This window comes from Salvelinus sp. IW2-2015, linkage group LG9 (genome assembly GCF_002910315.2).
Source record: "Salvelinus sp. IW2-2015 linkage group LG9, ASM291031v2, whole genome shotgun sequence".
Classification (NCBI taxonomy): Eukaryota; Metazoa; Chordata; class Actinopteri; order Salmoniformes; family Salmonidae; genus Salvelinus; species Salvelinus sp. IW2-2015.
Genome location: NC_036849.1, coordinates 23902224 through 23974312, shown reverse-complemented (window position 1 = coordinate 23974312; position 72089 = coordinate 23902224). Strand labels below are relative to the sequence as shown.

Sequence of the window (72089 nt, the reverse complement as noted above, 5' to 3'; positions counted from 1 at the left end):
CACTGCAGTCCGACACCCACATCTCAGCCAAGACTCTCAATGTGTCTGATCTCTCTCCCCATTCTCTCTCTCTAGCGCACACACACACACCAACAATAGTCAGTCAGTCTCTCCATTCTCTCCCTCTAACACAGTCTGACTTTTTCCCCTAACGCCACCAAACAAAACAAGTTTTGTCTCCGACAGCTGAACGCAGCCCACCTCCTCCACACATCTCTGTCTCTCTCTGAAAGTACATTAACGCTTTTATCACTTATATTACACAACTGAGTCAACAGTGTTAGAAACACTGAATTTAATATTTAGGGTTAGAGGTTCTCTCTCACTGGAGCCCGTCTCTCTTGGCTTTCCCCAGCTCAGTCTATCTGTCTTGGGCCTCTACAGATATGTTGAAGAGTTCAGGGAAGGAGAGGAAATGATAGAAAGAGATGGAAGGAAGTAGAAAAAGAGAGGATGGTAGGAAAAGAGAGAGGGATGGAGGGAGTAGGGCTTGTGTTCCATCTTCCCAATCTGTAGCAGATCAGGAAAAGATGTGAGCCCCTGCAAAGAATAATAATTATGGTGGGTCAAGGTTTGGAATGGGCTTTTGACAGGAAATTACCAGATTTTTWAAAAATCTGAATTGGAATCTCTTGGGAGCCTCTTTGGGTTGTCTGAGCAACGCTCAAAGAATTTAAACTTCCATCTTCCCTACCTTGTCTTTCTACACACCATCTAGCCTCTTCAACACAGGAGCCTGTGATAGTGCGTTGGGCAAGGGGGGGGGGGGGGGGGGCAAAATGATATCAGAGCATTTCCTCCTGGGCCTCTCAGGATGGGTCTAGGACAGGAAGAGGCCTATTAGCAGGACCACGTCTCCCAGAGGACCTTGCTCTGATCCATTTCTGGGTGGAGATGACAGGGTCTTTTGTTGTTATCTCCTGAACTCCGATGTTACAAGCGGTGAAACCCAGCCCTGACCTCTGCCTCAGGGTGGTGTCATTTCCTGTTTACATTTCTAAACTTATCCACACCCCCATTCTCATCAACAGGGCTGCAGTGGAGCAGGTTGAGAGCTTCAAGTTCCTTGGTGTCCACATCACCAACAAACTAACATGGTCCAAACACAACCAAGACAGTCGTGAAGAGGGCACGACAAAACCTATTYAGGAGACTGATTTGACATGGGTCCTCAGATCCTCAAAAGGTTCTACAGCTGCACCATCGAGAGCATCCTGACTGGTTGCATCACTGCCTGGTRTGGCAACTGCTCAGCCACAAGGCACTTCAGAGGGTACTACGAACGGCCCAGTACATCTCTGGGGCCAAGCTTCCTGCCATCCAGGACCTCTATACCAGGCGGTGTCAGAGGAAGGCCCTAAAAATTGTCAAAGACTCCAGCCACCCTAGTCATAGACTGTTCTCTCTGCTACCGGACGGCAAGCGGTACCGGAGCGCCAAGTCTAGGTCCAATAGGCTTCTAAACAGCTTCTACCCCCAAGCCATAAGACTCCTGAACACCTAACCAATTGGYTACCCAGACTGTTTGCATTTCCCCCCCTTTTACACCGCTGCTACTCTGTTGTTATCATCTATACATAGTCACTTTAATAACTCTACCTACATGTACATATTACCTCAACTAACCGGTACCCCCACACAGACTCTGTACCGGTACCCCCCTGTATATAGTCTCACTATTGTTATTTTACTGCTGCTCTTTAATTACTTGTTACTTTTATTCCTATCCGTATTTTTTTAAACTGCATTGTTGGTTAAGGGCTCATAAGTAAGCATGTGACTAATAAAATTTGATTTGATTAAAACTGAAGGTAGTTTTCCCAACCTAAAAACACACCTGGGCTTCAGTACTTAGATTAATAGGAAAACAATCTGTCATGTTCTACTGTCTAAATTTGTAGCCATGATGAGCCTCACTCCAGATCTACTTGTGCTTTAGCCAACTGTTCTCTACAGTGTTCCTTTGGTATTATGCCAAATGTGCTGCATGSCATGACAACAATAGTCAGAAGAATTGGCTAAAGCCTAATCAGATCTGGAACTAGACTGAAGCTGAAGGGTTACATTATGTAAAATTAGTTTCCTGATTTGGAAACAGGACATCTCCTGTCGTAAGGTAAGTTAAGTGTTTATTGGGATGTCTTGTTGGTGTTTCTCACCTGCATGGTCTCCTGCAGACTCTGGATCTCAGCGGTCAACTCCTGGCGCTCCACTAGCAGATGCTTCAACACATCTGACAGAGGGAGGGGAGGGAGAAAAAGGAGAGAGTAAGCGTGAGAGAGGGAGGAGGACAGAAAGATGCATTTGGTAGTAGTTATTCATATAATTCAGAGGTATGACATCATGCATTTCATAATGGGGGATTATTTTAGGCATTGCTATAAAGAGGGAGTGGTAATGTTTATGTACATGATGTGCTGCTTTTACCTGCGCTGTTTAGTGTTGCATACTGACTGGGACTGAGACCCAGTGCTGTCCTACACTCCTCCACCAGCCTCTCAATCTCACCCTGGTTGTCTGCAGCCCCATGGTGCTCCAGCGTGGTCAGGCTCAGCCCACTGTCCTTCTCGCTCTGCCCCGAGGGGCTGACCAGGCTAATCGGGCTGGCCGAGGACAGGGAGCTACCCAGGGATGAAGGAGTCTTGGTGGGGCTCATCGATGAGCTCTTCCCCTGGGGTACAGGGATCCTGGGACTAGACCTGGTGGGGCCTCCATTACACCCCATCACAACCCACCCTTCAGGCACTGCTGCATTACTTCCTGTCCTTCCTTGCAGGGAGATAAACCCAGGACCAATCACAGAGTAGCCTGGGCTGATGGGCAGGAGTCTCTTCCCACTTAGGGCTGGGGCTGTAACTGGTGCTGGGGCTAGGGCTGTGACTGGTGCTGGAGTTGGGGCTAGGGCTGTGACTGGTGCTGGGCCTTGGGCTGTGACTGGTGCTGGGCTTTGGGCTGTGACTGGTGCTGGGCCTTGGGCTGTGACTGGTGCTGGGGATAGGGCTGTGACTGGTACTGGGGATAGGGCTGTGACTGGTACTGGGGATAGGGCTGTGACTGGTACTGGGGCTGGGGCTGTGACTGGTACTGGGACTGGGGATGGGGCTGTGGCTGGTCCTGGTACTGGGGATAGGGCTGTGACTGGTACTGGGGCTGCCGGCCGGCCTGGTGTAGAGGGTGTGATCGGAGTAAGAGCAGGCAGGGTGGAGGTCACTGGAGAAGTAGGAGGGGTTTGGAACAAATCCAAGCTGGGCCCTGGAGAGAATAAGAGCAACGACGCACGAGTGTGAGGGTGAGTGAGGGACACGTACAGATGGTCAGAGAGACAGGCAGACTGACAGAGACTGTGAGAGATTGAGTGCGGTGGTCACTGGTTGGGCATGCAGAGCTGCCAGGATGACTAAACCAGACCATTAACCCCGTACAATACCCAGGCTGTCATTCCGGATGAATGGGCAATTGCTCATCAGGAGACACATTCCTCTGCTCTGTGCTGCTGATCTACACCACCACTGACCCCGTCCTCCTCTGTCCTTCGCTTGAACAGACCTTCTCTAGGTTTAATGGATATTATCACTGATAGAGTTCAACTAAACAAGTTATTGAAAGTGATGCATCATGATCAGGTAAATATCAATCCACATCAAAAACAGAGTGAAGGGCCATAACTCCCCACTTCCACCGCTGCCTTTATGTACCTATTCCAAGCCATAGTGTGCTCGTGTGTGTGTGTCCGCCAGCATTAGGCTTGCCATGATTAAGCCGTTGCCCTTGTGCAGAGCTGGGGAATTCTGCCGATTCATCACAGCTGGGGCAGCAGAGCCTGACGAATCACAAGAGGATGCGAGGAGAATGAGCCCAGCCAAGCCAAGATTTCTACCCTCTGGCTTACACACACACACACACACACACACACTTTGTGTTCCCCAATCTCCTGTCTCTTCCCCTCTTCTTGTCTCATTCCTTCTCTCTATTCATGTCAGTCTCTGTCCATCCCCCCTCCTGTCTCCTTTCGGTCTTTCCACCGGCGACTAAAAGCTTAAATATAAATGCGAGTCTCAAGGTATGTTGTCTTTGTTCTCTGTAAGAAAAGTCAATAAAGACTTGTTCAGCACAGCAAGGGGGGTTGACAGGTTAATTAAGTGAGGTGTGTGTGTATTGTTGGGGGGCAGAGGGTACCTGTGGGTCCATGGCCGTCCTTGCTGGAGAAGGTACCCATGATGCAGTGGGAAAGTGGGCAACACACCAGTGGCTCTCAGTCAGGACAGAGCAGAGGCTGCAGAGGAGACCTGCACACAACAATCAGTAGGATTAATCTCCAATATGACACTGCACAATTATGTCATGTTCCACAAGGGAAATTATGCACCAATGAATCGGTCATCACTTCTCTAATCATACACATAGCACTCAGTGGCATAACACATTTGAGGGGCCCTGCAAGGTCTGGGGGGAAAATAATAAACTTCCAACAGTTCTACACATTTGGCCATGGGGCAAAAAGAAAAATGTGCAGTTACATAGCTAATATCATGCCATTCTACACATTTTGGCATGAGGCTGAGAGAAAACGTAGTAGTTTATTTTTTTGTGGGGGCTGCAGGGTGTGTGGTAAGCCAGTGATAGTGCTTCTCTAATCACTTGATATGATTAGAGAAGTGCTATGGAAAAAGGCTACTTTGTTTCACATGTAAACCAATCACTTGAACCTGACCATCTAGTCTAGCATATTGAATGCCCAGTAAGACAGAGAGATCGTGCATCCAGACTAAACATTACACACCCTAGAATCTACGCCATGTTCATTTGAATGTTCATTTGAATTTGTTGTAGTACCTGTGGTGTAAATCAAAGCCTACAACAAAATAAACTACATTTTAGTGAGAGGGATATACCAGGAGACAGAATAGAACCCCACAAATTCTTATCATTAGCACAGAMAACAAACGATTTCATATCCAAAGTAAATTTGCATACATTTTAATTACAGAAGACACTAGACATAAGTCTATTTACATTAGTAGTAGTAGTAATAATAATAATAAAAATCGGTGCTGGTATCCTATGTTAGGTTGTGTAATCGTGTGAGTGCGTAACATCAGTCCAAAGGAGAGTGCCAATACATGAGGCACTGGCAGTACTCAATCCAAATTTGTAGCCGACTAATGATGGAGGTCACTCAAACCTCAATGGCTTTTGGGCGTTTGCATTGTTCTCGCATTTTAAATGAACACGAAGGCCTTTAATAATCAAGATTTKAAATTGGATTGATAAACCGAATGAAGTTTCATGCATGTAGTCCTAGACGTACAGAACCGCACCTTAATCTAATTAATGTAGCCTAGGAGGGCAACCCAAGTCGTCCCATAAAAATATTTATTCAGAAACTATCAGAAAATATCCAAGGAATTACATTAGCAAACATTGTTRTTCTACAAACACAAAACCAGTTTCAAAAGAAGTTGGCTGATATGTTCTTTCTTTCCAAACAGTGACGCATGCATCAAACATTTTACTCTGCGAAAAAAGTAACTATACACAACCTTTAAAGTAGAATAATTTCTTTTTTTAATCGATTTATTTTCCTCCTCGTGGAAATATAGTCCGTGTGTTGTCCTTTCTTCCCTCTGTAGCCTACCGCGCATTGGATCCGTCTTTGTCAATGCGGTGGAGTTGAGCACAACGAAATAGTCGGGACGAAGTAGCCAAGCGCACCAACTCCACTTGTTCTCGGTGGAGTTGACATATAAACTCCCGTTTCTCTCATGAAAACACCCAATATGTCATGTGATTATTTTATAACAGAACTGAATGCATCTTTATCAACTTTATACAGGCCTAACTTTCTCTAACTTTGATCCATTCTTCTCTGATGTCCTTTAAATTCTGGCCTTGACCACTAGGGAGCATAGTTGGGCTGTCCTACAGCATGCAACCTACCAGATGGAATTATAGCCAAAGACAGTACAGTATGAAGATAGCTAGCAAATCTCATGTGCAGACACACGTCATCGGATCTAACGGTCGTCATGCTCCAAACTGCGCATGTACAAGATGTCAAATCAAAGGCACTCCTTCAATATAAAGTAGTTTCACTTTCACGAGGCTGGAGAAATTGACATATTCAACTACTTAAGACGTTGGCTTGAATCTAGGTTGTGCCTTTAGATTTCGAGAAAATTAGGAACGAAGGAAGAATTTTTCACTTCTCTCATTGACTTCTCAAACCCAAAACCCCGGCCTGGTCTGCTTCTCAAGCGTTCCCGGAAAACTTGCGATGTTGCGCCTCTGGGTATTGAAAGTCTGTGTTATAGCCTTTTGAGTTGTCACCTCTTTTTGATCTAGTGGTATCTTATTAAGTATTTCAGGTGTATAATCATATAAAATTAAACATATTGGTGAATCCTGTTGTAGGGGTAGGCCTGCGCCTGTAAGGTTGGCCCAGCAGTAGGCGTGGAGGCTTGAAAGCATTGGAATGGAGGCAGTGGTAGCCTGGGCCTACATCATTGGTTAATTTCACAAAAAATATGGAAAGTTCCAGGTCTCTATGGGAATTAGGCTATTTACAGTGCCTGACAAAATAAAAATGACAGATTTATACAAACTTGAAGAAAAAAAAACTTTAGACTATGCCAACTTGGCTTGGGCCCTAAAAAGAGTTAGCCTCGTATGAATCATCCTGGTCTCACGAAACAGAACCTAAGCTCGCGAGATCAGGATGGTTTGTACAAAGCTAAAAAGGAGTGCCATGTTATCTATCATAAAGCGTTTCTCATGGTGGTCTGGTCAAAGATGGTGGATAAATGAAGATAGTTCACTCAGGCCGTTTACCATTGAACAAAAATGGTCAAGGWTCCTGTCTGTGTAAGTGGCCGTTCCCTCTCTCGCGTGAACAGATGGTTCTGGTCTACTTATTGTCCCATCCCCACTCGCCCCATCCGCCCCAGCACAACCAGAAAAAAAAACACCCCTTCGCAGGGCTGGGGCAATAATCAGACCAGAGTGGCAGAACAAATAAGGGAGTGGGATGTCTCGCTTTCTATACCATCTCTGGTCTGCCTACCCATGCTGTGAGCAGCTTGAGGAGCTTTTATGTGGTTCGAACCAGTGGAGGCTGCTGAGGGGAGAACGGAACAGAGCAAATGGAATTCTGCTCCGGCCATTACCACGAGTCCATCCTCCCCAATTATGGTGCCACCWACCTCCTGTGGTTTGAAACCCTGGAATGATGGTACCTCTCCAGTCTCTCTGTCCTTGGAATCTCCCAATTCAGGTTTGCAAATTGGACAGATACAGATTCGGACAGGTGTGTTGAATGGCGACAGAACCATAATTCTGATTTCAGAAGCTACAGTTTCCATTTATCTTGTGATTTCTTTAGTCAACATTTAGAACGTTTGCATAGAAAATAGATGTAACAATTGCCTGCTAGGATGCGTTTCATGTATCCATTTAACTATCATGCATTGATAATATTGGGAGTTTGTCCCACCAAGATTTACATGCTAAAATTGCCACTGRATTCCACAAACTGATTTGATAGAGTATCAACAGCCATACTTAACGATAACACCCACCCGTAGCACGCACTCCAGCAGGTATATCTCACTGGTCATCCCCAAAGCCAACACCTCCTTTGGCCACCTTTCCTTCCAGTTCTCTGCTGCCAATGACTGGAACGAATTACAAAAATCGCTGAAGTTGGAGACATATCTCCCTCACTAACTTTAAACATCAGCTATCTGAGCAGCTTACCGATCGCTGCAGCTTTACATAGCCCATCTGTAAATAGCCCATCCAATCTACCGACCTCATCCCCATATTATTTTKATTTACTTTTTTGCACACCAGTATTTCTACTTGCACATCATCATCTGCACATCTATCCCTCCAGTGTTAATTTGCTAAATTGTAATTACTTCGCTACTATGGCCTATTTATTGCCTTACCTCCTCACGCCATTTGCACACACTGTATATAGACTTTTTTCTATTGTGTTATTGACTGTACGTTTGTTTATTCCATCTGGGAGTCTTTATTAAATGCTTTCGTTTAAAGTGGTCGCATTTCGCACTTCGCTCCGCAGGTAGTATAACTTTTCATTACATTTCATTATAGTACAACGGTTTGATTTGTCTGATCTTAGCAATTTCTTCTTAGCTAGCTACATAGCCGTCTTTGTATCAAAGATAATTGCGTAATTATCGTAATTCGTCGTCCTAACGTAGTCAACACTGCTATCTGGCCAGCAGCTAGCCAGCTAGCCAACGTCCACCGTCTACCGAATAGCAGCACTGTAGAAACTATTACACTCAACGGAACGACTTGATTAGTGTAGTGTTAGCTAGCTACATAGTTGTCTTTGCTGTCTTCGTATCCAAGATAATTGTGTAGTTTAGAGTGTGTAGTTTTAGAGTGATTATCTTAAGTTTACCGAGGTTAGCTAGCCAGCTATTTGTCGTCCTTAACGTAGGAAACACTGCTAGCTAGCCAACAGCTAGCCAACGTCTACCGAATAGCAGCACTGTAGAAACTATTACATTCAACGGAACGACTTGATTAGCGTAGTGTTAGCTAGCTACATAGTTGTCTTTGCTGTCTTCGTATCCAAGATAATTGTGTAGATTACAGTAATTATCGTAATTTACCGAGGTTAGCTAGCCAGCTATTTGTCGTCCCTCTTAACGTAGGAAACACTGCTAGCTAGCCAACAGCTAGCCAGCTAGCCAACGTCTACCGTCTACCGAATAGCAGCACTGTAGAGACTATTACATTACAACGGAACGACTTGGTTAGTGTAGTGTTAGCTAGCTACATAGTTGTCTTTGCTGTCAAGATAATTGTGTGTTTTTGAGTAATTGTCGAGTTACCTAGCCAGTTACCGAGGCTACCTAGCCAGCTACACTTTCTAACTAAGTCAACAACGCAGCCACTGCTAGCTAGCCTACTTCAGCAGCACTGATCATTTTTAGCAATAAGATTTCTTGCAACGTAAGTTTAACTTTCTGAACATTCGAGACGTGTAGTCCACTTGTCATTCCAATCTCCTTTGCATTAGCGTAGCCTCTTCTGTAGCCTGTCAACTATGTGTCTGTCTATCCTCTTCTCTCCTCTCTGCACAGACCATACAAACGCTTCACACCGCGTGGCCGCTGCCTGGTGGTCCCAGCGCGCACGACCCACGTGGAGTTCCAGGTCTCCGGCAGCCTCTGGAACTGCCGATCTGCGGCCAACAAGGCAGAGTTCATCTCAGCCTATGCTTCCCTCCAGTCCCTCGACTTCTCTGGCACTGACGGAAACATGGATTACCACAGATAACACTGCTACTCCTACTGCTCTCTCCTCGTCTGCCCACGTGTTCTCGCACACCCCGAGAGCTTCTGGTCAGCCGGTGGTGGCACTGGGATCCTCATCTCTCCCAAGTGGACATTCTCTCTTTCTCCCTGACCCATCTGTCTATCGCCTCCTTTGAATTCCATGCTGTCACAGTTACCAGCCCTTTCAAGCTTAACATCCTTATCATTATCGCCCCAGGTCCCTTGAGAGTTCATCCATACTTGACCCTGATAAGCTCCTTTCTGAGGATGCTACTCTCACGTTCTGGGTGACTTTAACCTCCCCACGTCTACCTTTGACTCATTCCTCTCTGCCTCCTTCTTTCCACTCCTCTCCTCTTTGACCTCACCCTCTCACCTTCCCCCCTACTCACAAGGCAGGCAATACGCTTGACCTCATCTTTACTAGATGCTGTTCTTCCACTAATCTCATGCAACTCCCCTCCATAGTCTCTGACCACTACCTTGTATCCTTTTCCCTCTCGCTCTCATCCAATACTTCCCACACCTGCCCCTATCTCGGTGGTATCGCGCCGTCCCAACCTTCGCTCTCTCTCCCCCGCTACTCTCTCCTCTTCCATCCTATCATCTCTTCCCTCTGCTCAAACCTTCTCCAAACTATCTCCTGATTCTGCCTCCTCAACCCTCCTCTCCTCCCTTTCTACATCCTTTGACTCTCTATGCCCCTATCCTCCAGGCCGCTCGGTCCTCCCCTCCTGCTCCGTGGCTCGACGACTCATTGCGAGCTCACAGAACAGGGCTCGGGCAGCCGAGCGGAAATGGAGGAAAACTCGCCTCCCTGCGGACCTGGCATCCTTTCACTCCCTCCTTCTTCACATTCTCCTCTTCTGTCTCTGCTGCTAAAGCCACTTTCTACCACTCTAAATTCCAAGCATCTGCCTCTAACCCTAGGAAGCTCTTTGCCACCTTCTCTCCCTCCTGAATCTCCTCCCTCCCTCCCCCCCCCCCCCCCCTCCTCCCTCTCTGCGGATGACTTCGTCAACCATTTTGAAAAGAAGGTCGACGACATCCGATCCTCGTTTGCTAAGTCAACGACACCGCTGGTTCTGCTCACACTGTCCTACCCTGTGCTTTGACCTCTTTCTCCCCTCTCTCTCCAGATGAAATCTCGCGTCTTGTGACGCCGGCCGCCCAACAACCTGCCCGCTTGACCCTATCCCCTCCTCTCTTCTCCAGACCATTTCCGGAGACCTTCTCCCTTACCTCACCTCGCTCATCAACTCATCCTTGACCGCTGGCTACGTCCCTTCCGCCTTCAAGAGAGCGAGAGTTGCACCCTTCTGAAAAAACCTACACTCTTATGTCAACAACTACAGACCAGTATCCCTTCTTTCTTTTCTCTCCAAAACTCTTGAACGTGCCGTCTGGCCAGCTCTTCCTGCTACTCTCTCAGAATGACGTTCTTGATCCAAATCAGTCAGGTTTCAAGACTAGTCATTCAACTGAGACTGCTCTTCTCTGTGTCACGGAGGCGCTCCGCACTGCTAAAGCTAACTCTCTCTCCTCTGCTCTCATCCTTCTAGACCTATCGGCTGCCTTTGATACTGTGAACCATCAGATCCTCCTCTCCAACCTCTCCGAGTTGGCATCTCCGGCGCGCCCACGCTTGGATTGCGTCCTACCTGACAGGTCGCTCCTACCAGGTGGCGTGGGAGAATCTGTCTCCGCACCACGTGCTCTCACCACTGGTGTCCCCCAGGGCTCTGTTCTAGGCCCTCTCCTATTCTCGCTATACACCAAGTCACTTGGCTCTGTCATATCCTCACATGGTCTCTCCTATCATTGCTATGCAGACGACACACAATTAATCTTCTCCTTTCCCCCTTCTGATAACCAGGTGGCGAATCGCATCTCTGCATGTCTGGCAGACATATCAGTGTGATGACGGATCACCACCTCAAGCTGAACCTCGGCAAGACGGAGCTGCTCTTCCTCCCGGGGAAGGACTGCCCGTTCCATGATCTTGCCATCCGGTTGACAACTCCATTGTGTCCTCCTCCCAGAGCGCTAAGAACCTTGGCATGATCCTGGACAACACCCTGTCGTTCTCAACCAACATCAAGGCGGTGACCCGTTCCTTTAGGTTCATGCTCTACAACATTCGCAGAGTACGACCCTGCCTCACACAGGAAGCGGCGCAGGTCCTAATCCAGGCACTTGTCATCTCCCGTCTGGATTACTGCAACCGCTGTTGGCTGGGCTCCCTGCCTGTGCGATTAAACCCCTACAACTCATCCAGAACGCCGCAGCCCGTCTGGTGTTCAACCTTCCCAAGTTCTCTCACGTCACCCCGCTCCTGCTCTCCACTGGCTTCCAGTTGAAGCTCGCATCCGCTACAAGACCATGGTGCTTGCCTACGGAGCTGTGAGGGAACGGCACCTCCGTACCTTCAGGCTCTGATCAGGCCCTACACCCAAACAAGGGCACTGCGTTCATCCACCTCTGGCCTGCTCGCCTCCCTACCTCTGAGGAAGTACAGCTCCCGCTCAGCCCAGTCAAAACTGTTCGCTGCTCTGGCACCCAATGGTGGAACAAACTCCCCCACGACGCCAGGTCAGCGGAATCAATCACCACCTTCCGGAGACACTGAAACCCCACCTCTTTAAGGAATACCTAGGATAGGATAAAGTAATCCTTCTAACCCCCCCCCCCCTTAGAGTTAGATGCACTATTGTAAAGTGGTTGTTCCACTGGACATCATTAGGTGAATGCACCAACTTGTAAGTCGCTCTGGATAAGAGCGTCTGCTAAATGACTTAAATGTAAATGTAATGTAAATGTGTACTCTGTTTTGTTGTTTGTGTCGCACTGCTTTGCTTTATCTTGGCCAGGTCGCAGTTGTAAATGAGAACTTGTTCTCAACTGGCCTACCTGGTTAAATAAAGGTGAATTAAACATTTAAAAAATACTTTGTCACGCAATATAATGAACAACCAAATATCCGTAATATATCTCTATGAAGAACATGAATGAATAAAAACAACCCAACTCTATGAATACACTCATTGGTTGTAGAACTCACACACTTGGCTTTATATTGTCACACACAGTGAATTTTTCCTCCCTAAATATAATTAATGACTCAATTTCTCCCTGGTAAAACTGAGTTGAATCAATTTGGAATTTAGTACTGYGTAAAAGCGCATTATTCCAACCTTTGGGTTCATTAAGAGAATGTATGGTATCTAGTTGGATGATGATAGTGTGGTGGTGGGGATACACCAGCAATACAGTGCCTTCAAGTGCCTGACTTACTCCACATTTTGTTGTTACGTCTTGAATTCAAAATATATATTTTTTTCCTCACCCACAATAAATATCCCATAATGACAAAGTGAAAACGTTTTTAGTAATTTTAGTAAATTTATTGACAATGAAATACAGAAATACAAATTTACGTAAGTATTCACACCCGAGTCAATACTTCGCAGAAGCAACTTTGGCAGTGATTACAGCTGTGATTACAGCTTTTCAAAGGTCTTCAAGCTCTGTAAAATTGGTTGTTGATCATTTCTAGAAAACCATTTTCAGGTCTTGCGATAGATTTAAGTCAAAACTGTAACTCGGCTTCTCATGAACATTCACATGAACATTCATTGTCTTCTTGTTAAGCAATTCCAGTGTAGATCTGGCTTTGTGTTTTAGGTTATTGTCCTGCTGAAAGGTGAATTCATCTCCCAGTGTCTGGTGGAAGCAGACTGAACCAGGTTTTCCTCTAGGATTTTGCCTGTGTTTATCTCCATTCTGTTTCCTTTTTATCCTGAAGGCCAGTCACAAAAAAATCTCAATTTAATCAATTTTAAATTCAGACTAACACAACAAAATGTGGAAAAAGTCAAGGGTTGTGAATACTTTTTGAAGGCACTGTGTTTGCTCYGTTGACCACAGCTAACAGAGCTGATGTAGAAGTAATGCCTCTCATTGCTGTTTCATGCCCAATTCTTCATTATACAGCCAAAGAGCCTTAGCCTCCACAGGAAACCGTATGGAAAGAATAAGACAACATCAACTGCTCTAACTATGCCTGTTAGTGTTCTTGGTACAGTCGATGTTATTCTACATGGGCAATTCCACGATAACGGAATTTTACTTCAACTTTGTTTTTTCACTTTAAAATGTATGCTAAACAAAAAGCATTGATTTCAAAGTTTAACAAACCACTGATACAACCATGCACAAGGACTACTTTTAACAATTTCCATTGAAAGATGTACTAAAACAAATATAGTGGAAGAACTGTGCAGRTGTAAATTTAAGTAATGGAATTACAGAAAAATCTCCCTCAGGTGTTTATGCTGCCACGTTCTCCAAAAACTCTCATATCTGCTCCGAATTAAGATTCAAAGATGTCTGCAGAAAGAATGGGGTGTCAGCTATGAAAAAATATATGTTGGTTATTGATCTACAGTAAGTGAAGTGTATTTGTCACGACTTCCGCCGAAGTCGGCCCTTCTCCTTGTTCGGGTGGTGTTCGGCGGTCGACGTCACCGGCTTTCTAGTCACCATCGATCTATTTTTCAGTTTCGTTTTGTTTTGTCTGTTTATACACACCTGGTTTCAATTCCCCCATCATGTTCCCTATTTAACCCTCTGGCTTTCATTTCTGTTTTGTCCGTGATTGTTTGTGCGTTAGGTGTTGTGATGTTTACGTGTGTATTTATTATATTTTCCATTTGTGGAACTTCTGCATCTATTTTGAGTAAAACACTGTGGTTTCACTCAACACCTGTGTCCTGCGCTTGACTCCGATACTTCTCCGCACACAACCCTGACAGWATTTATAACCAGTAACATAATTATGGTAACGGAATTACATCATGGGTCGTGATCTGTACTTCAAAGAAAAGCATAATTATGGATATTAATGTTATCATGTTCAACAAGTATGGACATCACAGCACAGCACAGTAGAGTGCAGTACAATACAATATACTTTACTTTTTACTTTAAATTATTGTACTGTACTATGCAAAAATATCTTAAAGATATGTTTCTGTTAATGGAATTACATATTTTACCCCCATTTTTCTCCCCAATTTCGATCGTCTCATTGCTGCAACTCTTCGAAACATGACCCGCCAAACCACGCTTCTTAACACCCGCCTGTTTAACCCGGAAGCCAGCTGCACCAATGTGTTGGAGGAAACACTGTTCACCTGACTACCGTATGGTGGCAAAACGACAAACTTTGTTATGTACATGCTCTGTATGAGCCGTAAACCTGTACAGTTCCACTGTCTGTTTCTCTCATGTAAGAAGAAGCCAGTGTTTTTCCTCTATTTTCKGAGCAACTTGGTCACTCGGCCAAAGACAAAGAGCCTCAGAGAACACAGTTTTTGGTYCATCCKGTTCTTTTCGTATCTTTCAARGGCACAGCTKTGTGGAGATAAGAAGAGAAGAGGCTAGCTTGAGCATCAGCGACAATTCTATCAGCAGAAAGGAGTAACACAACTGGTGTTTTCACTTGTTTGTGCGCAATGTTCGCACCATGCTCTCACACACCTGCTAAACTGCCACGTAGACAGAGGTTGTATTTTCATATTAAGGCTGAGACCCAACTCTTGTGAGTTGGGCTCTTAACTCTGTGCTGTTGTTGAGTGGATTGTTAACCAGCTCCAGATTTGCAACTCTTATAATAAAAAGTTATTTTGAAGAATTTGCAGTCTTTCTTCCTTTTGATWAGAATTTCCACAACCAAGGTCAGCCTGTAGGCGCCCGGCCCGCCACAAGGAGTTGCTAGAGTGCAATGAGTCAAGTAAATTCCCCCCGGCAAAACTCTCCCCTAACCCAGAGATACTGGGCCAATTGTGCGCCGCCCTGAGACTCCCGATCACGGCCTGTTGTGATACAGCCCGGGATCGAACCCGGGTCTGTAGTGACTCCTCTAGCACTGCGATGCAGTGCCTTAGACCACTGCCCCACTCGGGAGGCCGAAGGCAATATTTCTTAAACTTACAGAAGGTAAACAATTTCTCCAGAACTAAATATATATGTTGGTATTAGTAGGCAGGGATCATTACATCGTGTTTTGATGTATTTCTGATACAAAACATATACCCCCAAAAATAAAGAGTAAGACCCATTTTCCATCTGTTGATTCAGAACTCAAAGCCTTAATTTCCCAAAAAATATAGACTCAACTTTCATGTGACACCCAATTGTACATGTTCCTATGAATATCACTTCGGTGGTCATGGGTCATTTGATGGAAATGCCCACATGCAGTTTCAGTGACCATTATTAATTATTCTATAAGACTAAACAATAGATAACACATTGTTCAATCCATCTGTACAGGTAGAGCACAGACTGAGGAATAGTAAAAGTCAACAATAGCGGTCAACAATAGTAACAACTTAAAAGAATCATACATTTGTAAAACAAATATAGATAAAAGAAAAACCATGGCAAAAGTTGAACAAATKTATTTGTCCCAGAAATTCCTTACAAGCCCAAGCAAATTTCATACAACATGTAAGCAGTAGGTACAGACTACATAATATTCTAGTTTGAAGGAAATAGGGGTTGACCTAACAGGATGCATTCGTTTTCTGTTCCCAAAAAAAGTGGTTTCCAAATTGAGCTCAACGGGAACACACCGTGTCATGTTTCTGCGTAAAACCATTAGATAGTCCATTAACAAGTGTTTGAGTGTCAGTCTCTGTCATGAGTTGAGGGAACTGCCGGTCGCTCTTTGGTGCCAGCTCAGCCAATTAGCACATCTGCTGAGTGGATTAGGGCCATTTGTAGTGACCTAAAATGCAGTGGCAGGGCTAGCACAGCTAATCTGGTCCTGCTAAAAACTTATATTTTGGCAGACACAGGAAACTGGCTCAGCTGCTGTGGAAAAGGATTATGGGATCAGCTTTTGCAGACCTCTACTGTACCTGCTCTCCTTAATATCATTCCTCTGTTGTTTACAGACAAAAGCATTGGTTCGACATTTAGTGGGTCCAGTGGTTGTACAATGGATGTTTGATTTTGCATCTCACTATCTTCTTTGGGGGRAAAATATAGGCGTGGTTCACACTAGCTCTGAGAAATTCATAATGGCCTTTGGTAGCAGTAACAGAAAAATTGTCATTCTGAAAGATGCTGTGCACATTTCCCAATCTAGTTAAAGATACCTGATATCATATGAACTCTTTGGAACAAAGCCTTTGCTCATGGCACTGCAGGAACCAGTCTCCTGTCCTCATCCCTAATACCAGATTGGAGCGATGTATGCCAGCTCACGGATGTTCCACCTGGTTTAATCCCATAGGAGGAAATTGGTTTAGTGATGAGGAGCTTTGTTCTCTCTCGCTCTCCCTCATCATTTTAACCATGGTTCAAATAAGAGCTATAATCTAATGATCAGTATTGATACAGTTACATTATTTACATGGCAGTGAGACATCATAAAGAAAGTGTGGATCATTCTATACAACCAGAGGCATCACTAGCATGCTTCAGTAACTGTAGCTGAACAATTGTCCAGCCTTTCCTTGCAATGTACCTCATTACAATATCAATATGTAAGAGAATTGACACCTTCAGAGAGGACGACTACTGTAGCACTATCGTTTGAAAACACCGTGAAATAAAACCTGTGTCTTTCACTCCAGTCCAGACCTGACAGAGGATGCCAAGCTCTAGTGATGGATAGGTCCCCATAGTTCTTATCAGTTGAAATCAATGGAAGTTGTTGGCTGTGGATGAGCTGCCAACACTTATGGATGGCAACCAGCCCGAGGGGTTGCCAACCATCTGTGTACCAGGGGGCCGAGCCAAACACGGTGACTTCACAAAAGACACACAGGATGTAGCTAAATCAGACTTCCATAGCTAAACCTTCCTACCCACTGTGGCAACAAGTTGAACTACTCATCCAATCAGCTATTTTAAATCCATAAYCTGGTATAGCAGCTCCTATACTGCATGTCAATGCAGAATCTCACACAGGTGTGGCTAGTAATTATTGATGATCAGATTATGGATCTCTGGGTTAGGGTTAAACGTGTGTTAACACTGAAGTGCTAGCACAGTGGAGTAAAGCTCCACCATACCTGGCTAGGTACTGCATACTGAGGGATTAAAACATGCACTCTAGATTTGGTGGTTGTATTAAGGCACTTTCTGCCCAGCGAATGCTGGAGGTGGGATGTCCTGACAGATGCTGTGGCTTTGAGACAGGTCCATGAAGGAAGGGGCTCTCCCCTTCACCRGGGTGCCCCCAACGTCCATCCAGGTCAGCACGCGGGCAGAGGGCCGGTGGTACAGTGCCAGCTGCCTGGAGCTGTAGCCACACACCCCGATCCCCAAGGCCCCCAGGAGCATGGCCAGACGGGGCAGGTCCCCAGCTCTCTGGGTCTCACTCGCCATAGCCTGGGTCTGATGGGGAGACAAATCAACATGACATGATGTGGTTAAAGGGGAAAGCATTCTTATTCATGAATAATGGTCTGGGAGATGGCATGGCATTGGCATCCATAGGATAATCATAATAGGCCTTCTAAACGGGCTCAATGCTAACCACTGAGACTACGGCRCTGACCAATGTACTGTGCATTGTGCTATATACTGATAGATAAGGGGATGTAGTGGGCTGCAGTCGCATGAACAGAACATAACTCAAAAAACATAAAACCTCCCAGTCTCTTGCGACAAAATTCCCAATTTCCCAAAGTACCAAGTCAGCCACATTATGCCCCCTTCACCCCCACACCCCAACTGAAGAGATTAAAAACCCATCTTGCCCCATTTGCCAAATTACAGTCTGTGACAAACAAAGGCTCTGTTATTTTGCGAGATGGACAATTTCCTCGCAGGCCCCTAGACAATAATAAAGAGCAGAGAAGAGGAAATAATAGATCCCCCAGCTATAATGGGGCTGGGACTCAGGCTGTTAAGCAGCCCTTCCTGATGCTCCCTCAGAGTTATTTGTAATCATAATTCAACAAACCATGTCATGGATTTTTCCCTCACTAGCTAGCAGTAAACACTACTAAATAAGTCCAATAAAGTTGTGAGCTAAAACAAAAGACTTCCTCAAACTTGCAGCTGAGAAGTAAGACAGAGAATATATATTTATTTTTATGCAAGTAGAAGCGTAAACTGCACTGTGGTCTATCACACATTGCAACACCACTGTGTTCTCTGTCATTCATAGCCTGCAGACACTCAASTTTGAATAGAAAAGGGAACGGCAATCTTAACAAGCTGGCCACTGGTGTTAGTGGTTGGATAGAAACAGACACACAAACTGCCCTATGTTCTATCAAATTGCAAGGCCGCTGCACTTTCTTACAAGGACCTAAACATAAAACCATTTGAGACAAACTGCCCTACTACAAGGTGCAATAGGTTAGTAATAAATTATAACATTAGGCTCAGTAAAGCAATCTCTGGCCAACGGGCATTAACCTGAAAGCCATGCAGTACCTGTCCATCCATTCACAACTACAGGCAATACAGCATACATCAATACACTATCTCAAGTTCATTCCATTTGTTTACATCCCAGGAACTCCCTAGAGACTCCTAAAGCCACAGAATGCCAAGGACCAAGTCATCTATWCTAAAACATCAGCAGATATTGCAGGGCATTTATGTTTGAAAGGTCCTCAATCAAGGCCAGATCAGGCCAAACAAAGCAGAATCCACTGCCTCATGCCTACCAGTGTTGAGGACATACTGTTTCCAGTGMCTCAGCCAGAAGAGGACTAACTTGGACCTGAGCTACTTGAGGTAGCAGACAGTTTAAACACCACTAATCCCCTTAGAGTAAGGAATGACACAGCAAAACATTCAGTACTTTGTGTACTCATAAGATTTGTCTAAAAGTACAAGCAAAAAAGGACAAGACTAAACAGTACAATTTTGTACACATCACTGACCACTCACCTGTAGATACCGTAGGTATCCAGGAGTTAGTCTTGGGAGTCTGAAAAACATCTTGCTGCGGGTCTCCAGGGTTTCAAACTTTTGCTTAGAGACTGATAGTGAAAATACAGCTCTACTGGTCAGTTCTTCTCAAACTGTTTCCTCGCAGTCTTCCTAGACTCTCTTTCTCTCCAGTGAGGAACCCACTGTAAGAGGGCACGTCAGAGGACCTGGATGTGTGGACCTGCTGTTATCAACCTGGTGCGTGTCAGCCTCTGAAGCTCTTATATAACCTCTCCTCTTTACACAACTACAGTACAGTATAGAACACAGGTGGTATGTGAGTGGATTATGGGAGTTGCTGGCACAGAGACAATGACCTAGGAGTAAACAGACAGGGAGGAGGGGGGATTATACACAAGGTCAACAGGGAGACAAGTCAATCACTAGAGAGCCAGAGGAGAAGTCACATTGCTGAGATCAAGTATGTAAACACAGCATACATAGTAGCTGTACAGTAGTAGTAATACATGGTTAGAAGTAACGCTATATGGTCAAGCATACTAAATGGTAGGCTACCTCCAATAAGATTAGCATTAGGACACAACACCAGTTGGTTAACTGCTCTCCCCTTCCCAAGGGTAGAGCGAGTATCGTTAGTTGTGAGTTGAACCCTCAACAACAAAGACTCCTTCAAATCGTCCGAGTTGGGAGATCTGGATGTTTTTCTGATTATGTTTGCAGCAGGGTCTCCTCTCTTTTTGCTAAGTCAACACCTTCCTTGAGGTTTAATATCCCTTTGTGTCATTGGGTCCATACTTGCCAGGGGGTGGTCTCCAGCTCAGAAGAATATTAATAATAAGGTTGTTCGGTTGATAACATCATCAGTGGACAGGGAGAGAAGAAACAGTGTCACAGAGGAACCAGTAATGACCCTCCACTCAACAGAACCTCTGAACAGTGGCTTGAACATTTCACACTCACTCAACTAGGCAACTGAGCTTTCAGAGCATCCTTTCCCCAAAGTTAGTCCAAGTAGATTGTTACTCACAAAAAAGGTTTATAATTAGATACGATGCATGTCCACATCACCCCAAAATATGACTGTCATAGTATGCACGACAGTGTTAAGGCATGTCGTAAAGCAGTACGTAAGGCAGTGCGTGAGTTGAGGCATTCTTGTGAGACGTGCATTAAAAACAACTTACCTAGAAAGATACTCCTGACTGGACATTCACATTATATTACATGTGTCAGAAGTGCGTTACAGGCTAACATCCTACTAAGAAAGTGGACTGTGGCGAAGTTTGAAGCGCCACATAACTTTAACTTTGATGAACCGACGAAATGGAAACATTTTATGGGGTTCAGAACAACGACCAAGTTGGATCAGGAAGATCGCGATGTGCAAGTCAGTTCCCTCATACATGACATGGGCAGCAAGGCAGAGAACGTATTCAAATCGTTCACCTTTGCATCAGAGAATGAGAAAGCAGACTTTGATATTGTCATGTGGAAATATACTGAACAAAAATAACACATGTAAAGTGTTGGTCCCATGTTTCATGAGCTGAAATACATTATCTCAGAAATGTTCCTATGCACAAAAAGCTTATTTCTCTCCAATTCTGCTCAAAAATGTGTTTACATCTGTTAATGAGCATTTCTCCTTTGCCAAGATAATCTATCCACATGGCAGGTGTGGCATATCAAGAAGCTGATTAAACAGCAAGATCATTACACAGGTGCACCTTGTACTGGGGACAATAAAATGTGCAGTTTTGTCAAACAACAATGCCACAATTGACTCAAGTTTTGAGGGAGTGTGCAATTGGTATGCTGACTGCAGGCATGTCTACCAGAGCTGTTGCCAGAGAATTTGTTAATTTCTCTGCCATAAATTCTCTAAGATGACGTTGCAGGCGGTTTGGCAGTACGTCCAACTGGCCTCACACGGAGCGTGCAGAAGGAAAACGCAGCCGGTGTGGGAAAATGCAACATAAAAAGCAGGAAAGATTAACAGAAAACAGGACATTGGGAAAGAATGTGTCACACAAAATCGGTTAGTGAAGTCGCAGAAAATGACCAGACGTCATATTTCTTGGGATCCGTTAGCATGCAGATAGGAGTAATGACCAATGGACAGTGCAATTCCTCATTGGTGCAACACCTGGAAATAATGTATTGACACTGGAGCAGAAGCTAGCGTGATGTGTGAAAAGATATTATATGTCGTTCAGGGACAGCGTGAACAACCTACTCAGCCAGTCAACAGCAGCTAAGATGGGCCTGGTGAAACACATCGAATAGTTCATGAGCGCATTAGGAGAACATGGCTTGCTCAAAACAGAACCAGTGAGAACACAGCCATATGYAGTGCACACAGTGTCCAGAATCCCAATACCACTTATGCAGAAGGTGAAAGAGGAGCTGTGCAGGATGGACGAAAATGACATTGTGGAKAAGGTGACGCAGCCAACAGATTGGTATGCACCCATGGTGCCTGCCCTGAAGAAAAATGGTTGTGTATATGTGTGGGTTTGAAAAAGCTTAATTAAGCGGTGAAAAATGGTTCATCCTACCCACCTCGGAAGAGATACGCACAAAGCTGAGCGGAACCAAAGTATTCTCACAATTTGATGTGTCAAGTGGGTTCTAGCAAATACCCCACCTGCCGTTTGGGATCTCGAGCACTCCCAGGAGAAAATTACGGAGACATCGCATTTTTTATGGATGATATTTTGGTATATCAAATCAAATTTTAATGTCACATACACGTTATTGCTGGTGTAGCAAAATGCTCGTGTTTCTAGCTCAAACAGTGCAGCAATATCTAACAATTCACAACAATGCACACAAACCTAAAAGTAAAATAATGGAAGTAAGGAATATATAAATATTAGGATAAGCAATGTCGGCGCGGCATAGACACAGTCTCAAATCTCTGGAAGACTGAAAACAGGTTTCCCTTCAATAATTTCCCTGTATTTAGCGCCATCCATCATTCCTTCAATTCTGACCAGTTTCCCAGTCCCTGCCGATGAAAAACATCCACCACCATGCTTCACTGTGGGGGATGGTGTTCTCGGGGTGATGAGAGGTTTTGGGTTTGCGCCAGACATAGCGTTTCCCTTGATGGCCAAAAAGCTCAATTTTAGTCTCATCTGACCAGAGTACCTTCTTCCATATGTTTGGGGAGTTTGCAMATTTTTTTCTTTAAGCAATGGCTTTTTTCTGGACACTCTTCCGTAATTCCCAGTTCTGTGGAGTGTACGGCTTAAAGTGGTCCTATGGACAGATACTCCAATCTCCGCTGTGGAGCTTTGCAGCTCCTTCAGGGTTATCTTTGGTCTCTTTGTTGCCTCTCTGATTAATGCCCTCCTTGCCTGGTCTGTGAGTTTTGGTGGGCGGCCCKCTCTTGGCAGGTTTGTTGTGGTGCCATATTCTTTCCATTTTTTAATAATGGATTTAATGGTGCTCCGTGGGATGTTCAAAGTTTTKGATATTTTTTTATTACTCAACCCTGATCTGTACTTCACAACTTTGTCCCTCTGTTTTGAGAGCTCCTTGGTCTTCATGGTGCCGCTTGCTTGTTGGTTCCCCTTGCTTAGTGGTGTTGCAGCCTCTGGGGCCTTTCAGAACAGGTGTATATATACTGAGTTCATGTGACAGATCATGTGACAGTTAGATTGCACACAGGTGGACTTTACTAATTATGTGACTTCTGAAGGTAATTGGTTGCACCAGATCTCATTTAGGGGCTTCATAGCAAAGGGGGTGAATACATATGCACGCACCACTTTTCCATATTTTTATTTTTATTTATTTTTTCCATTTCACTTCACTTCACCAATTTGGACTATTTTGTGTATGTTCCATTATTAAAGTGGCCAGTGATTTCAAGTCTATGTGTTTAGGTCAGCAGCCTCTAAGGTGCAGGGTTACGTAACCGGGTGGAAGCCGCCTAATGATGGCTATTTAACAGTCTGATGGCCTTGAGATAGAAGCTGTTTCAGTCTCTTGGTCCCAGCTTTGATGCATCTGTACAGACCTCGCCTTCTCGATGATAGTGGGGTGAACAGGCAGTGGCTCGGGTGGTTGTTGTCCTTGATTCTAGGGCTCCCGAATGCCGCAGCAGACTAAAGCACTGCATATCAGTGCAAGAGGCGTCACTGCAGTCCCTGGTTCGAATCCAGGCTGCATCACATCCGGCCATGATTGGGAGTCCCATAGGGCGGCGCACAATTGGCCCTGCGTCGTCTGGGTTTGGCCGGGGTAGGCCGTCATTGTAAATAAGAACTTATTCTTAAACTGACTTGCCTAGTTAAATAAAGGTTAAATAAATAAAATAATGATATTTTTGGCCTTCCTGTGACATTAGGTGCTGTAGGTGTCCTGGAGGAGCACACCAAGCAACTAAAGAGTCCTGCAGATGATCAGGGTCAACCGGACTAAAGTTGAAAAGAGGAAAGTGTACCCTCAGGCAAACACAGCTACAATTAGTGGAACACCTCATCGACCCCTCAGGAGTCAGGCCTGATCCAGAGAAAGTGGAGGCCATCAGGCAGCTTTCCCCACCAGAGAACATGCAGGAGCTGAGGAGAGTTCTTGAGATATACTTCCCTAGGTAGTTAACCATCCCCAACCTTTCCACAGTGGGTCAACCACTGCAAGTCAAAGACAGCATGGACATGGGACCGGCGCCTCAAAGAACTCCTGACGACTTCCCCAGTCCTGACGTTCTATTACAGCAACAGAGCCACCGCAGTCTCAGCAGACGCAAGCAACTTGGTGGTGTAACACTACAGCTCCATGGAGAGGACTGGAAGCCAGTGGCGTACTGCTCCAGGCGGCTCACCAAGGCAGAAACCAGATACGCACAGATCGAAAAGGAGTGTCTGGCGAGTGTGAGAAGATCAAGAAATACCTGTACGGCCTGGAGGACTTCAAGTTACTGACAGACCACAAGCCCTTGGTCTCACTAATGAACAGGGAAAAAAACTTGGATAATGTGGCTTTATGGTGCCAGAGACTACACATGCGGCTTATGAGGTTCAAACCCACTGTGGGAGTACGCACAAGACAAAACCTTGGTTGTGGCAGACACTGTGTCAAGGAGTCAGTTGACACGCACAAAAAAGGAGACAGACACACACACACGGACGTGGAGTGTTGCATCACAGCCGTAACCAACTACATACCTGATACACAGACAAAAATGAAGAGCATCAGAGTTGCCACTGCAGCAGACAAACTACAGACGGTGATCAAGTACTTCAGGTAAGGCTTGAACATGTGAGTAAAACCCCAGTCACAGTCAGTTTTTCCCAGTGAAAAGTGAACTGTCAGAGTACAATGGTATAGTCAGATGGGGAAAACGCATTCTAGTACCAGACAGAGGGCAGACATGTCCGTCATGCACAATGGACATCAAGGTCTGACTAAATGCAGAGAAGGCCAACGCCTCAGTATGGTGGCCGGGATCTCAGAGATAAATAAAAAGGCTGTCATGTCAGTCTTGAGCTTAGAAATGCACAGCAAAAGGAGACTAATCTCAACGCCGCTCCGTCAGGCCATGGAAAATAATTGTTTTGGACCTACAGTGGGGCAAAAAAGTATTTAGTCAGCCACCAATTGTGCAAGTTCTCCCACTTAAAAAGATGAGAGGCCTGTCATTTTCATCATAGGTACACTTCAACTATGACAGACAAAATGAGAAAAAAAATTCCAGAAAATCACATTGTAGGATTTTTTATGAATTTATTTGCAAATTATGGTGAAAAATAAGTATTTGGTCAATAACAAAAGTTTATCTCAATACTTTGTTATATACCCTTTGTTGGCAATGACAGAGGTCAAACGTTTTCTGTAAGTCTTCACAAGGTTTTCACACACTGTTGCTGGTGTTTTGGCCCATTCCTCCATGCAGATCTCCTCTAGAGCAGTGATGTTTTGGGGCTGTTGCTGGGCAACACGGACTTTCAACTCCCTCCAAAGATTTTCTATGGGGTTGAGATCTGGAGACTGGCTAGGCCACTCCAGGACCTTGAAATGCTTCTTACGAAGCCACTCCTTCGTTGCCCGGGCGGTGTGTTTGGGATMATTGTCATGCTGAAAKACCCAGCCACGTTTCATCTTCAATGCCCTTGCTGATGGAAGGAGGTTTTCACTCAAAATCTCACGATACATGGCCCCATTCATTCTTTCCTTTACACGGATCAGTCGTCCTGGTCCCTTTGCAGAAAAACAGCCCCAAAGCATGATGTTTCCACCCCCATGCTTCACAGTAGGTATGTATACACATCTAGATGTGTATAAGATCTGACCATATGACATTCTCCCAATCTTCTTCTGGATCATCCAAATGCTCTCTAGCAAACTTCAGACGGGCCTGGACAAAACTGGCACTGCAGGATTTGAGTCCCTGGCGGCGTAGTGTGTTACTGATGGTAGGCTTTGTTACTTTGGTCCCAGCTCTCTGCAGGTCATTCACTAGGTCCCCCCGTGTGGTTCTGGGATTTTTGCTCACCGTTCTTGTGATCATTTTGACCCCACGGGTGAGATCTTGCGTGGAGCCCCAGATCGAGGGAGATTATCAGTATGTCTTCCATTTCCTAATAATTGCTCCCACAGTTGATTTCTTCAAACCAAGCTGCTTACCTATTACAGTGGGTTAACTGCCTTGCTCAGGGGCAGAACGACAAAGTTTTACCAGGTCTGGTAGGGTTAGCAAACCAGTTGTCAGACAGGACCTGTAAAGAACAACTATAGAAACAAAGAGGCATTGAAATGAGACACTACAGGTCAATAGACTTCAGGGGAAATTGATAAAAAAKAAATGTTGCATTGCTTTATTGTGCTTTCAAAACCTTTACAGTAACATTGTTACTGTTTAATCGCTATTCTAAAGTACAGTTTTCATTATGGTTACCATAATTTGTAGGCATTAAAAAGAAAATGTGTAAAAGTTAAAGGGGGAGGTGTCATGGTATGCACGACTGTTACGGAATGTCGTAAAGCAGTGTGTGAGTTCTCTTGAGGCATTCTTGTGAGACGGGCATTAAAAACAACTTACCTAAAAAGATACTCCTCTGAATGGTCATTCACGTTATTTTACAATGACATGTATGAATCGAAGTTGCTTGTAACTCGTAAAAGTCTTACAAGACTTAAGAGGGTACGTGATAGCCTATCCATGTCACATCCTCAAAAAGATGACAAGGCTGAATAAAACAGTGTGAATTTTAGCAGCACCACCAGGCAAAGTGCTAATGGTATGCCGTTAACACTCACTGTTACAGCATGATGTAGTGTTTGACCTCATCATCCCCTCTGGCTAATGACTCCAGAATGGGCCTCTTATGAATAGGGGCCACAGATGGTGGCCCTTGTGGTAATGGTTCACAACTGCTATGGTAGCTAGTTACTGATCCAGCCAGGACTATGCCTGATCTCATAAAGCCACTCATTTCTAAATCAGCATCTAGAATGAAATTAATTCTAGCTTAGAATGCTCAGTGCTAAAGTCAGATGCTGTGTTGTCAGTGGATAATCTGTTGGCTCTGGGACAGTAGGTGATTTTCAACTGAACTTCACTCACAAACAGAATGTCAGTAACATTGTGGGCGCGTTCCTCTGCCCAGGCATTGCTGACGCACGTCAGATCTTACAACGCCTRGATAGGTATTTTACGTATCARCTAACSAAATGATGTAATAGAAATCTGGTGCCCTACGGCACAGAACCATTGGTTGATGCATGCAGAACGCAACCTGTGCGTGGATGGAGACTATACACATGTAGATTTAGGGTGACTACCAATGTMTAAACAGGTCTTTGTCCCAAGGACCAGGAATTCTTCCTATGATCTGAACAGCACTAATAGCCTGTTGCTAGGGCTCAAGAGTTCTCCTGGTCAGGTCTGATGAGCAAGAAAAAAACACCTGGCCCTTAACCTATAACATGCTGAACAATATCTCCCTTACAAAACTTCCTTCGGAARTCGTACGTGTACCTTGACTTGATTAGTGAAGTAAATTGTCGCCAAGTTAGTTTAGTCAAAAGGTGTATGTTCTGACCTCATTGAAAATGGATTGTGAAGACTACATCGTACAGTAATTGGTGAGCTATCAAGTTGGTCCAAATGTCATGTCAACAAGCCAACAATTGCGTCAGATTTGGCATATGTCTCACGTCAATTGGAAGGATGTAGTGTGATGCTACTCCTAATTAGGTATCCATGCTATCATATGAAACAACTAACAGTAACTCAAGTGGCATTATCACACTTACTCATGGAAGGTAGAATGAGCCAACAGCCTCTTCATTTAAAATAAGTAATTAGGGTGTAATGTCTTACTGTATATCAGGTGGACAATAAAAATAAAAGCAAAACATATCAAAAAGTTTTAATACGCACAGACACGAATTGATTTCCATTCATATCCACTCCTAATTAAACAGCTTCACATGTGTGCATAAAAATTTAATAAAATACATGGAAAAAAAGAAGTGGTACGCACTAGGCTGCATTCAGAACAAACCCCTGCACCGCATCCATTTACCCATAACATGGCAGAGCCTCGCGCTTGAGCCTTTTACTTTGTTTTGGTCCACTAGCTTCAAACAGCTATAAAACATTTTTTTGTAATTGAAAATGCATTTCACTGCAATTTAGATGGTACAATGATTCCCTACACTATTCAGTGCTTGTTTTCTCTCAAACTGAAATTGAGAGTACAATTTTAGCGACCCAAAAAATKTAAGTTATTTCTACATTGGCCGCTTGATCCGATTTCCACTAGATAACACAGCCAAAGACAGAACAGCTTTCCTATTTTGACAACAGATGAAGGCCCGGCAGGATAMATCAATAGGTTGAATATCACAGCCAGTCACAACAAGGTGGGTAAGTAACACTATCATTCCACTATTACTGCAGATATATTAGGGACATTTTCGGGAAATCACAATGCAAAAATTAAACAAAAAATCCTACAGGTAGCACCTTTAAGAACGTTTGTATGTAGTGGTCTTCTCAAACAGTCGTGGTTGAGGGCACACAATGTATGATTCAGATTAATTTTCCATCAGTAGTATTGTTTAAAACCATGAACATCTAGGAAAGTCTAAGCTGTGTTGTTGGTTGGTTCGACTAGGAAGGTTGTGTTGTTGGTTGGCCTGTCTTTCTGTCTCTGCAGGGGCAGGATGTCTGTGATCCAGTATTGAAATAAGGACACAACTGCAGTGGCCTCACCTGGAAAGACGAGACAACACGTTACATTAGTTTGATTGCAATTAGGAACAGTGAGTGGTTAAACAGTTATTTAATGAGATCATTACTGCCATTCTATAGTGATAAGGACAATTATCCTGGTCTAGGTCCAGTACTGTACCCGTCTGTCTGTGTGTACTGTCTGTCTCCTCAGACATTTTTTACCTCGCCTTGACCCAGTCAGTAATCCCAACATGTTTTAAGCTGACCACCATTGTCCCTGTTCCCAAGAGCTCCAAGTTAACCTGCCTAAATGACTATCACCCTACTAGCACCCCAGTAGCACTCACATCTGTAATTTTGAAGTGCTGGTCATGACACACACCATCCCAGACCCACTCCAATCTCATTGCATTTCACATTGCCATCTCCCACCTGGACAAGACGAGAAATAACTATGTGAGAATGCTGTTCATTGACTACAGCTCCGCCACGCTGACCTTCAACACAGGGGCCCCTCAGGGGTGTGTGCTTAGTCCCCTCCTGTACTCCCTGTTCACCCTAGACTGCGTGGCCACGCATGACTCCAACACCATCAAGTTAGCTGAGGGTGGTATGCCTGATCACCTATGGTGATGAGACAGCCTACAGGGTGGAGGTCAGACACTTGGCAGTGTGGTGACAGAACAACCTTTCCCTCAATGTCAGTAAGACCAAGGAGCTGATCGTAGACTACATGTGAGAGGGGAGAGCACTTCCCCATTCACATCAGCAGGGCTGTAGTGGAACAGGTCGAGAGCTTCAAGTTCCTTGGCGTCCACATCCCTAAGGATGGTCCACACACACGCAGAGTCGTGAAGAGGGCACAACAGCGCCTCTTCCCCCTTAAGGAGGCTAAAAAGATTTGGCATGGGCCCTCAGATCCTCAAATTCTACAGCTGCACCATCAAGAGCATCTTGTCTGATGGCATCACTGTTTGGTATGGCAAATGCACCCCCCTCGACCGCAAAGTGCTACAGAGGATGGTGCGGACGGCCCTGTACATCACTGGGGCGGAGCTCCCTGCCACCGAGGACATCTATGAGGCAGTGTCAGAGGAAGGCCTGAAAAAATTGCCAAAGACTTCAGCCAACCAARACTGTTCATTTTGCTACTGTCCATCAAACAGTACCGGAGCACCGGCTCTCAAACCAACAGGCTCTGAGACGGCTTCTATCCCCAAGCCATAAGACTGCTAAATAGTTATATAAATGGTTACATGGACAATGCACACTCAAGACTATATCCATTGAGTATACACCCTTAGAACAGACTCAATTTGTCAAGGCATGAAATCTACAAGGTGTCAAAAGCATTCCACAGGGATGCTGGCCCATGTTGACTCCAATGCTTCCAAATGTTGTCATGTTGGCTGGATGTCCTTTGGGTAGTGGACCATTCTTGATACACACGGGAAACTGCTGAGTGTGAAAAACCCAGCAGCGTTGCAATTCTTGACACAAACCGGTGCGCCTGGCACCTACTGCCATACCCAGTTTAAAGGAAATTAGATATTTTGTCCTCACCCATTCACGCTCTGAATGACACATACACAATCCATGTCTCAATTGTCTCAAGGCTTAAAAATCCTTCATTAAACCGGTCTCCTCCCTTTCATCTACACTGATTGAAGTCAATTTAACAAGTGACATCAATAAGGGATCATAGCTTTCACATGGACAGAGCAGGTGCTTTTAATGTTTTGTATACTCAGTGTATACACACACAAAACCCACACAGAAAAGATTTGGCATGGGTCCTCAGATCCTCAAAAAGTCCTAAAGCTGCACCATCAAGAGCATCCTGACTGGTTGCATCACTGCCTGGGGCCAAGCTTCCTGCAATCCAGGGCCTCTATACCAGACGTTGTCAGAGGAAAGCCCTAAAAATTACCAAAGACTCCAGTCACCCTAGTCACAGAATAGCGGTACCGGAGTGCCGAAGACTAGGTAAAAAAGGCTTCTTAACAGCTTCTACCCCCAAGCAATAAGACTCCTGCTAATCAAATGGCTAACCGAACTATTTGCATTGCCCCGCCCTTCTACATTGCTGCTACTCTGTTATTATCTATGTGTAGGTTACTTTACTCCTCCCTACATGTACATATTAGCTGGACTAACCTGTGCCCCTGCACATTGGCTCCATACCAGTACCCCCTGTATATAGCCCTGCTACTGTTCTTTTATTGTTGCTCCTTAATTGTTTCAGTTAATTTTTGTAAATACTTGAACACTTGTTTTTTTATTAACTGCATTGTTGGTTAAGGGCTTGTAAGTAAGCATTTCACGGTAAGGTCTACACCTGTTGTATTCGGCGCATGTGACAAAGATTTTTTTTGATTTGACACACTTTCACACTAAGAATATCCTAGTCACTTTATCCTGCCTTCATGTACATATATACTAGAGGTCGACCAATTAATCGGAATGGCCGATTAATTAGGGCCGATTTCAAGTTTTCATAACAATCGGAAATCTGTATTTTTTTACACCTTTATTTAACTAGGCAAGTCAGTTAAGAACACATTCTTATTTTCAATGACGGCCTAGGAACGGTGGGTTAACTGCCTTGTTCAGGGGCAGAACGACAGATTCTTACCTTGTCAGCTCGGGGATTCAATCTTGCAACCTTACAGCTAACTAGTCCAACGCTCTAACCACCTGCCTCTCATTGCACTCCACGAGGAGCCTGCCTGTTACGCGAATGCAGTAAGAAGCCAAGGTAAGTTGCTAGCTAGCATTAAACTTATCTTATAAAAAACAATCAATCAATCATAATCACTAGTTATAACTACACATGGTTGATGATATTACTTGTTTATCTAGCGTGTGCTACGTTGCATATAATCGATGCGGTGCGCATTCGCGGAAAAAAGACTGTCGTTGCTCCAACGTGTACCTAACCATAAACATCAATGCCTTTCTTAAAATCAATACACAGAAGTATAGATTTTTAAACCTGCATATTTAGCTCAAAGAAATCCAGGTTAGCAGGCAATATTAACCAGGTGAAATTATGTCACTTCTCTTGCATTTATTGCACGCAGAGTCAGGGTATATGCGATAATAAACGTTTTGTTTTCGAAATGATAGTTTCCGGATTCGACCATATTAATGACCAAAGGCTCGTATTTATGTGTGTTATTATGTTATAATTAAGTCTATGATTTGATATTTGATAGAGCAGTCTGACTGAGCGATGGTAGGCAGCAGCAGGCTCGTAAGCATTTATTCAAACAGCACTATCGTGCGTTTTGCCAGCAGCTTTTCACTGTGCTTCAAGCATTGCGCTGTTTATGACTTCAAGCCTATCAACTCCCGAGATTAGGCTGGTGTAACCGATGTGAAATGGCTAGCTAGTTAGCGGGGTGTGCGCTAATAGCATTTCAAACTTCACTTGCTCTGAAACTTGGAGTAGTTGTTCCCCTTGCTCTGCAAGGGTAACGCTGCTTCGAGGGTGGCTGTTGCCGATGTGTTCCTCTTTCGAGCCCAGGTAGGAGCAAGGAGAGGGACGGACGGAAGCTATACTGTTACACTGGCTATACTAAAGTGCCTATAAGAACATCCAATAGTCAAAGGTATATGGAATACAAATGGTATAGAGAAATAGTCCTATAATTCCTATAATAACTACAACCTAAAACCTCTTACCTTGGAATATTGAAGTCTCATGTTAAAAGGAACCACCAGCTTTCTCATGTTCTGAGCAAGGAATTTACACGTTAGCTTTTTTACATGGCACATATTGCACTTTTACTTTCTTCTCCAATACTTTGTTTTTGCATTATTTAAACCAAATTGAACATGTTTCATTTATTTGAGGCTAAATTGATTATATTGATGTATTATATTAAGTTAAAATAAGTGTTCATTCAGTATTGTTGTAATTGTCATTATTACAAATTAATGTACATGTTTCCCCCCCCCCGTTTTTTTATATAAATCGGCCGATTAATCGGTATCGGCTTTTTTTGGTCCTCCAATAATCGGTATCGGCGTTGAAAAATCATAATCGGTCGACCTTTAATATATACATACCTCTGCACATTGATCTGGTACTGGTACTCCCTGGAAATGGTCTGCCTACCCATGTGAGAGAAGCAGACTCAGTCTCAACCTTTAAGTCTTTATTGAAGACTCATCTCTTCAGTAGGTCCTATGTTTGAGTGTAGTCTGGCCCAAGAGTGTGAAGGTGAACGGAAAGGCACTGGAGCAATGAACAGCCCTTGCTGTCTCTGCCTGGCAGGTTCCCCTCTCTCCACTGGGATTCTCTGCCTCTAAGCCTATTACAGGGGCTGAGTCACTGGCTTACTGGTGCCCTTCCATGCCGTCCCTAGGAGGGGTGCATCACTTGAGTGGGTTGAGTCACTGACGTGATCTTCCTGTCTGGGTTGGCGCCCCCCCTTGGGTTGTGCCGTGGCGGAGATCTTCGTGGGCTATACTCAGCCTTGTCTCAGAATGGTAAGTTGGTGGTTAAAGATATCCCTCTAGTGGTGTGGGAGCTGTGCTTTGGCAAAGTGGGTGGGGTTACATCCTGCCTGTTTGGCCCTGTCCGGGGGTATCGTCGGATGGGGCCACAGTGTCTCCCGACCCCTCCTGTCTCAGCCTTCAGTATTTATGCTGCAGTAGTTTGTGTGTCGAGGGGCTAGGGTCAGTCTGTTCTATCTGGAGTACTTCTCCCATCTTATCCGGTGTCCTGTGTGAATTTAAGTATGCTCTCTCTAATTCTCTCTCTCGGAGGACCTGAGCCCTAGGACCATGCCTCAGGACTACCTGGCCTGATGACTCCTTGCTGTCCCCAGTCCACCTGGCCGTGCAGCTGCTCCAGTTTCAACTGTTCTGCCTGCGACTATGGAACCCTGACCTGTTCACCGGACGTGCTACCTGTCCCAGACCTGCTGTTTTCAACTCTCTAGAGACAGCAGGAGCGGTAGAGATACTCTCAATGCTCGGCTATGAAAAGCCAACTGACATTTACTCCCGAGGTGCCGACCTGTTTCACCCTCGACAACCACTGATTATTAATTGACCCTACTGGTCATCTATGAACATCTTGGCCATGTTCTGTTATAATCTCCACACGGCACAGCTAGAAGGAGGACAGGCCACGCATCAGCCTGGTTCCTCTCTAGGTTCTGGCCTTTCTAGGGAGTTTTTCCTAGCCACCATGCTTCTACACCTGCATTGCTTGCTGTTTGGGGTTTTAGGCTGGGTTTCTGTACAGCACTTTGTGACATCAGCTGATGTAAGGGCTTTATAAATAAATTTGATATATAGCTCCACATTGATCTGGTACTCCCTGTATATAGCTTAATTCTAGTGTATTTTATTCCTTGTGTTACAATTTGTCTAATTATTTTTTAACTCATCGTTGGGAAGGGCTCGTTCGTAAGCAAGCATTTCAAGTCTACACCTGTCATTCGGCGCATGTGACAAAAAGTTTGATTTGATTACTGTCACCTACAGTACCTCTAACAGCTTCCCTTTCCCCCTGGGCTATGTCTTTTATATAACCGTGCTGTTAAGAGTCCAAATTAAAAGGAGAAGTGCACGAAAGTCATCAAATAAAACTGGCAACAGGCAAGCAGCAGACGTCATCGCCGACAGAGGTGTTGGGTAGAACAGTGAAATGTAAGCTGTGGGATATGCTTTTGCACTGCCCTCGTGGTCAACTGATTCCTCCTCTCTCTCTCAGAGCTGAAGAGAAGCTCCAGGGAACTGTGGAAAAGACTTCAGACTTTTCCACAGAACAGGCTAAACCAACAGCACAGCAGGCTTACTGGGCTCAAGCATGGCTGGACAGAAACAGCAGGCTTACTGGGCTCAAGCATGGCTGGACAGAAACAGCAGGCTTACTGGGCTNATGGCTGGACAGAAACAGCAGGCTTACTGGGCTCAAGCATGGCTGGACAGAAACAGCAGGCTTACTGGGCTCAAGCATGGCTGGACAGAAACAGCTGGCTTACTGGGCTCAAGCATGGCTGGACAGAAACAGCAGGCTTACTGGGCTCAAGCATGGCTGGACAGAAACAGCTGGCTTTATTCCACTGGTGGCCAATTCCATTTTGTTTAGCTATATAAATATCCTTAAAACAGTAAGTTATTTTACCCCATTGTTTTACATTCCGTTTAATGGACATTTGCCTTCAGCAAAAGAGAACAGGTGGGAATAGATTAGTTAACAGACTGGATGGATATTAGACTACTTTATTTGCTCTTTAAAGGCTCAGTGCAGGCAAAAATGTGATTTATATACATTTCCACAATACGAGGTTGGAATAACTGTGAAAATTATGATAAATGCCCTTTTAGTGAAAGCGCTGTTTGAGAACACCTTAAATTTCAGTCTTTTTTTGTAGGATGGAGTTTTGGCCTGCGTGGGGACATYACCAGGCAGTAAATTAGTTAATAGACCAATAACAAAGAGTTCCAAACCTCTCTGCCAATAACAGCTAGTTTTCAGATTTCCCCTCCCACTCAGATCACTCCCAGACAGTCCAAGTAAAATTCTTGCGTGAACTGCTCTTTGCTAAGAAATTATTTCTGACACTAATTCATAACCATCACAATAAGGTACATAATGGTTACCCAGAAATGATTTGATATTAAGATGAAAGCGGCAGCATTTGACCTTTAATGACTAATTACGTTTTGGTGGAATCCACAAAGCTTGTCCACATCTGAGGAGCAGGTGGAGGGACCAGCAGGAATAAGCTGTGTGGTTTTAGTTTATAGTGAGTCTATAGTAGGGTTCCCCAACTGGTGGCCCACGGGTGGTATTATTTGACCACCCAAGTGTTACATTTTTATTGTTGGACATAAGTCTGTAACAACACCAGGAAATCAGCTCCAAGTGACTTTCATTTTGGACATCTGTTCCAAAGTATTCACACACAAACACGTGATCATATACAAATGTAAGCAAGTTTTGAAATTATTATGTTCTAGTCAAATATATATCTTCATGCAGTCAATTTGCAGTCTACAAATTATGTTCTGATCCCACGACCAGCCACCCGAGAAAAAAAATTACGAAAAATCGTCCCGCTTCCTGAATCTAGTTGATGATCCCTGGTCTATAGAGAGTCCACTATGGGAACTGATCACARGTCTGGACTGGAGTTTGTTTTCCTCTTCAGAGTTGATCATCACTATGACCACCTGCTCAGCCGTGCCCTGAATCCCCTGGACAGGACAGTCGTATAATACACTGCAGTAGTATACTCTGCACTGGGGCCAACCAGGTCATCACTGATCTTATCAGTTAGATTTGAACTGGCCCAAAACACACACGAGACCATCTCATTCACAATTTTCAGACCTGTACAAAGTCTGCTCTCCTGGCAGCTCTTGAGTAAAACACCCGGTGGCAGGAGATAGTGGGGACTGTCAAACTGGTTTGTGTTTGGATAGGGGAGAGCATGCATGTATAGGTAAGGCATGCTAGTATGGCCAGACGAGGGCAGGTATGATTAGGCGACTGGTAGTATGGACTAGAGGTCGACCGATTATGATTTTAACGCCGATACCGATTGGAGGACCAAAAAAGGTCGATACTGATAAAAATTGGCCGATTTTTATTTATTTATATAATGACAATTACAACAATACTGATTGAACAATGAACACTTATTTTAACTTAATATAATACATAAATAAAATCTATTTAGTCTCAAATAAATAATGAAACATGCTCAACTTGGTTTAAATAATGCAAAAACAGTGTTGGAGAAGTGCAATACGTGCCATGTAACAAAGCTAACGTTTAAGTTCTTTGCTCAGAACATATGAAAGCTGGTGGTTCCTTAACATGAGTCTTCAATATTCCCAGTTAAGAAATTTTAGGTTGTAGTTATTATAGGAATTATGACGCGTCGACTATTTCTCTCTATACCATTGGTATTTCATATACCTTTGACTATTGGATGTTCTTATAGGAACTTTAGTATTAGGGACTTTAGTATTACCAGCCTAATCCCGGGAGTCAATAAGCTTGAAGTCATAAACAGAGCTGTGCATCAAGCATTGCTAAGAGCTGCAGTAAAGTGCTTTTGAATGAACACTTACAAGCCTGCTGCTGCCTACCACCGCACAGTCAGACAGCTCTATCAAATCATAGACTTAATTATAATCAACACACAAATACGAGCCTTTGGTCATTAAAATGGTCAAATCTAGAAAATATAATTTAGAAAAGAAAACGTTTATTCTTTCAGTGAAATACGGAACCGTTCGCAACGAGCCAGGCGGCCCAAACTGCTGCATATACCCTGACTCTGCGTGCACAGAACGCAAGTGAAGTGACAATTTCCCTAGTTAATATTGCCTGAACATGAATTAGCAGCTAAAAAAATAAATAATAATAAAATAAAAAAAACACTTCTGTGTATCGATTTTAAGAAAGGCATTGATGTTTATGGTTAGGTACATTTGTGCAACAAATGCGCTTTTGTTAAATCACCCGTTTGGTGAAGTAGGCGGTGATTCGATGATAAATTAACAGGCACCGCATTGATTATACGCAATGCAGGACAAGCTAGTTAACCTAGTAATATCATCAACCATGTGTAGTTATCTAGTGTTTATGTGAAGATTGATTGTTTTTTATAAGATAAGTTTAATGCTAGCTAGCAACTTACCTTGGCTCCCTTGCAGCCACAAGGTCATTTTGATGCTGCATTCGTGTAACAGGTGGTCAGCCTGCCACGCAGTCTCCTCGTGGATTGCAATGTAATCAGCATCCAAAAAGGCCAATTACAGATTGTTATGAAAACTTGAAATCGTCCCTAATTAAATCGGTCAACCTCTAGTATGGACAGGTGAGCTCAGACAAGAATAGTTAAGGCAAAACCAGATAAGACTACTCACTAGGAGACATGGTAGAGCTGTTCTGGAGCTCTTGCAGAGCCTTGGCAAGCCTCTCAGTGTCCTGTTGCTGCACCAGGGACTTGAGGCTGTGGAGTTGGGCCAAAACAGGAGGGGGGAATGTTCCATTGGACAGACTGGTCAGAAGGCCCTCCACTACCACTGAGGACACATGGAGCCTGCCTGCAGGCAATGAGCCTGGAGAGTGTGAGGAAAGAGGAGATGCTATTACTCCACCAACCTTTCAAATATCCATTACTGAATGGGAATGTGCTAAGCAAGATGTTGGTAATTCAATCATATGACAGCAGCAAAATGTCTAATACCTTAACAATCGTCAGGTCTATGTTGAGACTGAGGTACATAATAAGGACAGGAGCATTTCTTCCAGAGGCAAGTCAGGGAGGGATTATGCCAGACCAGACGACAGAGCCTGTACATTAGGAAGTAACCTAAACACCTCAGACCTTAAAATCTCCCATGGTCCTCAAGTTGGGACCATTTTTTGGGTTGTGCTCTGCACACTGCTCCTCAAATTATTTATTTTCTGCCAATATGAAGGCTATAAAATAAACTATGCTTCAGCACTTGAAGAGCATGGGCAAAACCCCCCTTTCCCTATATAGTGCACTACATTTGGCCAGCTCTTAGGAAGACTGAGCCAGACTAACCCTATTCCTGGAGACTACTGTCCTGTAGGTTTCCAGTCCAACCCAATCTAGCGCACCGGATTCTAATAATTAGATGGTTGATAAGCTGAATCAGGTTCGTTACAACTGGGGTTGGATTGAAAACCTACAGGAGGGTAGATCTCCAGGAACAGGGTTGGAGAGCTCTGGCCTAGGCTGTGTGTGACCGTATCTGGGTTGATACTCACGATCAGACACGTAGATCTCCTGTGTGGTCCTTAGGAAGTCCATCACTTCAGCTGCTCTTCTCTGCTTCATCTCTTCATCCTCATCCTCCTGCCCATTCCCCTCTCTCTGGTAGGTGAACTCCAGAGCTGCAGCGCGGGGCATCAGACCCAGAGACAGGAGCTTTTCTTTGTGGCGTTTCTTCTTTAGCTTCCTCCTCTTGTTCTTGCTGAGCCGCTCTCCTTCCTTCTCCGTGGGGGTCGGAGCCATGGTTGGATCCCCAGGGTTGGAGTCTGTAGCCTGTCCCGCGACTGTCCCTCCTCCTGGAGCTGTTGTTCCCTTCCTCTTTCTTCTTTTTCTCCTCAGTCGTTGTCTTTCTCCCTCTCCTTCAGACTCATGAGTGTTCTCATCTGAAGGGAAGAAGAAAAAGTGAGAGCTTGTTAACTAATCTAGCATTCATTTGGCTGTGGTGCGCCAGTCCCTGTGATCCATATTCATAACTAATATCCATTTCATAGCACTTGGAATCAGCCACCTTCAACACCATGTCTATCCCACCTTTGACATAAGACTTTGTTTATTTGGTAGCAGAAAGTTTATTCAGCCAAGCAGCACCCCTTGGATTGATGCCTGTCTGGGGCTCGGAGAGCACTGAAGTCAAAAGCTGACTGCATCACCTTCCCCTGTGGTAAAGCTGGGCCCCTGCCCACACAGAGTGTGGTGGCTGTTCCCCAGAGTAACTGGTGGGTGGAGAGGCTGTCTGGGATTGAGCAACCCAGCCAGTCTATACACTCCAGTACCCCCTACTGCAGAGCATGCATGCGCACACACACCACTCTCTTTCTCTAGACTTGAAGCAGTTAAGAGCTTTTTGGTCTGAAAGAGAAACTGCCACCATATGGCCAGCTGTGCAGAGAGTGCGACAATAAGAATCTTTAAAAAAAGGTTGTGTTAAGTATCAATTCTCAGCTGTGAAAGGAGATCGAAATTGTAAACAGCACAAATAAACAGCCGGTGATGATTATTCACAGCATTTCCATAAAACGAATCATAATAAGCATGTAGGAAGCGATTTACTGTTGGTGGCAATAAGTGAATGCTGCAACAGATGTGGGGCAAAGCGGACATGGCTTGATAAAAGGTGCATAATGCAGCAAATGTGATTCAGCAAGGTCCAGCTCAATAGTCTCTCAAAGAAACAGGATGTCCTGTAGAATGAGGATGGACACGCACACAGTCCATTTTATCATGACTTAGACTGTTACGGGTAAACTGCAGTCAAATGTTACGGGTAAACTGCAGTCAAATGAATGTGAGTCAGTGTTCCCTCTAGTGGTCATGTACTCTAGTGGTCAGGGATCAAACCACAGAGCCATTTTCTGTTTACCATCAAATGTCCTTAGAGTGATGCGCTCGCATCCCGACATCAAAAAGCTCTGCAGCAGGATAACTAATGCTGGTATCGGGACCGTGACAAATTTAAGAGTGAGTGATAACCATGAAAACACGCAAGACTGATGGCTTTAGCCATGTTCAACAACTATTCTTATTCTGGATTTATCTAGCTCTATCTAGCTTTATCCAGCATTATCTACCTTGCCTCTCATTTACCTTGTGTTTGAATAAAATCCACTATATGCACTGAGCTTGTCTGATGCTTCACAAGCACTGTTTGACTAAATAATTAAGACAAATGACTCAAGAAGGAGCCTGATGGCCATGCTGTGTTAAAAACAAAATTACAGGGAATGCCTGTGACTGGTGAACATTGTCTTACTCTTCTCCCTGCTGCAGCGAAAAAGGCACCAGAGCACTGCAAGTGTTTCTTCGCACTGTCCGTGCTGAAGCTGCAACATATCAGCTATTTCGTTTCTTACTTGTTTCACTGACAAAAGTGGTTACCGAAATCCCTGATTTGTTTAGGAAAAACATTGCCTATTTCCTCAATCATTGCTCTCTTTACGTGAAACATGTAAGCATCTCATGCACGTGACCAATAGGGCCTGATCTATAGATTATCAATCACATCAATAAATTGATTATATCAAACTCCGAACACTAACGCGTGACAGCAAACTGGATGCGGAGGTGGTGAAAAATAAACTCTAACCTGGAGAATGTTTACTGGTTGCTCAGAACGGAAAGTCAGATGTGTGGAAGACATTTGACTTAGTTGTGGAAACTATTGGAGATCCAGAAAAAGGAGGGTATAGGAACAAACGTTGTGGGAGTAGTGTGATGACAATGACAATATTTTTTCTGCCTATTTGGAACAAAATGTAAACACTAAATAAATGAAGTGTACCAGAGTGTCTGTTCTAATGAAATATATACACCCCCCCCAATTCTTCTCTGCAGATCCTCTCAAGCTCTGTCAGGTTGGATGGGGAGCATTGCTACACAGCTATTTTCAGGTCTCTCCAGAGATGTTTGATAGAGTTCAAGTCCGGGATCTGGCTGGGCCACTCAAGGACATTCGACGACTTGTCCCGAAGCCACTGCTGCGTCGTCTTGGCTGTGTGCTTAGGGTCATTGTCCTGTTGGAACAGGTTTTTCATTAGCTCTGTACTTCGCGCCGTTCAGCTTTGCCTCGATCCTGTCTAGTCTTCCAGTCCCTGCCGCTGAAAAAAAAACACAGCATGATGCTGCCACCATCACACTTCACAGTAGTGATGGTGCCAGGTTTCCTCCAGACATGATACTTGGCATTCAGCTCAAAGTCTTAAATCTTGGTTTCATCATGGTCTGAGAGTCTTTAGGTGCCTTTTGGCAAACTCCAAGTGGGTTGTTATATGCCTTTTACTAAAATGTTATTGGTCACATACATGCGTTTAGCAGATGTTATTGCGGGTGTAGTGAAATGCTTGTCTCTAGCTCCAACAGCGCAGTAATATCTAAGATGGTTGTCCTTCTGGAAGGTTCTCCCATCTCCACAGAGGAACTCTGGAGCTCTGTCAGAGTGACCATCGGGTTCTTGGTCACTCCCCCTGACCAAGGCCCTTCTCCAATTGCCCAGTTTGGCCGGGCAGCCAGCTCTAGGAAGAGTCCTGGTGGTTCCAAACTTCTTCCATTTAAGAATGGAGGCCACTGTGTTCTTGGGGATCTTCAATGTTGCATCATTTGATGTACCCTTCCCCAGATCTGTGCCTCGACACAATCCTGTCTCGGAGCTCTACGGACAATTCCTTCGAGCTCATGGCTTGGTTTCTGCTCTGACATGTACTATCAACAGTGGGACCTTATATAGACAGGTGTGTGCCTTTTCAAATCAATTTACCACTGGTGGACTCCAAGTTGTAGAAACATCAAGGATGATCAATGGAAACAGGATTTACCTAAGCTCACTTGAGTCTCATAGCAGTGGGACTGATACATTTGTAAATAAATACCTTATGTTTAGTTGTAATAAGTTAGCAAACATTTCTAAAATAACTTCTCGATTTGTCATTATGGGGTATTGTGTGTAGATTGATGATTTGTATTTAATCAATTTTAGAATAAGGCTGTAACGTAACAAAATGTGGAAAAAGTAATGAGGTCCACACACAACCAGTCAAAAGTTTGGACACACCTACTCATTTAAGGGTTTCTTTTTTTTGTTACTATTTTCTACATTGTAGAATAATGAAGACATCAAAACTATGAGACACATATGGAATCATGTAGTAAGCTAAAAAAAAGTTATTCAATTCAAAATAGATTTTTCAAAGTAGCCACTCTTTGCCTTGACAGCTTTGCACTCTTGGCATTCTCTCAACCAGCTTCATGAGGTAGTCACCTGGAAAGCATTTCAATTAACAGGTGTGCCTTAATATGTGGAATTTCTTTCCCTTTTAATGCGTTTGAGACAATCAGTTGTGGTATACAGAAGATAGCCCTATTTGGCAAAAGATCAAGTCCATATTATGGCAAGAACAGCTCAAATAAGCAAAGAGAAACGACAGTTCATCATTACTTTGAGACATGAAGGTCAGTCAATCCGGAAAATGTTAAGAACTTTGAAAGTTTCTTCAAGTGCAGTTGCAAAAACCCTCAAGCACCAAGATGAAAATTGCTCTCATGAGGACCGTCACAGGAAAGGAAGACCCAGAGTTACCTCTGCAGCAGAGGATAAGTTCATTACAGTTAACTGCACCTCAGATTGCAGCCCAAATAAATGCTTTAGAGTTCAGGTAACAGAAACATCAACAGTTACGAGGAGACTGTGTGAATCAGGCCTTCGTGGTCAAATTGMTGCAAATAAACCACTACTAAAGGACACCAATAAGAAGAGACTTGCTTCGGCCAAGAAACACAAGCAACGGACATTAGACTGGTTGAAATCTGTCCTTTGGTCTGATGAGCCAAAATTAAATTGTTGGTTCCAACCTCCATGTCTCTGTGAGACGCAGAGTAGGTGAATAGATGATCTCTGCATGTGTGGTGCTTTGCTGGTGACTGTCAATAATTTAATCAGAATTCAAGGCACACTTAACCAGCATGGCTACCAGAGCATTCTGCAGTGATACGCCATCACATCTGGTTTGCGCTTAGTGGGACTAGCATTTGTTTTTCCAACAGGACAATGACCCAAAACACACCTCCAGGCTATGAAAGGGCTATTTGACCAAGGAGAGTGATGGAGTGCTGCCTCAGATGACCTGGCCTCTACAATCACCCGACCTCAACCTAATTGTGGGAACATCTTCAAGAATGCTGGAAAAGCATTCCTCATGAAGCTGGTTGAGAGAATGCCAAGAGTATGCAAAGCTGTCAAGGCAAAGGGTGGCTACATTGAAGCATCCAAAATAGATTGACTTGTTTAACACTTTTGGTTACCGCATGATTCCATATGTTATTTCATAGATTTGATGTCGTCACTATTATTCTACAATGTAGTAAAAATAAACAAAAACCCTTGAATGAGTAGGTGTCCAAACTTGACTGCATGCAAACTACCGTTCAAGTTTGGGGTCACTTCGAAATTCCCTTGTTTTTGAAAGAAAAGCACATTTTGTCCATTAAAAATAACATCAAATTGATCAGAAATACAGTGCAGACATTGTTAATCCAAGTATCATTTTAAAACGCTAATTGATTATTAGAAAACTATTTTGCAATTATATTAGCACAGCTGAAATTAAAGAAGCAATAAAACTGTCCTTCTTTAGACTAGTTCAGTATCAGCATGTGGGTTCGATTACAGGCTCAAAATGGCTAGAAACAAAGACCTTTCTTCTGAAACTCGTCAGTCTATTCTTGTTCAGAGAAATTAAGGTTATTCCATGCGAGAAATTGCCAAGAATCTGAAGATCTCGTACAATGCTGTGTTACCACTCCCTTCACAGAACAGCGCAAACTGGCACTAACCAGATTAGAAAGAGTGGTAGGCCCCGGTGCACAACTGAGCATTAGAATGTCTAGTTTGAGAAACAGACACCTCACAAGTCCTCAACTGGCAGCTTCATTAAATAGTACCCGCAAAACCCCAGTCTCAACATCAACAGGGAAGAGGCAACTCCGGGATGCAGGCCTGGACAGAGGAACTCTGCCTAGAAGTGTCTGTGTTCTTTTGCCCATCTTAATCTTTTATTTTAATTGCCCAGTCTGATATGGCTTTTTCTTTGCAACTCTGCCTAGAAGGCCAGCATCCCGGAGTAACTTATATAACTCAGCAAAAAATAAAATGTCCTCACTGTCAACGGCATTTATTTTCAGCAAACTTAACATGTGTAAATATTTGTATGAACATAACAAGATTCAACAACTGAGACAAACAGGTCCCAGACGTGCTCAATGGGATTTAGGGGCTCAATGGGATTTTTCCGGGCTCTTTGCTGGCCATGGTAGAACACGGACATTCCTGTCTTGCAGGAAATCACGCACAGAACGAGCAGTATAGCTGGTGGCATTGTCATGCTGGTGGGTCATGTCAGGATGAGCCTGCAGGAGGGGTACCACATGAGGGAGGAGGATGTCTTCCCTGTAACGCACAGCGTTGCGATTGCCTGCAATGACGATAAACGCAAATCCGACCATCACCCCTGGTGAGACAAAACCGCGACTCCTCAGTGAAGATCACTTTGCCGGTCCTGTCTGGTCCAGCGACGGTGGGTTTGTGCCCATAGGCGGCGACGTTGCCGGTGATGTCTGGTGAGGACCTGCCTTACAACAGGCCTACAAGCCCTCAKTCCAGCCTCTCTCAGCCTATTGCGGACAGTCTGAGTACTGATGGAGGGATTGTAAGTTCCTGGTGTAACTCAGGCAGTTGTTGTTGCCATCCTGTACCTGTACTGCAAGTGTGATGTTCGGATGTACCGATCCTGTGCAGGTGTTGTTACACGTGGTCTGCCACTCCGAGGACGATCAGCTGTCCGTCCGTAGCGCGGTCTTCGGTGCCTCACAGTACAGACATTGCAATTTATTGCCCTGGCCACATCCGCAGTTCTCATGCCTCCTTGCAGCATGCCTAAGGCACATTCACACAGATGAGTAGGGACCCTGGGCATCTTTATTTTGGTATTTTTCCAGAGTCAGTAGAAAGGCCTCTTTAGTGTCCTCTAAGTTGTCATAACTGACCTTAACTGCCTACAGTCTGTAAGCTGTTAGTGTCTTAATGACCGTTCCACAGGTTCGTGTTCATTAATTGTATATGGTTCATTAAACAAGCATGGGAAACAGTGTTTAAACCCTTTACAATGAAGATCTGTGAAGTTATTTGGATTTTTACGAATGATCTTTGAAAGACAGGGTCCTGAAAAAGGGACACACCCCACCAAAGTATACAAAACAACACCTGCTCTTTCCATGACATACACTGACCAGGTAAAAGCTATGATCCCTTATTGATGTCACTTCAATCAGTGTAGATGAAGGGGAGGAGACAGGTTAAAATAAGGATTTTTAAGCCTTGAGACAATTAAGACATGGATTGCGTATGTGTGCCRTTCAGAGGGTAAAATGGGCAAGACAAAATATTTAATTTCCTTTGAACGGGGTATGATAGTAGGTACCAGGGTTTCCCGTGTGTATCTATTATGGTCCACCACCCAAAGGACATCCAGCCAACTTGGCACAACTGTGGGACGCATTGGAGTCAAAATGGGCCAGCATCCCAGTTGGAACGCTTTCGACACCATGTAGAGTCCATGCCCTGACAAATTGAGGCTGTTCTGAGGGCAAAAGGGGGATGGGGGTGTAACGCAATATTGGGAAGGTGTTCCTAATGTTTGGTATACTCAGTGTATATCGCCTTTACATATAAAGACTATAAAAAAGTTACATGCATTAGTGAATTGCGGTTTATTTACCGTTTAGGCTAATTATTCAAAGCTCACTTTGTTATTAATTTTAAAACAAAAATGTTTGATTGCATTTCAAAGCATTAATGACTCACTCATATGCTGTGTGATGACATGAACAAATGAATGATTGATACAGTGCTTCCAGAAAGGATTCACACCCATGGACTTTGCCACAAAGTGGTAAAGCTTGAATTTAAAACAGATTACATTTAGATTGTCTCTGGCCTACACACACACACACCCCCAGAATGTCAAATTGGAATTATGTTGTTCAAATTCATTAAAAATGAAAAGCTGAAATGTCAAATATTCAACCCCTTTGTTATGGCAAACCTAAATACACGGAGGAGAAAATGTTTGCTTAACAAGTCRCAACTTATATGAACTCTGTGTGCAACAGTGTTATGACTAACTCATCTCTGTACACCACACATAATTATCTTTAAGGTGCCTCAGTTTAGCAGTGAATTTCAAACACACAAATCAACCACAAAGACCAGGGAGGTTTCCAATGCCTCACTAAGAGGGGCACCCATAGTACCCCTCAGATGGTAGATGGGTAAAAAAAATTAAAAGCATAAATTGAATATCCCTTTGAGCATGGTGAAGTTACACTATCCAAAGTGTAATTAGTATCAATACACCCAGTCACGACAAAGATACAGGAGTCCTTCCTAACTCAATTGTCGGAGAGGAAGGAAACCGCTCAGGGATTTCACTATGAAGCCAATTGTGACTTTTAAAACAGTTACAGAGTTTAATGGCTGTGATAGGAGACAACTGAAGATGGATCAACAACACTGTACTTACTACACAATACTAACCTAATTGACTAAACGATAAGGAGGAAGTCTGTACATAAAAAAAATATTCAAAAACATTCATCCTATTTGCAACAAGGAACAAAGTAATACTGCAAAAAAATGTGGCTAAGCAATTCACTTTTTGTCCTGAAAAAAGTTATGAGGGGTAAATCCAACACAACATATTAGTACCACWCTCCATATTTTCAAGCATAGTGGTAGCGTCATTATGTTATGGGTATGCTTGTAATCGTTAAGGATTAAGGACTGGGGAGTTTTCAGGATAAAAAAATAAAACATAATGGAGCTACGCATCACCCAGGGTCTGCTTTCCACCAGACACTGAAAGATAAACTCAMCTTTCAGCAGGACAATAACCTAAAATACAAGGCTAAATCTACACTGGAGTTGCTTACTAAGAAGACAGTGAATGTTCTTGAGTGGCATTGTTAGTTTTGACTTAACGCTACTTGAATTTTTTTCTCGTCTTCTCACACCGCTGCTGTCTCCGCCGCATTGTTCGCAACACCAATATGCTGGTTAACTTTGCTATTATGTCCATAGAAACATAGGGAAAGGAGCCAATTCAACGGCGCACAGAAGATGTTTCAGTACCACGGACAGTGACTGCTATCCAACGCGAGAGAAAGCATATACACACACTAGTGTTGCCCCATTATTTTTACATAATATAATCATATACAATTTCAGTATACCACATCTAGTGATGACTGTGCCTGCAATGGATTAGTCCACTGAGACAAGCATGAATAAGACAGGTGTCTTGTGCACCATGGAAATAAATATCAATTTGCGACCCTGACTAAAGAAATCTTGGTCGACTAACAGCCTATTGACCAAACAATCGACTAAATGGGATCTGCCCTACATGGGTCTATAGTAATGTTGGCAGGAGGGATGAATAGTAAGGTCATCCACGGTCTCTCTGAGTACATCTAAGCCACTGATAAGATATCAGTCTTGGCTAGTTTGGCTAGTTTGGCTAGTTTGGTCACTTACTTCACACTTTCTAATAAATGCAAGGCCTTGGGAGGGGGTTGAAGGAATTTGGCTTTTTGAAACAAATTTGAAACAAATTCCCTTGTGACATGAACACACAGGCCCAGAACAACTCAGACAGTAGCTGGAAAAGACAGTGTAATAGAGTTAACTATGCTAACAACAAAAAAACAGCAGGTCAGAACTAGGGCTGCGGCGTTCCCGAAATTTCATCAGCCGGTGATTGTCAAGCAAATAACTGCCGGTCTCACGGTAATTGACCGTTAATTAACATAAATTAGCTTCCACACATTGCATCAGTGGCTTGTAAATTGACCTTTGGAATATCAACAAAAAAGATTAAGTCTAGTAAATCCATGTAATATAGCCTTCACAATAAATCCATTATTTTACAGATCTAAAATAACATGAGTTATTTATGTGCTTTAGTTGCGATACAAATGTTGGGCTATGTGTTTTGATTTTTAATACATTCTAAGGCTGCATTATGCGATTAATGATGATTTGGAAAAAATTGCATGAAAGGCATGAGCTCTACTTTTTTTGTGTGCAGGCTGTACACACTTCATCAGTCTCTTATTTACAATTTGACAAGCACTTGATAATGCCTCGATTTTCCCGGCGGCATCCTCTTTGTGAGGCCGTAATGCCACCCCAAAAAATCCATGCCTTTAGCGGCCAGTGGCAGTTGTGCCCTTGGGCTGAATATAGAAATGTTAATTCCTTTATTCCCTGTGTCGTGTCTTTGCTATCGTTAAATTGAAGACTTATAGCTTTTATAAAAGATTCCTGTAATTAGGGATTACGCTATCACTTGAGTAATAACGTAACTAATTAACTATGAATTCGAGGGMACCAGGGAAAGTTATTAGATTACAAAGTTATAATTTCCCAATATAACCTTTCAGATATTTTCATATCTGATCAATAGTCTTCTAATTAATGATTTATTTACTGTACCTCACGTTAGTCTCATTCCAAACGTCGTAAATTGTTGATTATCTGCACGAACCCAGTCTTCACTATGAGTCATCATACATCAATTGTCTTAAATAATTTATTTCTTACTAACTAATTAATTCACAGAAATGCATAAACAAACAAACAAACTTAAAATAGTTACATGAAATGATAGGAGAAAATATGCCCTAGTGGGCTGAACCGGCATGGCGGCTGTTAGACAAAGGGAAAAATGGCGTTCGACTAAGAATTCACTACAGAGTCCATAATTATAACAATTGACATGCTAATCCTTACACATGAACGCTCACTCATTCGGGAACAATTGTAATCAATATATATATATATTTACACTCGGTGTGTTGTCTTGATCGTTGGAGAGAAGTTCGTTTTGTTGGAGTTCCTTCTGTCGTAGTTATTGTGGAGAGTTCAGAGTGACATTCGTTATAGAATGGATGTTTCGGCGGTTGTCTTTCTTTGCGTCCAATGATACCGAATTCCTAGCTGCAGACTAGTAATTAATATCAAAGACTTGTTCTTATTCTGTCGGTATCGATAGTCTAAGAGTTTAACCACGTGGGATGGTTAAAAGATTCAGCAGTCTGGTCTCAAACCTTGGCCCTCTCTTTATCGAGGTAAGCTGGTCTGCAACCTTTGTCCTCTCGTGATTGAGAGAAACATGGTCTAATGGTAATTTCTTAGAGTTGGCTTTTATTCAGATAGCAGAGAGGGGTGGTCCCATGGTCTCTGACCCAACTGGCTCAGGGCGGTCCTTGGATTTAGTTCAAATACAACAGGGATTTGTATTTTCCTTCATTAAACAGTTCAAAATCATATTACACAATTATACAAACAGTATCATACTCACTCATTCATTTTATACAACAAACAGGTGTAAACCTCATATCTGAGGTTATTATATAAACAGCGGTATGGTAATGTGGTCCCACAGTCTCTCCTGAGTTTCCCACATGGGGACAAATGGACATGTTAATAGCTGGRMTCYYCACCGAYCTTTMMTACTTTTKCMGGAACATGAAATMTGTTCGTACCYCARGTTCTGTRAGGTGGAAGAGAATTCCTTTGTCCTGAAAGTTTACCCTCTGTCTATAATACTGTTGGCCATGAGGAGATTCTCAGGAATTTACRACATCTCTCTGTGATCACCGCATGGGTTGTGGTAGGAAAGGGAGAGGCAGGGAGAGGGGGATGGGGTTTGCAGTACCCAAGCAGGCAACATCATGACACCTGCGTGCTCCGAAGCACCTCTCAATCACATAGCTTTCCGTCACGTGATCAAGTCTTTCTCACAGGCTACAAGTGAAGACAACTGGGTGTGGTAGGAAAGGGAGAGGCAGGGAGAGGGGGATGGGGTTTGCAGTACCCAAGCAGGCAACATCATGACACCTGCGTGCGCCGAAGCACCTCTCAATCACATAGCTTTCCGTCACGTGATCAAGTCTTTCTCACAGGCTACAAGTGAAGACAACTGGGGTGTGTCCTTATCCAATTCCGAGGCGCATATTGAAGATGTTGGAAATGTCCACATTTACTTTGTCAGCCAACAAGATAAGTAGGCCTAACAAACGGCAAAAGCACTAGCCTATGGCAATCTTTTTTTATTTTTTTAACCGTTATTTTACCAGGTAAGTTGACTGAGAACACGTTCTCATTTGCAGCAACGACCCGGGGAATAGTTACAGGGGAGAGGGGGATGAATGAGCCAATTGTAAACTGGGGATTATTAGGTGACCATGATGGTTTGAGGGCCAGATTGGGAATTTAGCCAGGACACCGGGGTTAACACCCCTACTCTTACGATAAGTGCCATGGGATCTTTAATGACCTCAGAGTCAGGACACCCGTTTAACGTCCCATCCGAAAGACGGCACCCTACACAGGGCAGTGTCACTGCCCTGGGGCATTGGGATATTTTTTTTTTTTAGACCAGAGGAAAGAGTGCCTCCTACTGGCCCTCCAACACCACTTCCAGCAGCATCTGGTCTCCCATCCAGGGACTGACCAGGACCAACCCTGCTTAGCTTCAGAAGCAAGCCAGCAGTGGTATGCAGGGTGGTATGCTGCTGGCAATCTACTATCCCTATAGTACAAAAGTTGACTTATTCTATTCTGTGCGAGAAATAAATATTCCCAACATAGTCTGGGACAGTTGTGGGATGCGATAGAGCCCAAATTAATACAACCACTAGCATCCCCCAAAAGAATGTACGCAATGAGGCAGATTAGAATGTTTAGCTTAAAATGTTTAACTATTAGCTTAGCTTATAATGTGAAGAAATAGCCTATGCGCACACAGCAGTAGGCTAAAAGCACCAATGTTCCATTAGCAGGAAAACACCATTATCAAAAGTGGCCACAAATGCAATTATGCATGTAATGCTTTTATTAGAAAAAGGTGCATTTTTATGGTGAAAATGATCTTCCCCAAACTAAAAACTCACAGGCAGCCTATGTATGCCAGTTAGGCTCAACACCAGTTATAAGGCAGATTAATGTGCTTAATTTTAAGTAGCCATTTGGCCACTTTAGTTGTGATACAAACCTTATCAAAAAATTAGCCTATGGGCTAGGCTAAATGAGGTGTGCTACTATGATTTGAATGGGTTACAAAAAAAGGCATGTGCTCTTTCTTGCCTTACTGCACAAGCTGGACATCATTCACAAGTGATAGGCTAATATTGTCACCCAAAATATTCCTGATTTAATCTGGTCTTTACATTTACAAAATAATGTGTGAAATTTGTTTTGATTTAGAATGGACCATTATCTTGCATCTCTCTTAAAACAGGAAMGAATACATGTCATCTATGCACTTAAATAGCGAATGGAGGACGCTTTTCCAGTGGTTATTTTTCATGCCAGCCAGGTAGGCTATACTCCTGTTGTAAAGAGAAGCAATGTGTTTAATATTAGGAAAGTTGATAATTAAATAGTCATCCTTGCCTATAGAAAGCTGATGGTATCCTCTTAACTTCTCTAGGTTAGGGGGCAGCATTTGGAATTTTGAATGAAAAGCATGCCCAAATGAAACTGCCTGCTTCTCGGGCCCAGAAGATATGATATGCATATAACTGGTAGATTTGGATAGAAAACACTCTAAAGTTTCCAAAACTGTTAAAATAGTGTCTGTGAGTATAACAGAACTGATTTGGCAGGCGAAAACCTGAGAAATCCATTCGGGAAGTAGTTTTTTTTTTGGTTTTGTAGTTTTCTATTCAATGCCATTACAGTATCCATTGACTTAGGACTCAAATTGCAGTTCTTATACCTTCCACTAGATGTCAACAGTTTTAGAAATTGTTTCAGGCTTCTATTCTGAAAAATGAGGAAGTAAGAGCAGTCTGAATGAGTGGACCCTAAAGTGTCACAGAGCTTTTTCATGCGCACGACCGAGATTGTGCCTTTCCTGTTTACCGTTTATATTGACGACGTTATTGTCCGGTTGAAATATTATCGATTATTTAGGCTAAAAACAACCTGAAGATTGAATATAAACATCGTTTGACATGTTTCTATGAACTTTACAGATACAATTTGGATTTTGTCTGCCTGTTTGAGCCTGTGGATTACTGAAGAAAACGTGCGAACAAAACAGAGGTTTTGGGATATAAAAAGACTTTATCGAACAAAAGGAACATTTATTGAGTAAATTAATGTCTGCTGAGTGCAACCATATGAAGATCATCAAAGGTAAGGGATTAATTTTATCTCTATTTCTGACTTGTGTAACTTCTACTTGGCTGGTTACTGTTTGTAATGATTTGTCTGCTGGGCTATGTTCTCAAATAATCGTAAKGTATGCTTTCGCCGTAAGGCATTTTAAAAATCTGACACCATGGTTGGATTCACAAGAAGTTAATCTTTAAACCTATGTAAAATATGTTTTGTTTTCTGAATTTTTATAATGAGTATTTCTGTATTTGAATTTGGCGCCTAGCAGTTTCACTGGCTGTTGAGGTGGGACGCTAACGTCTCACGTACCCAAGAGAGGTTAATAGAGGCCATCAATCGGTTCTCTAACGCAATTCGATAGACTATAGAAATGTTGTGCAACATGAGCTCTCATGAAGTGTTTGATTAGATTTTTGATTACATTTGCATTGATTTCAGAGTGATTAGTGGGACAATAGAGTGCCAAGTACCAGGCAGTTAGCAAGTTTGGTAGGCTACTAATGACCATCAGCAGCATCAGAGCTTGGAGAAGCCTAATTACCGTGACTAAATGGTCATGTGCATTTGACTGCCGTCATGACTCGTGACCGCCGGTGTAGCGGTAATACTGTCACCGTAACAGCCCTATTCAGAACCCAACAACAATCACCAGGCCATGTAGGCTAAGAGCAACTAGGCTCTCTAAAATCATTGTAAACATTGCTCTTACAGTGTCAATGTTTTATGATTAAAATTCATTATTCCATAATTTGAGTATTGCTGAGCTTCTCTCCATGCCTCTTTTTAGTTGTTTTTGCTAAATATTTAGCATGTGTGCGCACTGTGCATTCAGATTTTCCCATAAGTTGGCCTTTTAAAATATGCAATATTTATGATGACTTAATTTGTTTCTTAGGCCTAGATGGTAATTAGAGCAGAACTGCTTCATGTGTACAGACCTAGCAGCTGATCTACATGAAAGTATTTTAAGACATTATTCAAGGTAGACACCTTGCCCAGCTAAATGTTAAAGGACTTGTAACCAAAAAATAAAAACATTTATGACTATGAGGTTGTCATGGTGTACTTTGCTTTCTCCATGGTAACAGATACCTGCAAGCGTAGCACAGAGCCACAAACATTTGCTCACACAGACCATTTCAGGACTGCAGAAAGAAGCTAAAAACCACTCCCCTATTCCACCTGTACCGCTACAAGACTAGGCCTAATGGCTAACTTGTACTACTTCTAAAATAATCTAAATGTGTTTATAAAGCCTTTTTTACATCAGCAGAGTCACAAAGTGCGAATACATGAACCCAGCCATCTGATGACCAAGTATGTAAGAGAAAGCACTAATAGGCCTAAATGGCTGACTAGTCCATTATAACAGGCAAATATAGCTGCATTGAGTATACTTCGAAGTCATAAATTCTTGAGTTTCTAGAAAAACATACATTAAGTCTTCAAATTAATGAGAAATTTGCTGAAGGTGTTGCCCAAGGCTAATTTCTCTACTGTCAACTATTAATATAATCTAAACATTTTCTGTCAGGTAGCCTAAACCCCTTTACCTCTCTGGCAGGCAGATGCTGACTGAATGAAACGGACTGGGTTAGTAGTGGATATCCTGTCAGGACGGCTTAGAGCAGGTTGTTCAGCTAGTTCTTTGATGCCAGGGAAACATTCACTAAAACACATGGAATGTGCTGCATTACATCTTAATGCTGCAATATGTAACTATTTGGACGATACTAACAAATTCTTATAGAAATGTGAGTTATAGATCTTTCATTCTCATTGAAAGCAAGTCAAAGAAGAGGTAGATATGTTCTATATGCGCTTTTTCTATGCTTCCAGTTCATACATTTAGTTTTTGCATCTTTTACTTTCAGTTTTGTACACCAGCTTCAAACAGTTGAAAATACAATATTTTTGGTTATTGAAAATATATATTTCAGAGGTTTAGATGGTACAATGATTCTCTACACATTGCTTGTTTTGTCACAACCTGAAATTAGACGATTAGAATTTTAGCAACCAGAAAATGGCGGAGTGATTTCTGCATATTGCACCTTTGTCTACTGATCATATATCACAAAATGATCAGCTCTGTGGTGAATCAATGTCAACTGTTGAGCCTAAAATGGTTTCAATGAGTGCTCACATAAGCCATATACCTTTAGATAATCACCACGTATCTGTAATAATAACAACATTTGACCTTGAGAACACACAGCATTAAATGTGAATGACAGTGGGTGGTCTGATCCATTTGGCACAGATTGCATTCAGATGGGATTTGTTCATCAGTACACTCAACGCAACCATCTCACATTTATCAACTAAGGTCTTGGATAAAAATATTTGTTCCCGCTTTAATCTCCCCACAACTGGACTGGAAAAGACAATAAAAGAGAGTGATGGTAACACTGAGTTGGACAGAGGAACTGAGGAGAGCCCCTTCTAGTAAATCCCCTGCTTTATGGCACATCTCTGTCACCACAGTCCATAAATGTAAGATTATAGCCCTCTTACCAGCTGGGTCTTCCACAGTATTTATGCATGCTGGCTGAGAGAGCGTGACAGATCCCTCTGCACCTGTCTTGTATTCTGCAGGGGGAGCTACGACTGTGTACATTCGTCTGCCTGGCTGGGTCGAGGATGGTATTATCCCTTCATCTCCTGAGACACAGAGCAAATGAGAAAGAAAGAACATTAGCTATACTGTAAGTGTTTGGCGATTGGTTTGGAGGTGATTGTATTGTAGGCTATATAATTTCCGGACTGTGACACCAACTTATTTGGAAGTAATAAAAAGTGGGTGATGTCTCACTTCGCTTAGCTCCGGGAACAATATTTCTAATTCAATTGAGCATAACTCATTTAATGAAATATGTTACTCTACTTACCAGTGATAGTGCCCACCTCTAGGCCTACTTTTTGTTTCACAGAGGACTTTTCGAGAACAAACTCGGGGGGTGAAGAGCTGGGTTCTTTCTCAGGCTTGGGAGGTAAGGGGTACAGCCTCTGAAGAACTTTAGACTGGAATACTGAAACGTAGTTGACATTCTTAACATTACTTCCACATTGCTGCCCATGTCAAGTACAAGCCATCTAGGGTATAAATACATGTTTTGCTAATTACACAATTTCAATTGAAATTATTTAATCTCAATAACTAGTAGCTGATAGATCAAAGTAAAATTCACAAAAAGCATAAATTATTTATTAATATCAGAAGCCTACAAAAACGAAACGTGATCCAACGTATTCACCGATATAATATAACGTTATACATCAGCGAAAGTATCACAAAAACACGCGGGATTGATCGGTCAACTTGGCGTTTGATAACGCTCAATGAGTTGCGCGACAGTAGCCTGCCTGGCTAACGGGACAGAAACTAGCTATAAGTACAGACTAGTAAAAACTAGCTACATCTGGCGTTTAATGTTTCAGCAACGACATGCGTAAATAAAGTACTTACCTTCTTTCCTATGTGCCATATCACTATATTTAACTCGAATGTAACATTAGATAAAACACACTTGTGAAAAATGCTAATGTTACCAGCTAGCTAGTTAGCATTGCTAGCTCCTGGCATCAACCCTGCTAGTTGATGTTTTGCAGCTTTTTTAAGGAACTTTTGTAATGACAYCACATCATTTGCATCATTGCGATGAGAAATCGTGCTCAGTTACGACTGAAAAAATTTCGCTAAATATCATTATGTGCACAGCCGCGACAGAAAACAACCAAACGAGCTGCAGCACAGACCTCAATCATCCACACATGAGGAAGGAACCAAAGATGATCCATATTGACCAGATACTGAAGTGGCCGTTTTAACAATGTGAAATGTCTTCAACAATGGAAGGCAGTCGAGAGGAGGCAAGATCAGGTGGGACCATTCTAGCCAATGAGAGGGCAGATAAGCGTGTGAACAACAGGCATAACTCCGATATAAAATGTTTTTTCTCAACGTTTCCGGGATGTCAATTGTCCTACTTATATCAGTACACTCTTAACATCCTAACCATTGCGAAACTTGTATTCGATCAAATAAGCCTCACGTAGCAAATAAAGCCATTACATTTTTTGATGACCAAATTTGAAACACTCGTTGATCTCCATACAAAATCTGCTTGGTGAGCGAAAAAAACTGAAAAAAATGGAGAATACAGATTTTGGGCCCAGTCATACCTCTTGCTTCGCTTCTTCCTCTCTGAAGGAACTGCCTGCATGACACGGTGGCTGTCTGTAGCCTAACCAACAGCTCCCCCTCTGGTCGCATCCAGTAACATCAAATCCATCGACATGCGCAAACTAAGCCAGCTGTGAAAGAAGGGTTTGACAGCAGCGCATGGACACCGCGATGTGAATATCAAATAGCTCAGCATCAGGACCAGAGTGAGCCTAGTTTGGAATGCGCGCACCCTCTAAACTTCGCTGGGAACGTCAGCATGTGAACAGGATTTGAGGAGGAGGAATTAACTAGAATGTCAGCTCTGAAGAAGGTAATTGTTTTTTAAAATCATAATGTACCTCTCATGTCATAGTTATAGTCTATTAGAAAAGTCTAAGTGTGTTGGGTTAGCAATGTTGGCAGCGCATGGATTTCGGTGTGTTTGAACAGTCAGCGCGTTAAGCATACCCATAGATTAAGTCAGTTGGGAAATGGGTGGGTCTCAGCATCTTACCTCGAATTTGCTGTATGACTGATCAGTCTAATTTCATATCCATTGTTGAGGAATTTTGATAGATGATTCTGTTAGGAAAGATAATGTACTACTTTTTGAATTATTAGCAATTACTCATTTTCCCCTGCCTCCTTCCTAGAAATAATCTAATTTGAATGATGTTGCATTGTAGTGCAGGTGTCAATTTGTTCACCGACACCACTGTTCTCTCTGGTTGCTGCTGCATGTGCACAACTTTGTCCTGGAGGAGGATAGTGAGAGATGGGAACTTTCCAGGTAGAAAAAAAGCACTTTTTGTGAGGTATTAAACTCTGAAATGCATGCCAGGCTGATCACTAACACTTACAGTGCATCACAATCACACACACTCCTGTGAGCAGCCGCCAGACATGCAATGTGCTGCTGCTATCTGTCTGTGTAGACTATACTCAGTGGTAGCGGTGGTGGTGGGTAGTTGCCTTGCAAGCTGTCAAAGGAGAGCTTGGCTCAGCTAGGGAAGGGAGGCAGGCAGGCAGCGGTGTTTGAATAGTCAGTCTCAGTCTCTCAGTGAGAAGCTGAGAAGAAAACCTGAGTAAACATGTTATGTAATGCTTGGGTGTTGAGGACACATTGAGAAAAGCCAAGTATTCAACAACACTATCTGGGACAATAATGATCTACAAGTGCACACTGTGAGGTTTGTTTGTTTGCCACTGATCACTAGCAGCAAGACTAGATGTATTCCCATGAGGGGTGTATACACCCCTAAATTACATATCATTTGTGAATTAGGTTACATCACTTGGGCTGTAACCTGGCTTATATCGTGGCTTATTGAAAATGTATACAGTATGATATTTGCTATTGTCAGGTATGATGATGAGTCACTAAGGCGACAGTAGTTACGATTCACAGTTTGCAGGTGCAAGTATTGACGCCCACAAAAAAGCTGTTTTGTTGTGCAAAATTGGGTGATTGAGGACAATGGGAAGAAGTGCTGTAAAATTCCTGGTGTACCATTGGTACCGTAAAGAGAGTTGTAAGTACCCCACATACCAATGAGCCTGTCTTCATTTTTAGCTCATAGTATCCCACATGTCTTTCTTCAATGACAGCCAGCTGCGCACCAGAGAGGCAGAAACCAGAGAGGCAGACCTCCCTAGATGAACAGGGAGGTCTGCTATAGTCGCAACATGGAACGCATTTTCTAACGTGTGGAAATATAGCTGAGAGAGAGAGAGAGAGAGAGAGAGAGAGAGAGAGAGAGAGAGAAGAGAGAGAGAGAGAGAGAGAGAGAGAGAGAGAGAGAGCGAGAGAGAGGAGAAGAGAGAGAGAGAGAGAAGAGAGAGGGAGGAGAGAGAGAGAGGAGAGAGAGAGAGGAGAGAGGAGAGAGAGAGAGAGAGAGAGAGAAGAGAGAGAGAGAGAAGAGAGAGAGAGAAGAGAGAGAGAGAGAGAGAGAGAGAGAGAGAGGAAGAGAGAGAGAGAGAGAGAGAGAGAGAAGAGAGAGAGAGAAGAGAGAGAGTGTAATTGGGGTTTGGCAGAGCCCTGTAGTGACAGCCAGGGGGCAAGCTCTGTGTAATGAGATAAAGTGAATGGAAGAGGTGGCGGACCTGGAGTCAAACGAACAAGGAGTTATAAGAGGTTGAGTGTGTGTGGTTGGGTGTGGCTGTGTGTCAAGTTCACGAATTGTCTGTGCAAAAAGCTGGCAATCCGCCTGGACACTATTTATTCATCTTCCATCACCTGCTCTTTGACTTCAAAATTAGCAGCTTTCAATGAAACTGTATTATCAGATGAGATGGAGAATTTCAGGTACTTCATTTTTATTTCTCTGTCTAGCAGGCAATTGCCTCATTTCAAGGAAGAGGGCCTAATTAAAAGCTACTGTATGAAAAACTGTAACTCCTGGGACTGGTACTGTAGGTAGCTTGTTGTTTGAGGGAGTATCGTTTAAGATTCTTAAGCAGATAGACTCAGTTACCAGACCCTAGTGGGAGTTGAAGCAGTAACAATGTGTGTGCAACGATTTCTGGTTAAACCCAAATGTCGTACTACCTCATTATCTCTCTTTCCCCAATTACACTCTCTCTCTCTCTCTCTCTCTCTCTCTCTCTCTCTTCTCTCTCTCCGTCTCCGCTTCTTCTGTCTCGTCTCACCTTCGTCGCATGCTCTCTCCGCTCTCGGGCATATGCTCCGCTCTCTCTAATCGTGTCCTTTCTCTCTCTCAATCTGTCTTTCTCATAATGCTACCAGCATCTCTATTAGTCTGGCTTCAGTAGAGTGCTGCAGACAAATTTGGGAGCCTGGGACTGAGCTATATGAATTTGGCCATGCATGATAGCTTAATTGTGTGTAAGTGTGTGTGCCGGCACCATTACTGCAGCTAGGTTTAAGTGAGTGACCCTCATTGCAGGCTCCCGGTGTAAGTTTAAGTAACTGTGAGTGTAAGTGCATGGCATGTCGCCCTAGGTCACAGCTGACTCATTACCACGTCCATTAACAGGCTGTCTTATCTGTAACATGTTCTTAACACTAATTGCACAGCCATTTATAAAGGCAATTTAATCAGACCTCTTCATAATGATGAGGGTGTTATTACCCTTCATGTCACTTAGCCCATCATCATAAAGCCCCATGACACTGAAAATTATTAAAGGACAATCTTCTCTTATTCACATTTGTGTTAGTCATCTCGATAGTTGACTTAAACCTGCAATATGTAACTTTTTGGGCGACCCGACCAAATTCACATAGAAATGTGAGTCATAGATCTGTCATTCTCCTTGAAAGCAAGTCTAAGAAGCGTTAGATATGTTCAATGTGCGCTATTTCTATGCTTCGGTTCTTAAGTTTGTTTTTGCATCTTTTACTTTCGGTTTTGTACATCAGCTTCAAACAGCTGAAAATGCAATATTTGTTGTTATTGAAAATATATTTCACAGTGGTTTAGATGGTATGATGATTCTCTACACCAGTGGTTCCCAAACTTTTTATAGTCCCGTACCACTTCCAACATTCAACCTCCAGCTGCGTACCCCCTCTAGCACCAGGGTCAGCGCACTCTCAAATGTTGTTTTTTGCCATCATTGTAAGCCTGCCATACGATGCATTTATTAAACAGTTTTTGTCACAACGTGGCTCGTGGGAAGTGACAAATAGCTCATATAGGACCAGGGCACAAATAATAATAATATAATAATGAATAATTTTGCTCTTTATTTAGCCATCTTACATATAAAACTTGATTTGTTCATCGAAAATGTTGAATAACTCACCACAGGGTAATGAGAAGGGTGAGCTTGAAAGGATGCGCCTTACTCTTCAATGTTTGGTTGCATTGGAGAGAGTCTCAGTCTTAAATCATTTTCCACACGCAGTCTGTGCCTGTATTTAGTTTTCATGCTAGTTAGGACCGAGAATCCACTCTCACATAGGTACATGGTTGCAAAGGGCATCAGTGTCTTAACAGCACGATTTGCCAAGGCAGGATACTCTGAGCGCAGCACAATCCAGAAATCTGGCAGTGGCTTCTGATTAAATTCAATTTTCACAGAACAGCTTGTTGCAATTTCAACGAGGCTCTCTTGTTCAGATATTGGTAAGTGGATTGGAGGCAGGGCGTGAAAGGGATAACGAATCCAGTTGTTTGTGTCATCCGTTTTGGGAAAGTACCTGCGTAATTGCACACCCAACTCACTCAGGTGCTTCGCTATATCACATTTGACATTGTCCGTAAGCTTGAGTTCACTTGCACACAAAAAATCATACAATGACGAAAAGACCTGTGTGTTGTCCTTGTTAATGCAGACAGAGAAGAGATCCAACTTCTTAATCATAGCCTCAATTTTGTCCCGCACATTGAATGTAATTGTGGAGAGTCCCGGGAATCCTAGATTCAGATCATTCAGGCGAGAAAAAACATCACCCAGATAGGCCAGTCGTGTGAGAAACTTGTCATCATGCAAGCGGTCAGACAAGGGAAAATGATGGTCAGTAAAGAAAACTTTAAGCTCGTGTAAATACTTTGCCCCTTGATAACCAGCGCACTTCTGAATGTTGTAAAAGCGTTACATGGTTGCTGCCCATATCGTTGCATAGTGCAGAAAATACACGAGAGTTCAGGGGCCTTGCTTTAACAAAGTTAACCATATTAACTGTAGTGTCCAAAACGTCTTTCAAGCTGTCAGGCATTCTTTGGCAGCAAGAGCCTCTTGGTGGATGCTGCAGTTTACCCAAGTGGCGTCGGGAGCAACTGCTTGCATGCGTGTTACCACTCCACTATGTCTCTCTGTCATGGCTTTTGCGCCATCAGTACAAATAGCAACACATCTTGACCACCAAAGTCCATTTGATGTCACTTGTTGTCCTGGTTTCCAGTGGTTTTCTGAAGAGGATGTCTTCCTTAATTGACCCCCCATAAACGTAATGGACATATACCAGGAGCTGTATTTGTATTTTGTATTTATTATGGATCCCCATTAGCTGATGCCAAATCAGCAGCGATTCTTCCTGGGGTGCAGCAAAATTAAGGCAGTTTATACAATTTTAAAACATTACAACACATTCACAGATTTCACAACACACTGTGTGCCCTCAGGCCCCTACTCCACCACTACCACATATCTACATTACTAAATCCGTGTGTGTGTGTGTGTGTGTGTGTGTGTGTGTGTGTGTGTGTGTGTGTGTGTGTGTGTGTGTGTGTGTGTGTGTATGCATGTGTCTGTGCCAATGTTTCCTTCGCAGTCCCCGCTGTTCCATAAGGTGTTTTTTTAATCTGTTTTTAAATGTAATTTTACTGCGTCTGTTAGTTGATGTGGAATACAGTTCCATGTAGTCATGGCTCTATGTAGTACTGTGTGCCTCCCATAGTCTGTTCTGGACTTGGGTACTCTGAAGAGACCTCTTGTGGCATGTCTTGTGGAGTATGCATGGGTGTCCGAGCTGTGTGCCAGTAGTTTAGACAGACAGCTCGGTGCATTCAACATGTCAGTACCTCTCATAAATAAAAGTAGTGATGACGTCAATCTCTCCTCCACTTTCAGCCAGGAGAGATTGACAAGCATGTTATTAACATTAGCTCTCTGTGTACATCCAAGGACCAGCCGTGCTGCCCTGTTCTGAGCCAATTGCAATTTTCCTTAGTCCTTTTTTGTGGCACCTGACCATACGACTGAACAGTAGTCAAGGTGCGACAAAACTAGGGTCTGTAGGACCTGCCTTGTTGATAGTGTTAAGAAGGCAGAGCATCGCTTTATTATAGACAGACTTCTCCCCATCTTAGCTATACTGCATCAATATGTTTTGACCATGACAGTTTACAATCTAGTATTACTCCAAGCAATTTAGTCATCTCAACTTGCTCAATTTCCACATTATTTACTACAAGGTTTAGTTGAGGTTTAGGGTTTAGTGAGTGTTTTGTTCCAAATACAATGCTTTTAGTTTTAGAAATATTTAGGGCTAACTTATTCCTTGCCACCCACTCTGAAACTAACTGCAGCTCTTTGTTGAGTGTTGCAGTCAATACAGTCGCTGTAGTAGCTGACATCTATAGTGTTGAGTCATTCACATACATAGAAACTCTGGCTTTACTTAAAGTCAGTGGCATGTTGTTAGTAAAAATGTAAAAAAGCAAGGGGCCTAAACAGCTACCCTGGGGAATTCCTGATTCTAACTGGATTTTATTTGATAGGTTGCTGTGTTCTGTTAGACAAGTAACTCTTTATCCACATTATAGCAGGGGGTGTAAAGCCAAAACACATAGGTTTTTCCAGCAGTAGACTATGATCAATAATGTCAAAAGCTGCACTGAGGTCTAACAAGACAGCCCCCACAATCCTTTTATCATCAATTTATCTCAGCCAATCATCAGTCATTTGTGTAAGTGCTGTGCTTGTTGAGTGTCCTTACCTATAAGCATGCTGAAATTCTGTTGTCAATTTGTTTACTCTAAAATAGCATTGTATCTGGTCAAACACTATTTTTTCCAGTTGTTTACTAAGGGTTGGTAACAGGCTGATTGGTCGGCTATTTGAGCCAGTAAAGGAGGCTTTACTATTCTTGGGTAGCGGAATGACTTTAGCTTCCCTCCAGGCCTGAGGGCACTGATAAAATAGTTTATATGTTTAAAGATAATGATTAAATAGTTCCACTCTGAAACCATATAATTGTATGAAATTTATTAGAATCATAAAACTATAATCTGATGATGTGTGTAGTTTTAGTCAGAATTAGAACAAGGACCTTTTGTTCCTTTTTAGTATGTAAGCAGGGTGCAAGTGTGAAACAAATGATAAGAGGAGCTATTGACAGACGAGCTGGACCACTGTGTTCCTTACAGGACATTCTGTCTCCACCCGGGGAGGGGAGAAACTGTTAGGCTTGCAGAAAATTATGAAACATGTTGCAGATTAAACAATGTATCTGTGTAGTGGAAAAACACAGACTGTCTGAGCAAGGCGTAGCTTAAGATTTGAACTTGTTTGTGWGTGTTATAAAGACTGGTTTGCATTTTTGATGTTAGAGTGCTCTCAGGAATAAACATTTTAACTATTGTAAGCTGGGAAATCTGTCTGTTTCATTTAARCCAGAACCTTACAAACTCTGGGTTGCAGACTGAGTAGATTAATTGAAGTTTATGAACATTGATAACGAAATTCTCATAACAACACACACTCTCTAGTATGCTTAAATTGAAGAAATGGCAAATAGGAGTGGCAATATAGTCTGCTATTATCCTCCGTAATTTTCCATCTATATTGTCAGACTCTGGTGGCTTGTCATTGTTGATAGACAACAATATTTTTTTCACCTCTTCCACACTGACTTTACGGAATTCAAAGGACAATTCTTGTCTTTCATAATTTGGTCCGATATACTTGGATGTGTAGTGTCAGCGTTTGTTGCTGGCATGTCATCCCTAAGTTTGCTTATCTTGCCAATGAAAAAGGCATTAAGGCCCGGCACATCTATTGACTCATCCAGCTGTAATGCGTATAATTCACTGGCTTGTATGCGAAGCAGTAATTGTTTCAAAACATCTCCTGCCATGTCACTGATGTGTTGTGAAACAGTGTTGTTTGATGAAGGCTTTGTCTGTATAGTTTTTTTGGCCTTTTTCCCCAGCATTGTCCCAGCCATATCCGCGGCAGCAGAAAGAATTAAGTCCTCCACAGTAGTATGGGGTTTGCCTGTCCGAGTAACTAGGTAGCTCACCGTATAAGATGCTTCTAGCCCCTTCTTATTAATGGTATCTATTGCTTTTATACATGACTTACTTCTCGAAAGCCGTCTTAATTCTCGCACAAAAAACTCCTGTGGCTTGTAGTTCAAATTGGCATGTTTTGTTTCTAAATGTCTGCGCAAGAGTGAAGGTTTCATCGAGTTGTTAGATAGTACTTTTGCACAAATATCACACTGTCGCTGAGGAAAGGCATTACTCCCAGAATAAGTGAACCCCAAATCAATGTAGTTCTCATCATATTTGCGCCTCTTCGATGGTCCAACGTCCCTGTCATCAGATTCATAATTGTCATGTCCATGCTAGCTGGGCTAACAACAAATGTAGAATTACTGATGCTAGCATTGGATGTGCTCGTGGAAACAGAACAACTTGTTTTGTCGACAGGTGCAGGTGTAGTACTGCTGGTAGTAGCAATACTACCAGTAGAGCTGGTATGTGTCTTTATGGACGCGGGCCTTACATTTTTAACCATTTATCMATTTTCGAGCAAACGGAATGAGCAGCAGCTATGTTTGGCTACATACGGACCGTTAGTGGAATTCCTGCAAGAGAGTAACGGTTAATGCAATTGGATGTTAATTATTTGACTAGGCTACCTGTATTTGACATTGTGTTGTTATTTCGCTGAACACTAGAAGGTTTAATTTTATTTTTGGGAGTGCAACGAGGCTACTCAGGCAAGAAAAAAACCTGACCCAAATGTATAGCCCCGTTGGAAAATTTAAATGGCCTGTTTGAAAATGTGAATCACATTTTTATTTGGCGTACCCCAGCATTGCGTGTACCCAAGTTTGGGAATTCCTGCTTTACACTGTACAGTACATTGCTTGTTTTGTCACGTAAACTGAAATTAGGTGAACTATTCAAATKTTAGTAAGCAGGAAATTGTGGAGCCATTTCTGCATAGTACATCTTTAATATTTTAGGTAGAGATAGAGGTCAACGAAGATCATTGTTTCTGTAACAAATTTGATTTGTGTCTTATTGGTAACAATGCAATGTTAACACTTGGTATATAGATTTGATACCACTGCAACACTCAAACAAAAGCATGCTTGACTGCACTTCAGAATGATTGTTCTCTCTTTTACTAGGCTGGTTATAGGTGTAATACCATTATCATTGGCTACAAGCCCAGTTCCTTTACAGCCAAGTCAATACATTTTATTGTAAAAACACAGCCAGTACTGAAATTATTGAACTCTGTTTAAACTTTTTCCAAAATTGGTTTTTATCAGGCACAGACTTAATGGGTCCAGTATGAGTTAAATTGGATTAAGATACTGTAAAAACACAGAGCTCTGCCTCTGGCTTCTTTAGTCAACAAGCAGCTATTGTTTACATCTGATCATGTTGTTCAGTTGGACTTAATTGGCAATTGTTCTCCCTGTGGTATCACTTCTGCTGCTCATGTTCCCTCTGATTTCCACAGTTGAAGAACTAAACTGTACAGTACAGTAAAGTTCTTCAGCTACAGGCCTAGTAGTCTCTCTTGCCTTTGTTTGTTGATGCAGAAGGTTAATGTGACAGTACAGTTTACTTTTACAAACTGTGTTTCTCTGCATGGCTCTGCTCTGCTTCGACAGGGAGAGATTAACAATCAGACAGATGTGAGTAAATCACTTAAACTCTACGGTGGGAACTTTATGGAGGTGTAATGATACTAGAGGCTGAGATGTACCAATATCAGACTACTAGGAACTACACTGAACTTGAAAGATTAGAACATCTAAATAGTGGCCTTTGATCGCTTTGAAGTCTAATGCATGCCATAGGTATGGGATTTGAAACCAGAATGTATTTTTCAGAAAATGTACTGCTGTACCTTATTTGTCATATTGTGTACGATAATGACTCAGGAGATGGACCAGTCTCATTTATCAAGAACTAATAACACATTTACAAACTCAGTATTTCTACAGTTTTGTGAGAAGAGAGGCTACCATGGGGAATCCTGCCTAGGCCATTATTTCATCCTCTCCACTACCAAGGCTAAAGCCCTAGCCCAGACTTCATCTCATTTAACCTTCATTCAGAAAGACTCTCTCTCTCTCTCTCTCTCTCTCTCTCTCTCTCTCTCTCTCTCTCTCTCTCTCTCTCTCTCTCTCTCTCGCTCTCTCGCTCTCTCGCTCTCTCTCGCTCTCTCGCTCTCTCGCTCTCTCGGTTTTTCGTAGGTATTTCGGTGTGAACCTTTAGGGACGATACAAACATGGCATAGGTGTTGTAAAATGTATTATCTTAATTTATGGTGCATGAGTATACACGTCCTATCCTGAAACTGAAAGCATCTACACATGAAGTGGAGATTTTCTACAGGTGTAGGATCTTAATTTAATCATCCTGTTGCAGGATAACTTTCCTCTAATGCTTGCAGGAGAAATTTCCTCTAATGCAGGAAATTTAAAACTTGTAGTGTATTTAAGGTGTAGCCCTATCCTGCAGTCAAATGACCTAGTGGCCTCATGGGTGGAATCTTATTAATATTTTTTATAATTTCGTAATTAATAAACATACAAAAATAAACATAGAAAATCTGGTGTTTCTATGTCAAATGGTATTGTTATTTTTCAGTCTTCTGTGATATACAGCACCAGTCAAAAGCTTGGACATTTTAACTTTTTTCCACATTGTAGAATAATAATGAAGATATCAAAACTATGAAGTAACACATATGGAATCATGTAGTAACCAAACAAAGTGTTCAACAAATCAAAATATATTTGATATTTGATATTCTTCAAAGTAGCCACCCGTTACCTTGATGACAACTTTGCACACTCTTGGTATTCTCTCAACCAGCTTCACCTGGAATTCTTTTCCAACAGTCTTGAAGGAGTTCCCACATTTGCACTTGTTGGCTGCTTTTCCTTCACTCTACGGTCCAACTCATCCCAAGCCATCTCAACTGAGTTGAAATCKGGTGAATATGGAGGCCAGGTCATCTGATGCAGCACTCCATCACTCTCCTTCTTGGTCAAATAGCCCTTACATGTCATGGAGGTGTGTTGGGTCATTGTCCTGTTGAAAAACAAATGATCGTCCCACTAAGCTCAAACCAGATGGGATGGCGTATCTCTGCAGAATGCTGTGGTAGCCATGCTGGTAAGTGTGCCTTGAATTCCAAATAAATCACAGTGTCACCAGCAAAGCACCCCCCACACCATCACACCTCCTCTTCCATGCTTCACAGTGGGAACCACACATGCAGAGATCATCTGTTCACCTACTCTACGTCTCACAAAGACACGGCGGTTGGAACCAAAAATCTCAAATTTGGACTCATGAGACCAAAGGACATTGCTCATGTTTCTTGGCCCAAGCAAGTCTTTTCTTCTTATTGGTGTCCTTTAGCAGTGGTTTCTTTGCAGCAGTTCGACCATGAAGGCCTGATTCACGCAGTCTCTCCTTTGAACAGTTGATGTTGAGATGTTTCTGTTACTTGAACTCTTTGAATCATTTATTGGGCTGCAATCTGAGGCTGGTAACTCTAATGAACATATCCTCTGCAGCAGAGGTAACTCTGGGTCTTCCTTTCCTGTGGCAGTCCTCATGAGAGCCAGTTTCATCATAGCGCTTGACGTTTTTTGTGACTGCACTTGAAGAAACTTTCAAAGTTCTTAAAAGGTTCCATATTGACTGACCTTCATGACTGTCATTTCTCTTTGCTTATTTGAGCTGTTCTTGCCATAATATGGATTTGGTCTTTTACAAAATAGGGCTATCTTCTGTATACCACCCCTACCTTGTCACAACACAAAGGATTGGCTCAAACACATTAAGAAGGAATTCAATTCCACAATTTAACTTTTAACAAGGCACACCTGTTAATTGTAATGCATTCCAGGTGACTATCTCATGAAGCTGATTGAGAGAATTCCGAGAGTGTCCAAAGCTGTCATCAAGGCAAATGGTGTGTTGGGGTTCGTTTCCTTGTTCCTTGTCAATCATTGACTCATTGGTGAAGTTATCATTATGACAATATCTTTAATTAAATCATTCAAAAACCTTTATTAATGCAATTGCAGACAGAAGTTGACAACAGGAACATGTTGACAACACTCATGTTTCCGAGTAAGTTCTGCAAAATATAAAGGGTCCCAAGTTATTTTATTAAACCCGAAGTCCAGCCCTTGTGATGTCACAGCATACGTCATTACCTTCTACTCATCAGACCAAGCCCATGCATACACAGCTATATAAACTTGCAAGAGAGATACAATAGTTCCAGTGTTTTCTAAGGCCTAGGCAATAAATGTCCACTCCCCAAGTTGATTTATTGTGGAATGTCTGACTAGTCTCTTATCTCCTACACTCCCCTGCAGAGTTCTGTCTCAGTCACACATTTCTCAGACCGTTTCTTTATAAGAAGCAGAGAGACTAGAAAACAACTGTGGAACAATACTAAACCTCTATAATGAATATATATATATATATTGTTAATCTGTAGTCTAGGACCCTATAAATGTAAGGAGGGCGGGGTCTTATAACCCCTCCCCTTCTATTAATACAACATAAGCATAATCAATTATGATAATACATCAAACATTTGGTACAGGCCCTTTCATGACCCCTAGGTGAACCCCTGACAGGTGTCTACTTTGAAGAATCTCAAATATAACATATATAACACTTTTTTGGTTACTACATGATTCCATATCTGTTATTTCATGTCTTCACTTTTATTATACAATGCAGAAAATAGTAAAAATAAAGAAAAACCCTTGAATGAGTATGTGTGTCCAAACTTTTGACTGGTACTGTAAATGTCACTCTGGCTGAGAACATGATGTTTGTTTTCAACAAAAGAAGAAGAAGTTAAATCCGCTTCGTGTTTTGTTTCCTTGCCACCATACTAACGAGAATCACGATACTGGTATTGTCCCGGATCTAATAGGCTGTACTCAGGTAGGTTGACAATGAAAATACTCATACTTCTCGGAAACCTGCAAAGTGCACAATACATTATCTTTTCTCTCATCGTTCTTTTCTCTCTCTTCTGAGAAAAGCCTCCTGTTGTGATGCTTTGGCTTTGCCAGGAAACACAGGACACATGTTTGTTGTGTGTTCTCCTTGGTTGCAGTGACCTCACAGTTAATTTAATGTGTGGCCCCACAGTTAATTGAATGTGTCTCTCCACACATGGCAGATGAGGGGAGAGAAACAGACAGGCAGCATCCAGAAGGAGAATAATGAGACCTACTCTGATTCCTTTCTATTTCATCTGCAGCCCCGAAGATGAGTAGCCCTTTACACTTGTACCCATGTACAGGTTGAAAATTGAAGATTTGGGCAATAATGAGCGCCTAAATTGGATCGTAGTGGCTGTACAGTTACATGCTATAAATGCCGTCAGAGTTCTGCCTCTGCGCTTCACAGCGCTGTATGAGTTTTGATTGACAGMCGTCCTGAACTTGAGCAACGCGCGCAACAAGAAGTTGCCCCCTTTGTAATTTGTCATTTGTAATTTGTAGTTGTCTGAGTGAGGGAAATCCTGTAAGTTAAGAGGACTCTATGTATTTTGAAAGATGAGACATTGAGGATGATAATAAATACCGCTTTGATGTCATACAAGTTATCCAAATACCCATGAGTCCAAATGTGCACATCTATACAGTGTCAACATATACAGTGTCAACATTTATGATGACTATGTTTGATGTATAGTTATAAGATGACATGTCGTCATACCTTGGGTTGTTCTGAACAGAATGAGCCTATGTTGAGCCTATGAAAATTAGCTGCCGACACACACCTGAATGCACTCAATGTGTTTCTCTGAATTGCATTATGAAAGCCTAACACTGTAAGATTATGTTTTGTAATTTAGCTAGTCATGTTGGCAATAGAAAAAGCTTTCAAATCTTGCCCACCTGACCCAAAATGTTGTCTTATGTTGCACCTACCCCATATTTTCCATGAATAGTCGTATCATGTTACTGAATGTATCCAGAGTATTTTCAGATTTCGTTATCAACAAATGTGGCGAAAAGTACTGTAAATGCACATGAAATCAACAGTGTGATGTCTTGTGTCAGGTGAACTGCTGTTGTAGACCTTTGGTCTAATAATTTTCCCATTATCTCCAAACTGTTCCTTTGCTATCATGGTTATGCATATGCTTTTCATATTTCTTCTAAAAGAAACGTTTCAATTTAGCCCTATCCATATGGCCATTTCCCACGAGTGTAAAGGGTTAAGCAAAAACCATAACATAGAATAATATTGCCAGTAGCACCAAGGATTTGTAAGCACTGATATAGCTTTGCTTAATGGCACCTTTTAATAGCACACTGGCACAGTGGATTCAGACAGTTCATTCACAAGATCTGTCCTTAGTCCTGAGGGTAATATACTAAACTCTCTTTTGCAATATTGCCTAACATGTTTATATGAAATGCAGCTTAAAAACAGACAGATGCTGAACATGTTTAAATGAAATGAAGCTTAAAGACAGACAGATGCCTAACATGTTTATATGAAATGAAGCTGAAAGACAGACAGATGCCTAACATGTTTATATGAAATGAGACGATATGCCTTCAAGCCCTATGATCCCTTTAAAGCGGAAATGAGAGGGTGAGAGTACTCCTCTTTCTGGGTGTGAAACATTGATGAGCATCCTAACAGTTTGTCTCTCCCCCTCCTAAAGCAACTTCTGCCAGCCCAGCCAGCACTATGCAGCCATCCCTATCACCATGCAGCCATCCCCACCCCCATGCAGCCATCCTCATCACTATGCAGCCATCCCTATCACCATGCAGCCATCCCCACCGCCATGCAGCCATCCTCATCGCTATGCAGCCATTCCCTCATCACCATCGCAGCCACCCCACCGGGTTGGCCCACAGCCATCCCCATCACCATGCGCCATCATCCCCCACCCCACTACAGCCATCCGTCTACCCTGCCACGCATTCTCTTAATCGTCAGCAGCCATCCCCACCCCAGCAAGTTGTCCATTCGGTTCTCCCTGATTGGTTCGGGTGCCGGCCATGGTGTCAGCCATCCTCATCACCATCGCAGCCATTCCCCCCCGCCGTGCAGCCATCGCCCAATCACCAATGGCAGTTCCCATCTCTAACCACCATTGCAGCCACTCCTCGATCGTCAGTGCAGCCATCCCCACCCATGCAGCATTCCCCTTGCCATATCCCATCGCATGCCATCCCCATTCACCATGCACGTCCATCCACCCCCATGCAAGCCAATCCCACCCACGTGCAGCATCCTCATCACCAATGCAGCCATCCATCACCCCCATGGTAGCCACCTCAACAGACCACGAGCATCACACTCCCATGCAAGCCCACCATCACGCATGCAGCCACTTCCCATCACCTACCGGTCTCCAGCCACCCTACCCAATCCATGCCATCCTCACCACCATGCAAGCCATCCCCACCCCCATGCAGCCATCCCCATCACAATGCATCCATCCCATCACCATCCCATCTCCATGCAGCCATCACCATCCTCATGACCATGCAGCCATCCCCATCACCATGCAGCCATCCCCATCGTCATCACCATCCCTATCACCATGCAGCCATCCCCATTCCCATCACCATGCAGCCATCCCCATCACCATCCCTATCCACATGCAGCTGTCCTCTTTCCCATCACCATGCAGCCGTCCCCATCACCATCCCTATCACCATGCAGCCATCCCCATTCCCATCACGATGCAGCCATCCCCATCACCATCCCTATCACCATGCAGCTGTCCCCATTCCCATCACCATGCAGCCATCACCATTCCCATCACCATGCAGCCATCCCCCAGCACCATCTAGTCATCCCAATCGCTTAGCCCACTATGCTGAGTTCGATCCACACAGGCCAAACTGTTTATCATTCACTTTTGTGGAGCCTCTCATTTGGCGTCGATGCTACTCTCTTGCTTCTTATCCACTTAACCACGGCACGGCTTAGGTCATCTTTTAAAGGCCTGGCTGAGCCTGGTGGAGCAGCAGCCAATGACAGCTGCTAATTAAGAGGACAAGGTGTGGATGATTTGGGGTGCTTCTGAAGCAGAGGTTAAACAAACTGACATTAGGGGAATTATTAGAATTTTAGCAGCCAGGAAATGGCAGAGCGATTTCTGCATATTGCACCTTTAATACAGTGGTGAGAATGCAATGGTCATGTGTACAGTATGTTATTAACCTATACATAGCTACAGTTATGAGTCATCTACTCAGATACATGCTGCTCATGACAATGGAAAGTACATG

At 43.1% G+C, this 72089-nt stretch overlaps 2 protein-coding genes across 4 annotated transcripts in view; both read right to left on the bottom strand.

Annotated features, from left to right (window-relative positions):
* Positions 1-5956, bottom strand: part of LOC111968849 (cytospin-A-like) — a 27707-nt gene extending 21751 nt beyond the window's left edge. The window contains exons 1-4 of one of the 2 annotated variants that reach the window (XM_070445224.1): positions 5541-5956; positions 4177-4286; positions 2428-3252; positions 2160-2233 (exon numbers count right to left, since the gene is read on the bottom strand). In XM_070445224.1, the coding sequence (XP_070301325.1) occupies positions 2160-2233; positions 2428-3252; positions 4177-4216 (939 nt within the window). In that variant the 5' untranslated portion in view covers positions 4217-4286; positions 5541-5956. The remainder of the gene's footprint in view (positions 1-2159; positions 2234-2427; positions 3253-4176; positions 4287-5540) is intronic. The other variant, XM_023994755.2, reaches the window with a different exon arrangement.
* Positions 5957-27611: 21655 nt separating this feature from the next.
* erich1 (glutamate rich 1) lies at positions 27612-55770 on the bottom strand. Of its 2 annotated transcripts, XM_023994753.3 has the most exons (6): positions 55418-55766; positions 54840-54980; positions 54466-54612; positions 38213-38599; positions 37339-37533; positions 27612-28473 (listed from the first exon to the last, which is right to left on the bottom strand). In XM_023994753.3, exons 1-6 carry the CDS (start codon positions 55434-55436, stop codon positions 28346-28348), a joined length of 1017 nt encoding a protein of 338 aa, XP_023850521.1. In that variant the 5' UTR covers positions 55437-55766; the 3' UTR covers positions 27612-28345. The 2 variants fall into 2 exon arrangements, with proteins under 2 accessions (XP_023850521.1, XP_023850522.1); XM_023994754.3 differs by lacking the exon at positions 37339-37533 and having other exon boundaries at positions 55418-55770.
* Between the last annotated feature and the right edge of the window lie 16319 nt (positions 55771-72089).

What these genes read in the sequence shown, in the direction of transcription:
- erich1 (XM_023994753.3), bottom strand. An exon ending in TACTGTGGAAGACCCAGCTG is followed by an intron (nt 38,600 to 54,465) that starts GTAAGAGGGCTA and finishes TCTTCCCTTCAG; the next exon opens with ATGAGAACACTCATGAGTCT. An exon ending in CAGCTCTACCATGTCTCCTA is followed by an intron (nt 28,474 to 37,338) that starts GTGAGTAGTCTT and finishes TCGTCTTTCCAG; the next exon opens with GTGAGGCCACTGCAGTTGTG.